The sequence below is a fragment of the Lutra lutra genome, chromosome 16 (genome assembly GCF_902655055.1).
Source record: "Lutra lutra chromosome 16, mLutLut1.2, whole genome shotgun sequence".
Lineage (NCBI taxonomy): Eukaryota > Metazoa > Chordata > Mammalia > Carnivora > Mustelidae > Lutra > Lutra lutra.
The window spans coordinates 49,918,147-49,979,094 of NC_062293.1; the positions used below are offsets into that span (position 1 = coordinate 49,918,147).

Sequence of the window (60,948 nt, forward strand, 5' to 3'; positions counted from 1 at the left end):
AGATTTCCTAGGTTGGAAGTTGGAAGCCATTGAAGGTTCCTTCACAAATAAGTGACGTGGTAAAAAATGATTTTTCTAAAAGGATCTAATCAAGATAAATCATGCATAACATGTCTTTTGAATCTGAGGCTGGATACATTCATCTCCCACCGACAAGCTGCCCCCCACGGAGGTTTTGTGACTCCCCCAACCCCAAGCCCAGCTGAATTAGAGTTGGGTGACCTTCTACACCGGCTTCAGGAGCAGGAATGTAAATCAGAGGTGAGCCCACCTGCATCCCCTCTAGGAACAAGGAGGAAGAGATTGAAGGGAGGAGGGCCTTCTGATGCTTTTTTACTTCCTGGCTCTGTGACCTCGGGCAAGTGACGTTCCCTCCCTCTCTCCAGCACTCAGTTGCCTGAGACCTAATGGACAAGACCACCTTGTGGGTGGGGTCTGCTTTCCAGATGGTTGCTCCAGGTTTCCCTCTCAAAGAAAAGTGGTGGAGGAGGGCATTATTCTTCCCAAACACCACACAGTGCTTGTTGGAGAACTCTCTTTCCCTGCTCTGGGCACCACGCTTGGCCCCCTGACTTCCTCTGGCCAATGCACGTGTTAAAGAGAGAATTACTCATTCTGACACCTGTTAAAGAATGGTAAGGCAGGCTTTATTTGAGAGGGTCAATCAGGGTAAGTGCTGGGATCACTGTGGTGGAGTTTTGCAGTTGGGGCGGGGAAAGAAATTGGGCTGCACTTGGATCACAACACAGAAAAGTGGAAATTTATAACCAAAAGGTAGAGTGGGGGCCAGTGGGTAAAAAAATTCCTAAAAGGAAATGTCAAGAGGGATTCTGGCCAAAGGAGATTTTGGGGGAAGGCAGGCCAGGGTGGTGGGGCACCCCCGGGGGGGACGGCAGGGTAAGGATCTCCATTAGGTATGGAGGGTCACATATGGAGGGTGGGGGATTTTGGCTAAACTGACTTAGTGATGTTCTTGCTTCAACGGGACAATGCAAAGAGGAGCACAGTAGTCCCAAGGTCGAGGCTGAGTTGAAAGAGAAGGCAGAGGAGCCCAAGGAGAGTTCAGCCAAGGAGCGACTCTGCCTGATATGGGCAAAAGTGACACGTGTCATTTCCCAGCAAATGTTGTTCCCGTTGATGTGTAATTAGCAACAGGTGTCTTTTTTCTCTCTGCTGGGAGGTGGACAGGGGCCCACAAAGGGGTTGTTACTTCAGGCTGGGGCATCGGATGTGGATAAAATGGACTAGAGCTACCAGTGGACCACAGTGGACACACAGTGTTAGAAGGAATTCTTTGGGGGCACCTGGGTGGCTCAGTGGTTAAGCCTCTGCCTTCAGCTCAGGTCATGATCTCAGGGTCCTGGGATCGAGTCCCACATCGGGCTCTCTGCTCTGCAGGGAACCTGCTTCCTCCTCTCTCTCTCTTTGCTTGCCTCTCTGCCTGCTTGTGATCTCTCTCTGTCAAATAAATAAAATCTTTAAAAAAAAAAAAAAAAGAAGAAGAAGGAATTCTTTGCCGGCGCCCGAGTGGCTCAGTTGGTTAAGCGTCTGCCTTTGGCTCAGGTCATGATCTCAGAGTCCGGGGATCGAGACTGGTGTTGGGCTCCCTGCTCAGCTGGGAACCTGCTTCTCCCTCTCCTTTTGTCCCTTCCCCCACCCCTGCTTGTGCCTTCTTTCCCTCTTCCTCAAATAAATAAATAAAATCTTAAAAAAAAAGAAGAACAAATTCTTTGCTGTTATCACTAACAGCCATCTGGGGCCCATGTGTTACTGCAGTAGAACCCAGCCCATCCTGACCCACAGAGACATGCTTATTGCCATTCACATGCTGCCTCCCCGGACAGGACAGGCCTTCTCTTAGCAGCTCTGACCAGCTTCCTGAGGCCAACTTGAAAGTTGTTTCCTGGCAGCCTCTAGCCTGGCCCCAGTTCTGGCCTCAGCGAGGAACAGGGCCCAGCCCCTCCCCACCAGGGGACAGCCCTACAGTGATTTATAGGCAGAGAAGCCTCTCCAGGGTCCATGTCCAGATGTTGCAGGAAGTTCTTCCACTTTATTTTGCAAGCTTTTTTGGCACCAAGCCCAGAACTTAGGACTATTTCAAGGACCTTCATTTATATTTGAGACCTATTTTTTTTTATTATTATATCCAAAAAATGTTTTAAAACCCTGCAAAGCCAATATGAATAAGTATTTAATTAAAGGTCCACACAATGTAACATTAGACTTCCTCAGCACTGAATCTAATGCTCATACATTTTTCAGGACAGCGGAAAACATGTGGCTTAGATTTTCTCACTTTGTAAGAATTTCCCATAAAGTAAGATGAGTGCTCATTGCTTAGAAATCACAGTCAGAAGTTGGGTGAATCCCTTGTGGCCAAATGCTTTCAGAAACAAATCATATAAAATCTGTCCAAGTTTTATTTTATGGCAAAGAGTTTTGTATTTTCTGTGATATGTGGGTGTATTTATATAGATATATTTTTAAAGATTTATTTATTTATTTGACAGACAGAGGTCACAAGTAGGCAGAGAGGCAGGCAGAGAGAGAGGAGGAAGCAGGCTCCCCACTGAGCAGAGAGCCCGATGTGGAGCTCGATCCCAGGACCTTGGGACCATGACCCAAGCCGAAGGCAGAGGCTTAACCCACTGAGCCCCCCAGGCGCCCCTATTTTTATATTTTTGATAGAGGATAGGGAGTGAGGGTACAAAGACAAAGCCTTGGAAGAAGGTCTTTTTTTTTAAATTGTTTTCCTTTTTTTTTTTTTTAAAGATTTTATTTATTTGACAGGCAGAGATCACAAGTGGACAGAGTGGCAGGCCGGGGGGGGCGGGAGGCAGGCTCCCCACTCACCAAGGAGCCCAATGCGGGCTCTATCCCAGGACCCTGAGATCATGACTTGAGCCAAAGGCAGAGGCTTAACCCACTGAGCCATCCAGGTGACCCTGGAAGAAGGTCTTCATGCTGTTGGTGGTCCTTCATGAGACATGATTTGGGGCCCCTCCCTGTCTGTGATGGAGATGGCTAGCAGCTCACCAACATCCACTCTTGTTCATCCTCAGAGCTCCCAGACTGTGATTCTCAAACTGTGGCTGCTGGACAGCAGCATTAGCAACCTGTGGAAACCTGTTAGAAATGTAGATTCTCAGATTCCACCAGGTGTCCCCAAATCAGCAGCTCTGGGGGTTTTAACAATCCCTCCAGTTGATTAAGAGAGGCACTCAAACTACTGGGTATTTACCCTAAAGATACAAATGTAGTGATCCAAAGGGGCACGTGCACCCGAATGTTTATAGCAGCAATGTCCACAATAGCCAAACTATGGAAAGAACCTAGATGTCCATCAACAGATGAATGGATGAAGAAGATGTGGTATATATATACACAATGGAATACTATTCAGCCATCAAAAGAAATGAAATCTTTCCATTTGCGACAACGTGGATGGAACTAAAGGGTATTATGCTTAGCGAAATTAGTCAATTGGAGAAAGACAACTATCATATGATCCCCTGATATGAGGAAGTGGAGATGCAATGTTGGGGGTTTGGGGGATATGAAAAGAATAAATGAAACAAGATGGGCTTGGGAGGGAGACAAACCATAAGAGACTCTTAATATCACAAAACAAACTGAGGGTGGCCGGGGTGGAGGGGGTAGGGAGAGGGTGGTGGGGTTATGGACATTGGGGAAGGTATGTGCTATGGTGAGTGCTGTGAAGTGTGTAAACCTGGCGATTCACAGACCTGTACCCCTGGGTTTAATAATACAATATATATCTATAAAAATTTTTTAAATTAAATATAAAGAAGAGAGGTGCTCAAGTTTAAGAACCACTATCATTCACATTTGTAGACAAGTATTTGTTTGAAAGACTGTTTTTAGTTCTCTTGGGCAGACACCTACGAGGAAAACTGATGAGTCACATGGGAAGTCTGTGTCTAACTTTTTTTTTTTTAAGATTTTATTTATTTATTTGCTAGAGAGAGAGAGAGAGAGAGAGCGCACAAGTAGGCAGAGAGGTGGGCAGAGGGAGAGGGAGAAGCAGACTCCCCGCTGAGCTGGGAGCCCGATGTGGGGCTCCATCCCAGGACCCTGAGATCATGACCTGAGCTGAAGGCAGAGGCTTAACTGACTGAGCCACCCAGGTGCCCCATGTCTAACTTTTTGAGAACTGCCAAGCTGTTTTTCAGAGTGGCTGCACCATTTCACATTCCCACAAGCAACGGGTAAGGGGGACAACTGCAGAAAGTGGAATGTCAGCAAAGGCTCAGAGTCCCACATCTCGGCTGGGTGCTATCAGCAAGAGGAGGCTGCGTCAACCTCACTGCAACTTCCATGATGGCCAGGCACAGTAAATACATGGTTCCACTCCATCCTCAACCCCCTGAGCCCATTTATAGATGAGAAAACTGAGGGATGGAGAAAAGTGAATTCTAAGGTCCTATGGCTCAAAATGATAATGATAATATTTGATAATATCATTTTATGTATAGTGATAATGAATGTCATATATAGTGATAAAATATCATTTATGTATTTATAAAATGTATATTCTGTATTTATTTATGAAGGTCTCGCTTATACAGTATTGTTTCCTGGGTGCTAAAGCAGGCACTTGCCAAACACTTAGCATGCCGGGGTTCACCTACCCCTTGGTCATCTCACAAGGCAGGTGCTTTGTCATTCTCTGCTGTGGCCCAGCTCTCTAACTGGGCCTGGCACGCGGTGGGTACTCAATCAATATTTGTTGAGTGAGTGAATGCAGCTGAAGGTCAGCTGGCAAGGCGGCCAAGGGAGCTGCAGGCATCTTGATATGGACAAGTATTTTTTTTTTTTAAGATTTTATTTATTCATTTGACAGAGAGAAATCACAAGTAGGCAGAGAGGCAGGCAGAGAGAGAGAGGAGGAAGCAGGCTCCCTGCTGAGCAGAAAGCCCGATGTGGGGCTCGAACCCAGGACCTGGGATCATGACCCAAGCCGAAGGCAGCGGCTCAACCCACTGAGCCACCCAGGCGCCCTGATATGGACAAGTATTTTAAAAGCCCGGGAAATATTGACCATCCACTGGTCCAATTAAAAAAAAAAAAAGGATCGTGGTTGGTGTGGGCAGGGATAAGTAGAAAAAAATGGACACTCTTCATTTTTTTAAAAAGATTTTTATTTATTTATTTGACAGAGAGAGAGAGAGAGATCACAAGTAGGCAGAGAGGCAGCCAGAGAGAGAGGGGGAAGCAGGCTCCCTGCTGAGGAGAGAGCCCGATACGGGGCTTGATCCCAGGACCCTGAGATCACGACCTGAGCTGAAGGCAGAGGCTTAACCCACTGAGCCACCCAAGCGCCCCGACACTCTTCATGTTTTTGGCGAGAATATAAATTAATACAAAATTTCTTGGGGATAAAATTTGAAAAGTGTATATCCTTTGATCAATGAACTTACCTGGAGAAATTTAACATGAAAAAAATACTTGGGCAAAAGTGCAAAGACAGGCTGTGTAGATGAGTAGAAAATGCTTAGAATTAGAGATGACTTAAAAGTATCACGGTCCATCCATATTACCGTAGTGCATATTAAGTGCAGCTAACAGAAACTGGTTGGCAACTGTATGCCAGGTAATAAGTCACTTGGTCATCACGACAACCCTTGGGGTAAACGCTGTGATCATTCCCCTCCTACAGCTGAGGAAGCAGGTGCAGAAAAATTAAGGTCACACAGCCAGTGACTAGGGAGAAGGAATTTAGACAGAGGTCGTCTCATTCCAAGTTTGTGATATTTAGTCCAGGTACACATGACGATGACCTTGACTTAAGTTCATTCACATGAACTGTCTGCAACAAATTGTTAAGTGGAAAAGGAAGATTTAAAAATATCAGGAGGGGTGTCTGGGTGGCTTAGCCAGTTAAGTGTCTACCTTTGGTTTTGAGATTAAGCCCCACATTCGGCTCCCTGTGCAGCAGGGAATCTGCTTCTCCCTCTCCTTCTGCTGCTCCCCATCTTGTAGTCTCTCTTTCTCTGCCAAGTAAATAAATAAATAAAATCTTTAAAAAATATACCAGGTACAGGGCGCCTGAGTGGCATGTTCAGATAAGCATCAGATTCTTGATTTCGGCTCAGGTTATGACCTCATGGGTGGTGGGATCAAGTCTCGTGTTGGGCTCCATGGTCAGTGGGGAGTCTGCTTGAAGATTCCCTCTGCTCCTCCCCCTCCAAATAAATAAATAAATCTTTTAAAAAATATATCAGGAATGAGCATCTCTCCATGGTGAGATAAGGGCAAATATCTTTTTTTACTTTCTTCTCTTTGTGTGTTTGATTTTTTTACATGTAAATATTAATAATCATCAAAGATTATGAAGCTTTTTATATTTTGGTGGGGGGAAATAGGAAAAAAAAGAAAATCTGGAGGATGAGGGAAAGGGCTCAAGGATGGAAGCTTCCAAGTTCCCCTTGACGACTGACAAGGTTGCTGGTCTCTGTTGCCTCCTACAGCCAGACCAGCTGCCATCCTCCTCTGCTTAGAGAAGAAACAAAGCTGTTGACTCTTTTTTTTTTAAGATTTCATTTATTTATTTGACAGATAGAGATCACGAGCAGGCAGAGAGGCAGGCAGAGAGAGAGGAGGAAGCAGGCTCCCTGCCAAGCAGAGAGCCCGATGTGGGGCTCGATCCCAGGACCCTGAGATCATGACCTGAGCCGAAGGCAGAGGCTTTAACCCACTGAGCCACCCAGGTGCCCCAAAGCTGTTGACTTTTGATGGCCAGAGATGTGAGAATGGAGAGGCAGAGGCAAACCAGCTTCCCCTGATGGCCTTTTACTCCTGGACTCCACAGAAAGGTCATTCCCTACCCCGAATCCCCAAACAGCTGCTAATCTTAGCACTCATTTTCCAGGTGAGGAAACTGAAGCTCACGGAGGTGCCCTCACCACTCTGTCCAAGGTCATTTCTGCAATGGGAAGACAGGATGCAGACCCTGGTCCTAGTGACTGAAGTCAAGTCCCTGAGTTTTCATTTCAACATTTATTTGAAGGAGAAGTCTGTGTTTTCTGCTCTACTGCACTGCTGACAAACTTCTATAAAACTGTAGCAAAGATTCTCTTCCTTTAAAAAAAAAAAAAAAAAAGGTTGGAGGGGAATGTCTTAGGCTTGGGTGTCTTGATTTGTATCTTATGTGCAGACGTTTGGCCCTTGAATGTGGTCAAAGAAACAATGTAGGCAGGCTGAGCACATCCATCATATATAAAGACTTGTAAACCTTCAAGTGTGCAAGGGATTCTCAAGCTTAGCAATAAACTAGCCCCAAACTGCATTTGAGTGGAGCTGATCACAGTCTTTAAATCCAGGTTCTGCTCCTTTCTTGCTCATTACCCATCGCTGTGTAATAAGACATCTCCAATCTCAGTGACTTAATCCAAAAATGTATTATTATCTCTCAGTGTTCTGTGGTTGACTGGGCCCACCTGGGTGATACTCACGGAGGGTCTCTCATACATTTGCTGTCAGGGGGTGACTGTGACTGTGGTTACTGCTGGGTCATTGGGGATGGATGTCCACCATAGCTTCCCCCCATGGCCTAAACTCCAAGGATAATGAGAATGGGAGATGAGGCATCGGCCCCAGGGATTTCAAAAGACTCTTCAGAGAATGGAAGGCAGATGGACAAGTGATATTTGATATAACAGAGCAAAGGGAACCAGAAGCTAATTGCCTGCAATGAGGAGAAACTGATGAGAAACTAACCATTTCATTGGAATCCTGGAAGCAATCCTGAGCAAGCCATACTGGCTCAGGAGAGCCATACTCGGGATCTGTAAAATTTCCAGGACATTCTCTCTATGTGGTGCAAATATTATATAATTCTGTGCTATTGTCCACCTCCTTCCCACCAAGGGGGTAAATCTGAGGTCACTCATTTTACAGACATTTCTAGAGTACTATACTTATGTCATACACTGTTTTGGGTACAGGGAAATAGGGGTCATCAAAAGAGACAAAGGACCGGCCCAAAAAGGACTTACAGTCTATGGGACCTGGGGTGAAGATATTTGTGAAATAATCATCAAAGTAAATACATAATTAGCAGTAATTAGCAATCATGATAAGCTTAATGAAGAAAAAGTACATGAAGTAGATTGGGGGGGGTTGGAGAAGGCTTGAAGATGACAATTGAGCTGAGATGCAGTTTCAGTAGCAGTCAGGGGGGAGAGGACTGCAGGAGGAAGGGCATAACAGCACATGCAAAGGCCCTGTAGTTCAGACATAGAGAACCAGGCTGGTGAGAAAGAACAATAGGTAAGCTGGTGGAGAACCCGCAGGCCCCTGGGAATGATAGCAACCCAATCCACAGTGACTTAAGAGGGTGGAGGGGAGAAATTTATTGGCTCTCATAATTGAAAAGTCCAGGGAACAACTGACTTCAGATTCAGCCTAAACTGAATGGGGCCCGACTATATTCCTCCCCCTTTCTTCCTCTATCAGCATTTCCTCGGGCGGTTCCCCTCCAGGTATCCTGACATATAGCAAGAGAGGAAGCCTCTAGCCGCAGTCCCCTAGAGGCTCGGCGGCCTATCCTTTGAACGAATCAGAGAGCATAGATGAGCTGTTCTGATTGGTCAGATCCGTTCATAGAGCAACAGGTGGCGTGAAGGCCCACGGGCCGCCGTCGGGCTCGGGGGGGGGGGGGGGGGGGGGGCGCTGGAGGCAGGCAGGTGTGGTTGGACGAGGGTTAGATCACAGTGCAGAAGAAGTGAAGAAAACCCAGCAAACGTCCGTTTGGAAAGGATTCAGAATTGTCCGGCGAATGTATCAGTGGGCTCATGGGCTTCTCTCTTTGCGGAAGTATTTATCCCCGTACAGTTGTCAGGCAAAGGAGACGTCTTAAAGGACTCCATTTCATGAAGTATCACCCAATTTATAACTCATAAATTGAGATGCTCGCATTCCCCAATTGTAAAATAAGAGATTGGCCGCTTCCATCTAGCTGCCCAACCTTCGATGAATGATTTCATGCGTTATGCTTGTGAAAAACCCAAAGCGATGTTGGAGAGGCAGTGCAGTATACCGGGTTAGTTTAGTGCAATCTAGTGCCAGGCCTCCTGGATTGCAATTCTTGTCCACTTAGTCATTTGTCGAGTCATTCAGCGTCGGTGTTTCAGTTCGCACTGCTGTTAAAATGCCCACTTCATTCTCTTGTGAGGATCAAATAAATTACTGTCAATATATGGTAAGCTCTTGAGAGGACTTGGTCTGACACATGGTAAATGCTACATACGTGGTCGCTATTATTAGGTTATATATATAAAATAAAGGGTAAACATACTTAAATTATAAGGAATTCGGTCAATGGATACCAAAAACACCAATTCCTTTATAATAAAAGAAGAAAGGAAATAATTACAGTAACAATGGAGCATTTACTATTTTCTAGGAGCTGAGCTAAAAAGCTCTGCAGGCGCTATCTCATTTAATCCTCACGGTGAGGATTAAATCACAATCTCACAATCCATGAGATGGATGCTACTATCATTTCCATTTCTCAGATGAGGAAGTCGAGGCTCGGAGGGGCAAAGTGACTTTGCCCAAGGTTACAGGGCAGGAAAGACTGGAACCCACACATCTGTAATTCCACACCCTCTCATTCACAGCCACCTGGGCTAGCGCGTCCAAGGGGCCCAATAAGGCTCAGTCCCGCCCATCTCCCCGCCCCTCGTGCCGGCCTGGCCCCACCCCTCCAGCTCGGCTCTTCGGACGCGCTCCTCCCCTCAGTGGGCCACGCCCACGGCCCCAAGCCAGGTGCCGCCGCAATCCCGGCTCCCGGCCCCGCCCTCTGCCCCGCCCACAGGCCTCGAAGTCGCCGTGGACGCCGTTCTTGCGCATGGAGTCGCCATTTTGGTCCTAGAGAAGCCGCCTGGAGAGCCGGCGCTTTCTTCCTTCGGCAGCCGAGGCTGCGGCGGGGCCGGGGCTGGGGTCGGGGCCAGGTAGGCGGGCGGGAGCCAGCGACGAGTGGCGGCGCGGACCGGCGGGCTCCGGCAGTGCGGGGCGCAGGTGCAAGGGGCGGGGAACCCCGCGGCGCCGGCTGGCGGACGGGTCGCGCGGTCCTGGGGCGGCGGCTGGGGGGGTACAGCGGGGCGACCCCGGCCTCGCGCCCGCCGCCGCCCCTTTCCTCCCTTCCTCCTCTCCCGTCCGGGGTCCGCGGGGCTCGGGCCCGGCGCGCGGCCCCCGGGGTTACCCCGCTCCAGGCGCCGTTGGGAGTCGAGCCTTAATTATGGGACCTGCGGCCGGGCGGCTCGGAAACAAGCCTCCAACCCAACCATCTCCGGTCCCTTATCTGAAACGGCCCCTGATTTTAAGTTGATTGGCCTTGCTTGTCGCAGACATTCTGTTCCCTACAGCCGGTTTTTCTCCCCCCGCCCCCCCAGAACTCACCCAGGAGGGAGGATCTTGATGTAATTTTTAGGTATTATTTTACTGTAAAATGTTTTCCCCCTGTATATTACATTGATGATAAGGATTTTTTTCACCCTTTATCTTGATCCTGGCGCAGTTTGGGTTGCTTAGCTTTTACAAAGAATAAGGAAATGAGGAATGGGGATTTGGGGCATGAGGAAGTGTGATTTTTAATGTTTGAGAGATTTAAATGCACAAATAAAAATAATTCAGCCACATTATGAACTCCACTAAATCATACCCTTCTTCCTGTCCGTATTCCTATTCCGACCCGGTCTATACCATTATCACCCAGTTTTGATCAGAGGAGATGAAATTCTCCTACTCACTTACCATAAGGACTTCTGCACAGTCCTGGAGACTTTTTTTATTATGTTGAGTATATATTCAGAATTTTACTTAATTACCCCATTACGGATCCTTTCTGCATGTCCATTTTTGCTCTTAAAAAAGTCTTGCAGTGACCATCATGGAGCATATATGGCCCTTTCTTCCCCTTGGTATAAATTCCCAAAAGGGGAAATACTGAATCAAAGTTCTGTGTTGTGGTCTTTCTTTAACACTCGATGTAACTTGTTTCCCAAACAAGACATGTTTACTGTAGACATTTTTCAAAATCTGGATGTTTGTCCAATCCTGCTCACTGTAACGCCGACTTTGGCCGGGGGAGTCCAGTCATTTTCTGTGCTGCTGAGAAATGAGCTGTGCACACAACTGTCTGTGCTCCAAGTCAGACTGAAACTGAGCTCATGTTTGCTGCTTAGAGGCCATGTAGACCTGAGCACATTTCTTCATCTCAAAGCCTCATTTCCCCATGTGTAAAATGGGTCCTCGTCTGGTGCCTCCTTTATTGAGTTGTCCTGGGAATTCAGAGCACTCAGAAAGTGATGTTGGCCATAAGAAAACGTGCTGATGGAGAGATGGGCCAAGTGCCTGGGATCACAGAGGCATAGAGGATTAATTCAGCTTAGGTTTTGCCCTACTAATTCTCTTCAGCACTGGTATAAAAAGATTTTTTTTTTTTTTTTTTTTGAGTGAGGGACATCGCTAATAAAAATAATCATTCTTTGCACTTTACGATGCCTTCTAGTTCCATTTGTTAATCCTTGCAACTGGACCAGGTCAGACTTTACTCAACACATGTTTGTTGATTGACAAGTATCATGGAGCCTCTTTGATGTGCTGGGTCCTAGGCTCTGGCATACAGTAGAGAACATAATGGTGAGAAAAAAATCTCAGAGAAAAAAAATCTGTGCTGTCTGGACCTTATTTATTTATTTTTTAAAGATTTTATTTATTTATTTGACAGAGATCACAAGTAGGCAGAGGCAGGCAGAGAGAGAGGGGGAAGCAGGCTCCCCGCTAAGCAGAGAGCCTGATGTGGGGCTGATCCCAGGACCCTGGGATCATGACCTGAGCCGAAGGCAGAGGCTTTAACCCACTGAGCCACCCAGGCACCCCCTGGACCTTATTTTTAAGCTGGTTTTACCGAGCATCTGTCTCTGTGGTCAGAAAGGGAGAGGCACAGGCCTGGCAAGGCCAAGGGACTTCCCCAAGGACTGGTAGCTAGTGACTGTGGAAGACAGACCCAAGACCACCCTCCTCCTCCAGCATCTTTAGATAGGAGGTTTTTGTACAGTGGGCACTTTGGAGGAAAAGCTGGAGGGAAAATGTCACAGTCTAATGCGAGCCTTCCTCATCTGAGATCTGGAGAAGTGGTTTTGAAATGACGGCTGGCAACATGCAAAGCAAGTGGTCTTTCCCTGTGAATTCATTCATGAGACCTAACAGGTTGTCAAGTCTCATTCAAAGACGAGCAGGATTTGCTTTTTGAAAGGTGTCGAAATTCTCTTTAAAGGGTGTGTTTTCATACGTGTTAGAAATAATTCTCACACATCCTAGAGTAAATTTAGGATAAATGTAGAAGCAACTGTAGTTTATGAAGCTTTGTGCTGATCAGCCACCTGCCAGCCCCATCCTGGTGATGAGGTTTCTGAGGATAATCTTCTAAAACTCACTTTTCTGGAAGCTTGGTAAAGAGCACAGCTTGCATTTCCAGTAGGGAAAAGCAGAACCAAAACTAACAGCAGCCCTTAGGTTTGAACATCTTGTGGAATGTGGAGTCATGGTCACAGAACATGACTGTATCAATAACCATATCCAAACGGACTCCCCTACCAGTGCCATTTCTGATGGCGGTCTCAGGTTGGGTTTTGGTTCTAGAAACCCGGTATCTGAAGACGGGGACTTCAGAGGCCACGGTCAGTGGTGAAGGGCATTTAAACTCTGACCAGTAAGGACAGGCTCCAGGAAGTAACCTGGAGAAGAGAATACAGAGCTAAGAGAGCCTTCTAGAGACAGGTCGAGCACTGCCCTGCGGCAAAGGAATTTGATGTTTCTTGTAAATTACCAAGGGAAGGACAAGGACCAGTGGGTGGTGACCGCAGGGAGAGGAAGTGAGCATGTTCTAAGGAAGAGTTTGGAATGGATGGGCCCTGAGGATGTGGACATAGTCTCTGGAGCTCTTCAAGGGGCTGGAGTGGTTTCTTAGTAGGAGTCCTGTAGATGGCCCATTAACCTATAAGAGCTCTTTCTACCCTCAGATGCTTTCATTCTGAGTGTTCCAAGCCCTCTCAGGAATGCTGTGGACTTTAAGAAGCTTCTTATTTAACGTTTGGGGGATGAAAAAAGATGGCCACCGCATGTGTGTTACTGTACTCATTCAGGAGAAAATCAAAATATTAACAGTTGATTCCTACGTAGCTTCCATTTACCAAGCAGATCCTCAATGTGGGACACTTTGTTAAGTGCCGTACAGAGTTATTACAGTGACCCTGTAAGGGCTGTATTTGTATCGTAGGGAGGAGGGAACTGAGGCAAAGAGAGATTAATTTATGCAAGGCTTCCCAGGGAGCCAAATAGGAGCCAAGATGCAAACAAGAGCTTGACTCCAAAGCCTGTATTTATAACTACAGGAAAACAAGTTTTCTCTGCCAGTACCTTGTGTTCCTAAACACAGACATACAGTGGTTGAGAGACAGTGTTGGAAGAAACTTAAGATCTCTTCCAACTTGGAATATTGAGGATGTTCTTTCTTTCCTGTAGACCAGCCACTCTGTCCTACACTACACCATAAAGCAGGGGTCAGCTGACTTTCTGTAAAGCACCAGATAAGCAGCGTTTTCAGCTTGATGGCCGGCACTCAACTCCATCATTGAATCCATGGTCAGTTGGTAGGCAGTGAGCATGGCCATGTTCCAATACAGTTTTACGTACAGAAATAGCATTTGGAGGACTTGATTTGGCCCGTGGGCAGTAGTCGGCTGATGCCTGCTCCTGAGCCACACCTTCTGTGGAAGGCACCACTAACTAGCTCTCCTTGGTCTCCTTAGGGCTTTGGCCATCTGTGCCTGCGTTTCTGTTTTTAATTCACAGGATGTAGGTAAATTTCACTGCCCTTCTCCCCGTTTCCCACTGCAGCATGCCCGGGAAGAAGCACTCTGTGGGGAAATGTACTTTCCTGGCCTGCTTGTGTGTCCACACCTGTAAATTGCATCAGCCCCAGGCCCCAGTGGTTCTCTTCTCGAAGTTACCGCAGAGAGACACCCACATGCACTAGGAGGCCTGTTTAGGATGGTGACCCACTAAAGGTGGCATCTCCAGTATCATGGAGTATTAGCAGCAGTTAAAAAGGACCCGATGGGCATATATTTTGTAACCCTGGGCTGTCAAAATACATCGTTTGAAATGTACTTTTGTCCAGTTTTTTATGGAGGGTGGGCCATGTGTGAATGCGTGAAGAAGGTCTGATGGTGTCTGTATCAAAGTAGTAAGAGTTGTCCATTCCGGGAGGGTGGGTGGGAAGGGGCCTGGAATGGGGCGGCTGGTGACTTTAGCCTAAACTTTGGTCCTGGTTTCATTTTTTCCAAGGAGAACGTGTTTGTGTATTACTCATGTAATTAAAATGGAAGAACAGCAAAAAAGAGCCACTTGGCCTCATCCCTTTCTCAATCTTCACCAGCCTTCCCAGGACCATCCCATGGAAAGCTACAGACCGAGCAAGCACAGTGGGCTTGCTGGGAAGATGCCCCCATGCCCTGTGGCCTATGAGATGTTGCTGGGACACCTAAGTCCGGCACCTTCCTTCTGTGATAAGGACACAGCCCAGAGAGTGGAAGGAGAAAGGGCATGTGAATGGCCCATGGGATGACTGTCTCAGCTCTGATGACTTTGAGGCCGGGGGCTTTTCTGTCCATGCCCTCTCAGCTGGGTGGTCTGAGAGGTCACTTGCCCTCAGGGTTATTTTTGGCTGGCCTTAGGTTCCAGTTCAGGAAAGTGCAGGTGGCAGGGTCACCTTAGACATGGCTCAGGGCATCAGAGAGGCCCCTGGCAGCCCAGAGGGAGGGCTTTGGGGTAAACAGTTATTATAGGAGAAGCTGGGCATAGATGGGTTATTTATTCATTATTTAAGGGTCGCTCAGTCCATGTCCTTGCTAATGGCTCTGCCATTTTTCTGTGTGTTAATCCAGGAGGAATATTGTTGTCAGAGAATAACAGGAGGTTGTCCATAATTGACTTTAAGCAGCAAAACAGTAAAACTCTGAGCACTTCAGCTCCGCCTTTCTTGTAAGTTTGTCATTTATTCCCAGTGGTCATGAAAACTAGCGAAATCATATAGTAACATATTTTTATAAATTCGGAGCCCTAAAGATCCAAACAAACTTCTTATTTGTTCATGCATAGATGTAATGTAAGAGACTCCATCAGTGAACACTAATCTTCAGCTTAAGTCATTTGCTATTTAAAGAAAAAAGTTCATTCAGGTGCATTTTAATATTTTCCGGCCATTATTCATATTCTCTTAATCCTCCTAGGCTCTGAGAATTGGAAAACCAAGAAGGTTTTGATGTTTTGTGTGGCGCCACCTGAATTGGAAACCAAGATGAACATAACCAAAGGAGGTCTGGTGTTGTTTTCAGCAAATTCTAATTCCTCGTGTATGGAGCTCTCAAAGAAGATCGCTGAGTGAGTTATAATCGTACCATTAAGATCCACAGTTGTTCTGTGCTGTTTTGACCCTGGTGATCGGAAGAGCACTGGTTGTTAAACTTAAGAGCAGATACTGTATAGTTCATCTGCAGATTATATATTAAGGGCTAACATTTTTGTAAACCGTTGTGACTCCCTGTGTGTTCGTTAAAAACACATTTATTGAGTCTCTGTGAGTGCCCGGGAGTGTGTTAGGTGCCACATGTCTATAGAATTACTTGACTCTAAGGAACAGTGCAGCATATTCTGGATGAAAATAGTTTATCTAGATTACAGTTCAGTATGGTCTTAGTTATTTATTAAATAAAGATTCGCCAGAAACCAATATTGCACTGTATGTTAGCTAACAAAATTTAAATAAAAAAAAAATAGAGAACAATAAATGAAGATTGAACACCCTCCTGGGTACTGGGCCTTGATCTAGATATTGAGGATTAATGGTGAACAAACCAGTCAAGATCCTTCCTTCTTATATTTAGTTGGGGAGCCAGACAAGAAGGAAGTCAACAAAACAAAATTTCAGGTGGTGATCTATAGCGTGAAGAAAACAGTGTGAAAGAAATGATTTGGGCAGGTTGTTCTGCTTTAGCTTGGGGCTCCGGTGAAACTTTTAAACTGAGGGGATGATATGTAAATTGAGAAACCTTCTAGGCAGAGGGGACAGAAGGTGCAAAGGCCCTGAGGTGTGCAGCCGGAGGTGTTGGTATGGCCCAGGAGCACAGCTAGAGGGCAGAGGGCACAAGGAAATGGTTGGTGAGGCAGGCTGAGCAGGACTCTGGAGACCTTCTTGGGGCCGGTGTGGGGGGAGGTAGGGGGTTAGGTGTGACATAGTGGCAATGACAGAACAATAGCATATCCGCTTTTAATTTTATAATAAGAGTGCCTCTATTTTATTTTGGTTTATCTTTTTATGAATTTGTGAAGCATCCTCAAGTTGTAAAGATGTTGGATGGATAGATTCTGTCTCTGTTACGTTTTCAACTTTTCCCCCCTTTCTCTTCTTCAGGCGACTGGGGGTGGAGATGGGCAAAGTGCAGGTTTACCAGGAGCCTAACAGAGGTGAGCTATCTGGGATGTGCGTTACGTTGATCCTTTCGTGGCATGTGACATGCTGGCTCAGGCCTGTATCCTCCACTCTTGAAACAGTTGGACCCAGTGGCCGGTTAGTTCTGCAAGAAGTCGGGCGGGCAAGGTGGTGAGAGTGGTGCTTTAGCTCCTACTGATACCAGCTGGATATACAGCCTGTAGGGCCTTGAACTCCAGGTCTCAGACCTCGTCCAGTAAAAACCATAGAGATGCGTGCAACTGGTCCGCCGAACGGAAATTCAGCAGTTGTCTGAGTTTATGTCCCTTAGGCGGGATGAGAAAACCTCATGTGGCCACAGTATTAATTGGTTGTTATTCCTTTTTTTTTTTTTTTTAAAGATTTATTTATTTAGGAGAGAGAGGAGAGAGCGCACAAGTGGGAAGGGAAGAGGGAGAGGGAGAGAGAATTTCAAGCAGGTCCCGTGGAGGGCTTGGAGCTTTGTAAACTGCAAATGATTTAATCTGCAGCTAAGCGGGACTGCATGATGTCCTTCGTGTAGTCTGGAAGGGAGGGTAAGGGAGGGCTGGTGGTGGAAGGCCCAGGAGAAGGTTGATCCACCCTCCGGGTTCATGAATGAGGACAGAGAAAATATTTGATGTCCATTGGGAGAGGGCAGGAATTGCCATTTGTGGAGTCCTCACTGTTACCGAATATTAAAGAACTGTGTTCAGGAGTGATATTAGATATGGGTCCCCAGACTAGCAGAGTCAGGATTCAAACCCAGATCTCCCTCAATCTAAGGCTCATTTCCTTTCCTTGGTACCATATTCCTTTATAAACACATATTCTGTTTTTTCTCACATTTTTATTTTTTATTTTTTTAACGATTTTATTTATTTATTTGACAGACAGAGATCACAAGCAGGCAGAGAGGCAGGCAGAGAGAGTGGGGGAAGCAGGCTCCCTGCTGGGCAGAGAGCCCGATGTGGGGCTCGATCCCAGGACCCCGAGATCATGACCTGAGCCGTAGGCAGAGGCTTAACCCACTGAGCCACCCAGGTGCCCTGGTTTTTAATGAAAATGTTCAGACTTATAAAAAGGTTGAGAGAGGGGGCACCTGGGTGGCTCAGTGGATTAAAGCCTCTGCCTTCGGCTCAGGTCATGGTCCCAGGGTCCTGGGATCGAGCCCCACATCAGGCTCTCTGCTCGATGGGGAGCCTGCTTCCTCCTCTCTCTCTGCCTATCTCCTCTGCCTACTTGTAATCTCTGTCTGTCAAATAAATAAATAAAAATCTTTAAAAAGAAAAAAAAGGTTGAGAGAGTAGTGCAGTGAGTATAGGTATGTATGTTTGCTACTTGGGTTCAACAGGTAACATTTTGCAAGATGGATATGTATGGGTGGAACGTTTTGAAAGTAAGTTGCAAGCATCATGTCACTTAAGCCCTGAACGCTTGACCATGCTTCTGGAGAATAAGCACTTTCTCCTGCATGAATACACTATTGTTGTCACACTTAAAGGAATTAACGATTATTCTCTAATTATCTAATATCCAGTCTATATTCAAATTTCCCTAGTTGTCCTGGAGAGCCTTTTTTTTTTTTCCCCAACTAGGATTCTTGGCTCAAGCAATACTTTTTTATCCCTGTAGTTTCCCCTAATCTACAACAGTTCTTTTCTTCTCCTGACATTGACTTTGAAGAATGTCCCATTCTGCATTTGTCTAATTGTGGCTGATGACACGTTTTTTGAGAGTAGGGATGTTGGACCTTAATTCATCTTTAGTCTCAGAACATTATTATAACATTTATTACCTGGTAAAGTTTTTCTGGCAATGATTTTATTTTTTATTTGTGAGAGAGAGAAAACATGAACATACAAGCAGAGGGAGAGGGAGAAGCAGGCTCCCTGAGCAGGGAGTCTGACATGGGGCTTGATCCCAAGACCCTGGGAATATGACCTGAGCCGAAGGCAGATGCTTAACCAAGTGAGCCACCCCCGTGTCTCATCTAGTAAGTTCTTAATTGTGATGGTTTTATGAATGAGTAATTTCCCTTAGAGATACTGTCCTCAGAGAAGTAAGAAGGATAGATTTACTTGTTCCAAGTCAGAAATGGAATTCTTTTTGAAGCACGTAATGTAACCCAACTTGTTTAAAAAGTGTGATTGGGGCACTTGGGTGGCTCAGTTGGTTAAGCCTCTGACTCTTGATTTCAGCTCAGGTCGTGATCTCAGGGTCATGAGATCAAGCCTCATGTCGGGCTCTGTGCTGGGCGTGGAGCCTGCTTGTCCTCTCTCTCCCTGTCCCTCTGTCCCTCTTCTCCCTCACTCCCCACTCTAAAAAAAGTAAAAAGTGTGATTAATGCCAGTGTTTTCATCATCCTCTACCATACCTAAGACCTTATGAGTTTCTTTAGGAGTTCGTTTCTATATTTTATAATATATTTTATAATATTGGGGATGAAGCAGATTTTTTTAAAAAAGGTAAATTATATGTCTTTTCCACCCCGCCCCCCCTTTTTTCCTTTTCCTGCCAGAAACAAGAGTACAGATTCAAGAATCTGTGAGGGGCAAGGATGTTTTCATCATCCAGACTGTCTCAAAGTGAGTCCTTATCCAACATACATGATATCAATCTCGGGTTTTTCTTTGTGGGTATGAGTGTTTAGGATCATTTGAAAACTGGTATGCCTTACTCTGCTAATTTTTCTGACATAACTGTTGACTTCCACGTGTTCTTTCGTGTTCTTGAAAGAGGGAAGTAACCAAGTCTTGGAGTAGATGTTCTTAATGAAAATAGAACCTATTACATTGCCTCTCCATAGCCAGAATTTGGTAAAACTCGCAGGAAAGCTCTTCTAGTTCCCCCAAAAAGGCAGAAGGAGAGGTGTTTACTTACTTGGGGTTCTTAAAGCTTCGACTGCAGGTAATTTAAAAAATGATCACCAGTTCTTATTTTGTTGTATAGATAAATGAGTAGAGAACATAAAGGAATGCATTGAAGAAATATGTATTCCTGGCTGGTGTGACTTTTGACAAATGTGTGTTCTGGAAATTGTCACAACTGTATAAGCTGGGTGTGGAGGAATCAGTGCAGTGAGGTTGTCTGCATTTTTTGATCAAAGACCGCTCTGTCCGCAGATGTCCCCGCGTGTCCCCATATGTGAAAGTTCTTCACTCAGGGCGGTTTTCAGTAATGTCTGGAAATCACTTTGTATGGGGCATCGTTTTTTAGCTTTGATTCACCTACATTTTGAACGTCTGTCCTGGTCTTTGGTTCGTGGGGATGAAATCTCTGGCTCTTCTGGGAAAGAGGAGTTGAGGGTGACCTGTCGTGGCATCTCAAGCCCTCCTGGGAGCGTGTGTGATCAGAAGAAGGGACAGGGTGGCTGGCCTTTGCCAAGGTTCCCTTGTTTCATTTCCTCTGTGCCATTAAGCAGCCTTGGCAGACCCGGGCTAGGAGGCACTGCCATCTTCCTTCCCCCACCAGCCGATGGGCGGGGGTGCCGGTGGGGAGCTCCCCTGTGCCCACACCTGCCCTTCACCCTCCAACAGTGGGTGGGGAAAGCGCAGAGCACAGAACGACTTAGGACTTACGTCTTAACGTCGCTTCTGGCTTCTGGCTGTCTGTGGTACTTTTACCTCCTTACAGACACTTGTGAGTCCATTTGGATAAATGTACAGAAGTCGCTTGTGTTACACAAGGGGATAGGTGGGCCTTGAAGGCCAAATTGAACTTGGGATTCGGGGCTTCAGCAGCGTGGCTCGTGTACTCTTTCCTGTTTCCAGGCCCTTCCATCCCTCTCCTTTTCTTTCTTTTTGGTTTATTTCAACACTTATCGTTCTGCCCCTGCCTCTTGTTGGTCTCTTATTCCCATAGCTAAAACCGTCTGCATGTCTCATTTTGCATTGTTCCAAACCATGACCTTGGACGAGCTCGGGGATTCTTAGTTTTGCCAGGTTGCAGAGAGCCTGGCCATCAGGGTCTTTGTGAAATACTTAACACTGAGATTTGATGTCGTCAGAAACATCTTATCTCTCGTTTTAGGTCAGACTAATGGTGGAAGCTAAAAGTATTAGAAACGTTTTAAATGAAGAAAATGCTGTCCCTTAGCTTTCCTTTTCTGGTCATTCAGACAAGGTCATGATTTGAGGTTAGCCTTTCAGCAGCTTCCCTAAAAACGGTGCCCCAGCAAGCATGGCTTAGGACGCTTGTTGTAACTCTGCGCCCACTCTTGGGTCCTCTTTTCCTCCTCTTTCACACACCGTGCTATCCTGAAAGCCTTCAGACATCGGGGCAGATATTAACTGATATTAGAGAATATTAGAGAATTAGATATTAGAGAATCCACTCACCCACGTGTTCTGTGTCTCCCTTCACTCATTCATTCATTAACAAATATTGATGGAATGTCTGCTGTGTGCCAGACACCATTCCAGGTGTGCAAGACGCACGAATGATTAAAACAGATAAAGACCCTGTCCTCATGGAGTCTATTATCTGAGACATGCAGCTAACCCAATAAGTAGATTGTCTAGTTGGTGAGAAGATGATGGGTGGCATGGGAAAAAAAAACAACCCTCAAAGAAAACAAAACAAAACACCTTAACGGCATCCCAGGGGATTAGGAGTGATGGTGGGGAGTGGAGAGGGGGCAGGCAGGGCAGGCCTCCTTGAGCAGGTGACATTTGCCCCATACTGGAAGCCTGTAGGGATGTAAGCCAGGTGGCCAGTGGGGGCAGGGGGAGGAGAGCTTTCCAGTCCCAGAGAGCACCTACGGTACAGGACCTCGGGCAGGAGGGAGGACTGACAAGGCGTCGAGTGTGGCTGGACTGAGGTGTTGGCAGAGGGTGTACGAGGGGAGAGCGGAGAGGTGGGATGGCAGGCAGATCAGGAAGAGGCCTTGGGAGCCACGGTGGAGCCATGGGCTATATGGGAAAGCATTTCTGGGTCTTGAGCATAGAATGCCTGATGTGGGGGCGCCTGGGTGGCTCAGCAGGTTAGGCTGCTGCCTTTGGCTCAGGTCATGATCTCGGGGTCCTGGGATCGAGCCCCACATCGGGCTCTCTGCCCAGCAGGGAGCCTGCTTCCTCCTCTCTCTCTGCCTGCCTCTCTGCCTGCTTGTGATCTCTCTCTGTCAAATAAATAAATAAATAAATCTAAAAAAAAAAAAAAAAAAAAAAAGAATGCCTGATGTGACTTGCCCTTGAAGATGACCGGGACGCCTTGTGGAGAATGGGCCACAGAGGGACTGCTGGGGAGCAGGGAGGCCCCTGGTCACTTGCTTGACGGGGAGCGTGGCCTGGCCCCAGCACAGCCCTGCAGCTGTGCGGCGGTGAGATGCTCTAACCTTCAGGAGGGGAGAACAGTGAGGGGCGCCTTGTTTTCGTCCTGAGTAAGCTGGAGGAGTAGTGTCGCCATCAACCACGATGGAAAAGGTTTTGTGATAAAGCAGGCTTTGGGGGGCAAAGAGCAGTTCATTTGGGGGTGTTAAGTGTTGAGGTGTTTTTAAAGACACTGGAGTAGCTCTGTCGTCACATAGCGGTTGGATTTGCTGGACTGGGGTTGAGAAGAGAATCCTGGCCTGGGGCTGTGAGTGGGAGTCTCCAGCTTCTGGAATGCTGTGAAACTAGACGAGAAGCCCAGGGAAGAGGGGAGGCCAAGGGGGCGCACACGAATGATTGTTGGGCAGGAAGGTGGGGAGGAGGGGAACTAGCAAACAAAGCCAAGTAGGGCAGAACAAGAGAGCAGTGAGGAAGTTCTAGAAGCCAAGTAGGTCAGGCAGAGTGAACAGCCGTGAGAGCTGCTGCCCACAGCTCAGGTGAGAAGAGGAGGAGAATTGTCCTTGGATCTGGGCACATAGAGGTCATGGATGACCTGGATTGGCCCGAGTTTGGGTGAGAGTGAGACAGTGAGTGTAGACAACGGTCCTGAGATGTATACACAGGGGAGCAAAGAATAGGGCTGTGAGAAAAGTGGCCTCCAGTTGTTTCTAAGGGAACAACAGTGTTTCTAGGCCGATGGGTACAAGCCAGGGAAGTGTTCTGAGCTGATGGAGGATGCAAGCGGGGAGAATGGCTAGAGTCCCATCTTCCAGTAGGCTGGGCGGGGGGGAGTTGGGGGGCAGGGGGTGGTTAGGGTGTCATCAGGAGGGCTAACTGCAGAGTAACTTTGGTGTGGAAAGTTTGTCTGTGATGGCGGAGGGCAGGCTGACTTTTAGGGTGCGGCTGCACATGGTGGTGGGAGCCCGAGGAACCTCTCCCTTCTGACTGGGTTCTTCTTTCAGGGAAAAAGGAAGTAGAGTCATTGGCACGAGGGATTCTGGGAACTTGCTGGTCCGTTTTCTGTGTCTCAAGCCTTGGGTCCCGGTAGAGGCACCAGTAGCATGTTGCTGCCACTTAGTGGGAACAGGGAGATACTAATCCCATGTCTTACGTTCCTCGCTGGGGTTTTCTCTCTTGGAATGCAGGGACGTGAACACCACCATCATGGAGCTCCTGATCATGGTGTACGCCTGTAAGACCTCTTGTGCCAAAAGCATCATCGGCGTGATTCCCTACTTCCCTTACAGCAAACAGTGCAAGATGAGAAAGAGAGGCTCCATCGTTTCTAAACTGCTGGCTTCGATGATGTGCAAAGCTGGTGAGAACAACAGATGCTTGACATTTACTGGGGGCCTGGGCCTAAGGTTGATTTTTACTTTAGACATTGTAACCCCTTATCTTAACTAAATTAGAATGCTCAACAGAAAAATCACCCTTTCTAAAGACAGTTAATTTATAACGAGAAAGCAGTGCAGAGAATTCTCTCCTGTTCCCACTCCTCTGAAACACAAAGTTGAGAAGAACGACTCATTTTTCCCTAAGTTCTTTGTTTAAAAAATTACATTGAAATGATGAGTTAAAATTGCATGGAAGTCATTTTTGAAGGGGAAAAGGGCGTTTTGGGAACCAGACTCTAACTTTTGGAACCATGGTAACACGGCAACAACTTTCAGTCTCTTCCCAGGACGGATTGGCTTATTTTGCAAACTGTATGCGTGTTATGCATTTTCAGGTCACATCCTGAGTGTCTCCCCCTTGTTTCTAAATAAGCTTCGAACTTGTTACCGTGTGTGTGTGTGTGTGTGTGTGTGTGTGTGTGTGTGTGTGTCTAAAGGCCCCATATCCCAGAGCACTGGCACAGAGAGGAAGGGACAAGACAGCCCCCATAGCATTGCATTTGAACACTGCAGAATAAAAGTTCTACTGTAGCATTCCAAAGAAGGCAAAAAAAAAAAGAAAGAGAAAAAAGAAAGAAAACCCATACACCCAAATTTGATGGAACCCGAGCCCCAGCCACCTCAACAGTATAAGCTGTTGAAAAAGTCAGTCTTCAGAGTTTTAAAAGCTGGCTGAAGGGAGCAGGCTAGCTCACCGAACCTTCCAGAAGGATTCTGCTTTGCTCTTCAGGCCTTGATCCTGGCTGGGCCACCAGGTTGACTTCCCTGCTCTTTTGGGCAAGTTTTGCTTTTTTGAAACTTTTCCAATTAGATTTTCCTTAACTTTTCTGGTGATCATATCCTTTAAGGAGCCGGTGGGGGTGAAGGGTCTTCCTTTTCTCCAGAGATGGGCCTGTGCGGTTTGTTTTCATATCTTAAGATCAGTATTTGTCTTAATATGGCTTTGCTGTGCCTACTAAGGAAACCTCAAGGAGGTGTAATTTGCTCTAATAGATTATCAGAGACATTTTTTCATTACTATTATCTTTGCTATTTTAAGACTCTAAATTGTTGTGAAAATCATGTATCTCAGTGTAAGAAAACCACCAGTCCTTCCCTTCTGAGTAGGAAAAAGCCCATTCACCTCCCATGTGTCTCTTCTACTCACACACAGAAGATGTTACTTCTGACACTTTGGTCACCAAGTGTGGAGAGGTTTTGCCCTACACTTAGCAATTCTCCATGAGAATACCAGCTAGCTTTCTTATAGTTTAATTTCCAGAGACAGCGTCAGATTCCACAAATTAAGGGCTCAGTCCTGGAGATGGTGTCAGATCCCACAGATTAAGGGCTCAGTCCCACGAGACTGACCCTCCCCTTCCCCATGCCAACTGCAAGGCCAAGTTGTTGCCTGTGTGTCTAATGTGCTGCAAATCAGAGGTCCCCAGGACCCACTCCTCGCATTTGATTCATTTGCCAGAGCAGCTCACAGAACTCAGGAGAACCGTTCACTTACTGTTGGCCTCTTTATCATAAAAGCTTGTGATAAAGAGTACAGGTGGATGTCCAGATGGAAGAGATAAGAAGGTAACAGGATGTGGGGAGGGCTGCGGAGCCCATGACCTCTCAACAGGCACCAGTCTCCCAGCATCCCCACCTGTTCCTCTCCCACCTGGCTGCTCCCCGAAGCCTCTGCTTTCTCAATTATTGACTCCGTTCCTAGCCCTTCTGCCCCCACCTCTGGAGAATGGGAGGTGGGGGCTGAGAATTCCAAGCTTCTAATCACAGCTTGGTCTTCCTTGGCCTCCCCATCCAAGAGGCCACCGGCAGTCACCTCATCAGAACAAAAGATTCTAATGGAAGCTTTTGAGCACTCTTATCCCTTAGGAATTTTCATGGGTTCCAGGAGCCCTGTGTCAGGAACCAGGGGGCAGAGACCACTATACAAATTTTCTGTTCTCTCACAGTCTCCTTGAACTCAGAAATCAGAGAAATAAAGAGACTGAGTCTTCTTGATGCCAGAGCAATTTTTTAGTAGCTGTTATATATTGTATCATGTTTGTTTAGTTTATACACTGCGGCTGGTTATTGAGCTATTCATGTGTTTGTGTCTGCTCTGTTTCCAAAGGTCTCACTCATCTCATTACTATGGATTTACACCAGAAGGAAATTCAGGGCTTCTTCAATATTCCTGTTGATAATTTAAGAGCTTCTCCCTTCTTACTGCAGTATATTCAAGAAGAGGTGAGCTAGCTGAGACTTCTGCATTTTAACATCCTGTTTAAGATCGCAAAGATACAGTTACATTTCCTTGGGCTGTCTGCAGAGGAGTAAAACTTGGTGTATTCTGCTTAAAGTACTATTTCCTGGGGGCCTGGGTGGCTCAGTTGGTCGTCTGCCTTCAGCTCAGGTCATGATCTCAGGGTCCTGGGATTGAGCCCCGTGTTGGGCTCCCTGCTCAGCAGGGAGTCTGCTTCTCCCTCTCTCTCTCCCTCTCTCAAAGAAACAAAATCTTAAAAAAATAATAGTAAGGTACTATTTATTTCACTAAGTGTAATTCAGTGTATTTTAAAATTCTCAATTTGTAATTTATTTCTTTTGCTAAGCTCTTAAAATTGCTGTGTTTTCCTTGGGGTCTCAGGTACCTAGAATTGGACTAGTTGTGGTCATGACACGTAACTCTCATCCTTGGTCCATGCATGGATCTGGCCCTTGTTTGCGTATCCATTGCTCTGCCTCTCTGTCTGTCTGTCTATAGTGGTCAGCATCTGTGATCCCCCCGCCCAGCAAGAACACTAGATGTGTCATAACCAATGTCCACTCATGTGGTCCTTTTCCGTCGTATCCCGCCTGCCACCTCCCACCCAAGGGAGCCACTGTTCTGAATCTCGTTTCGTCGTCCTCTTAATTTCCTTTGTATATGGTCTTATCTTATATGTATATCCATGTAGAGCTACCATTCAAAGACAAAAACACACACAATATATATTTTTTAACTTTATAAAAAATGGGGGCACCTGCGTGGCTCAGTGAGTTAAGCCTCTGCCTTTGGCTCAGGTTATGATCTCAGGGTCCTGGGATCGAGCCCTGCGTTGGGCTCTCTGCTCGGCGGGGAGCCTGCCTCCCTCTTTCACTCTGCCTGCCTCTCTGCCTACTTGTGATCTCTCTCTGTCAAATAAATAAATAAACACAAAGTCTTTAAAAAAAAAACTTTATAAAAAACGAATCAAAATGTGTAATTTGGAGGTAGTTTGTTACCTGAGGTGCCTTCAGTAAGCCATGTCGTGTGTCCCAGTTCTGACTGCTGAGAGATACTCACTGTACAGCTTTATCCCAGTTCATTTGTGAGTTTTTGCCGTTGTGATCATGCTCCTGCGGGCGCTCTTGTCTGTGTCTCCCGTGGGATGTCAGCAGACGTGCGTCGCCCTCGCAGCCCCAGTGGAGCGTAGCTGGGAGGCATGGCGTGGGAGTGATGGATTTTCCCCGAAGCAGTTATGCTGGCTTACCTTCCCGGCAGTCATGAAACAAGATGGTCTGTGGGTCCATCCTGTGTCAACACTTTCATTACCAGAGTTGATGATTTTTGCCGGCTGATTGGCTCTGGCGTGGTGTCCTGGTGTCACTGTGTTGGATGGATCTCGGATGACGTAAGAATATTTCCTGTTCTGGGAAAAAGCCCCGAATGCACTTCTGTTTGTTCCTCACTGGTTTTGTGTGTGTGCTGCTTTTCTGAGCTGCTGGCATCCTGGTTTTTAGTCTGGATTCTAGCCATTTGTTAGTATTGGTCTCGTATAGATCTTTCCATTCGCAGCCTGTAGTTTGCCTTAGGGAGTCTCGATGAGCAGACATAGTCAATTTTTTTTCCTGTGGGGGTGAAACCCATGTAACATACAGTTAACCAGTTTAAGACAAACAGTTCAGTGGTATTTAATATGTGCACGTGCAGTGTTGTACAGCTGCCCCCTGTCTAGTTCCAACGCTTTGTTGTCACTCCAGGAGCACACCCTGTACTTGTTAAGTCATCACTCCCCATTCCTGCCTCCCGCCCAGTTCCCTGGCAGCCACTCATGTGCTCTCTGGCTCTGGATTTGCCTGCGCTGGACACTTCCCATATGGGGGAATCATGCAATATTCAGCCTTTTGTGTTCAGTTTCATTCACTTAGCTTAATGCCTTTGAGGCTTATCAACATGGTGGCAGGGGTCAGGACCTCATTCCTTTTGACGGCTGAATAATATTCCAGTATATATATGTACCACTGTTTATCCACTCATGTACTGATGAACATTTGGGTCGTGTTGTGAACAGTGCACTTTGCACATTCATGTACAGGTTTCTAAACAGACTTATGCTCTTATTGTGGATGTATCTTTCATTTCTTAGACATATACTATGATTAGAATTACTTGATTACATGGTAATTCTGCATTTAATATTTTAAGAAACTGCCAAACTGTTTTTCAGGGTGCCTGTAGCATTTACATTCCAACCAGGAGTGTATAAGATTTTCAACTTCTTCACATCCTTACTGACATTTATTTTTTTATTATAGCCATTTTGGTGGTTTTAAAGTGGTATCCCCTTGTGGTTTTGCTTTGTATTCCCCTAAAGACTAATGATGTTGAGCATCTTTTCATGTGTTTATCGGCCATTCGTATGTCTTATGTGTTTTTAAAAAATTTTTATTTATTTAAGTAATCTCTGCACCCATCGTGGGGCTCGAACTCATGACCCTGAGATCAAGAGCCACGGGTAGATGTTCAGATTCTTTGCCCATTTTTTTCATTGGGCTGTTTGTCTTTTTTATTCAGTTGTAGGAGTTCTTTATATATACTGGACACTAGTCTTACCAGATACATGATTTGCAAATATTTCCCACCGTTCTGTAGTTGGTCTTTTCACTTTCTTGACAGATACTGTCCTTTGATGCACTAAAGGTTTTAACTTCGAGGAAGTCCAGTTTATCTGTTTTTTTTTTTCCTTTTGTTACTCTTGCTTTGCTCTAAGAAAACACCATCAAATCCAAAGTCCTTAAGATTGACCTCTGTGTTTTCTTCTGAGAGTCTGACAGTTTTTGCTCATACTTAGCTTGACCCGTTGGGAGTTAATTTTTGTATATGGTGTGAGGCAGGGGTCTACTTCGTTCTTTAGCCTGTGATATCTAGTGGTTCTTGTTGAAAAGACTATTTCGCCATTGAATGGCCTTGTTTAAAAAAAAAAATGGCCATAGATGTTTGTGTTTATTTCTGGTCCGTCCGTTCCATTCCATTGGTCTGCATATCTGTCCTCCGATAGTTAACCTTGGCCCTGAGTGGTGAGAAAGAAAAAGAAAGTATTTTTGAAAGAGCCACGGTCTGTTTGTTCTCTTTAAAGTTACACACGAGAAACATACAAACTATAAAAAGTTCGGAAAACAATATAGGGTGGAATTTAACGGAGTAGGATTCCCGATAGAGAAAGGATCGGAGAACAACAGTAGGTGTGTTGATGGGGCAGGAAAATGGAATCCGGCCAGAAAGAAGCACCAGAGAATGAGACTTGGGTACGTGGGAGAGCATGGTCCAGAGAACTATCCACATGAAGGAACCTACAGTTTTGGAAAATGGAGCAGTTGGTGTAGACTTTTATAGACTGATGATTGCATCTTGTGAGTTTCGAGGACGCGTCCGGTCCACGGTACCAGGCTCCTTGTGTGTTCACATATGGGAGGCACCCGTTGGCCGGCTGAGTCTGGGCTACGGCCTCCCCGGCACTGGTCCAGAGACCAGGCTCGAGCAGCCCCAGCCGTGGCCCCTTTCTGTAGGCTTCTGCCTCTGTGCGAGGCTGCCTTCCACTCGAAAAGTCCCATTTGAGGCTTCCCTGTTGGAAAGGATTGGACTCTCAGGGTTGAACTCTCCCTCATACCTAATTTGTGGTTCAGCAAGCAAGGAAAATGGTTCTTTGTTTTTGATGGCAAGTTGGCAGTGATAACGGCAGACGTTGTAGATTTAAGATTCTTTGTCCTTTATTCATAAATATAAATTAAAACAGGCTATCAGAACTGAACTACTGTATGGGAGCTCAGTGTTCGAAAGGACTTTCGTTCGCTTTGCCTTCTGCCACGTACTTGCTTTAGTAGGACATACTGTCCTGAATGGAAGATGCTGCCCGTGGAGGTTGGCGTTACTCAGGTCGTCAGGAGAGAAGACGACACTACGGGTTATAGTATGACACAGTGCCTTCGTGTCACTTAGTGATCTTGTTCTGCAACAGTGATGCTCACATCTTCCGATTTGACAGCTCACACTCTGTTTGTCTTGAGTCGTCTGTGGCATTTCTGTGCTTTCTGCCAGAGCTGGAAGGAAAGTCTAGATAACTGGACGCTCAGGGCCTGGCGGCTTTGCTGCTCTCTCCTGTGAGCTTGGCAGTTTCTCCTGCCCTCAGTTGCACGGTGGTGCGTGTGTCTGGGCATTAAGTACAGTGCAGTGTTTTTAAAAAATGACTATGTATCCCAGTGACAATCCTAGAAATCGCTGGTCTGCACCAGGATTTAAAAAAAAAAAAAAAGATTTCTTATTTATTTATTTGAGAGGGAGAGAGAGCACATAAGTCAGGGGGCTGGGGCAGGATGGGGAAGGGGTAGAGGGGCTCAGTCCCAGGACCTGGAGATCACGAACTGAGCTGAAAGCAGATGTTGAACTGCCCCCCGGGGGTGCCCCCCGCAGCAGGATTTTTAAAGGAAATGATGAGGGGCACCTGGGTGGCTCAGTCGGTTGGGCGGGTGCCTTCAGCTTAGGTCATGATCCCAGGGTCTTGGGATCGAGCCCCACATCGGGCTCTCTGCTCAGTGGAGAGCCTGCTTCTTCCTCTCCCTCTGTCTGCCGCTCTGCCTACTTGTGTTCTATCTCTCTGTCAAATAATTAAATAAAATCTTTAAAAAAAATTAAAAAAAATAAATGATGAAGAGGGGGCTACAATTATATTTTTGTGGTGTATGTAGAAATACCATCCCATTAATTTTTTTAAATAGGAGCTTCTAGAGTTTTCTTGTTTCTTTCTTTTTTTTTTTTTAAAAGATTTTGTTTATTTGTCAGAGAGAGAAAGAGAGCATACAGGGAGGCAGAATGGCAGGCAGAGGCGGAGAGAGAAGCAGGCTCCCTGCCGAGTAAGGAACCCGACGTGGGACTCGATCCCAGGACCCTGGTATCATGATCCGAGCTGAAGGCAGTGGCTCAACCGACTGAGCCACCCAGGCGCCCCAAGTTATTTTGTTTCTGATTCTTGAGTTGCTTTTGTTTTTTTTTCCCCTCTGCATTCTTCTAAATGTCTTCGTATCAAGCCACTGTCCGCACAGAAACGAGAGACGGCGGGGACTGAGAAAGCAGGGACAAGAGTAGGGGTGTACAGCAAGGGAGCATGGTGTGTAAGGCAGTTTGATACTTTGTGATTCCATGGTGGCCTTGCAGGGGCGATTACTGGAGTTTGGAAGCTGGGCTTCCACGACATGTGGTGTGTTTCCCCCTCCGGGACGGTTAAGAGTTGTCTTCTAACAAATGAAAAATGAAACTTCCCGTTGACAGTGGCAGTGTAGGGACACATGTGTCTGTAATAATTCTGACAATAGTGGTAAAGCCCTGGCTTCCCTGAACCCCCAGCCTGGTCCTGGGCCCCTCTGCAGGGGTAACCCTTGTTTCTAGCTTGCTTTGTGTCCTGTGTCTTCTCAGACCTTTCTCTTTGTATTTGCTTCCTTGTCTATATGGTTATAGATGGTGATGACTTTTTTTTTTTTTTTTTTTAAGGTAAGCTCTGTTCCCAGTGTGGGGCTCGAAGTTACGACCCTGAGATCAGGAGTCAAGTGCTCTACCCACTGAGCCAGCCAGGTGCCCTGATTTGTGGGTGTTTTTTTGTTTTTTTTTTTTTTTTTTTAAAAACAGTTGCCATAGTGTTTGCCTTTCTGCAGCTTCTTTTCTTTGTTGTGCTGGTATGTGGAGGTCTTTCCATGTGAAGATATGTAGGTTTCTTGCTTTGTTTCTAATTGCTGCATACCGGTCCTCCGTTTAGATCAGTGATGTCCAGTAGAACTTTCTGTGATCATGAAAATGCTGTAGCATCTGTCTAGTATGGTAGCCACTTGTCACCTGTGGCTAGTGTGAATGGAGAGCCAAATCATCTTTAAGTTTAATTAAGTTTAAATAGCTATGTGTTTAAATGTTTAAAGCACAAGTTTAAACAAGCCACAATTTTTTTTTTTTTAAAGATTTTTTATTTATTTATTTGACAGAGAGAGATCACAAGTAGACGAAGAGGCAGGCAGAGAGAGAGAGAGAGAGGGAAGCAGGCTCCCTGCCAAGCAGAGAGCCCGATGCAGGACTCGATCCCAGGACCCCGAGATCATGACCTGAGCCGAAGGCAGCGGCTTAACCCACTGAGCCACCCAGGTGCCCCAAGCCACAATTTTTTCAACCATTTTCCTCCCCTTTTTTGTTTTTAAAGATTTTATTTATTTATTTGACAGATTGAGAGATCACAAGTAGGCAGAGAGGCAGGCGGGGGGGGTGTAAGCAGACCCCCCACTGATCAGGGAGCCTGATTTGGGGCTGGATCCCAGGACCCTGGGATCATGACCTGAGCCAAAGGCAGAGGCTTAACCCACTGAGCCACTCAGGAACCCCTCAACCATTTTCCTCTTGATTGGATATTAGGTTGTTTTTATTTTTCACTCTCTTTTAAAAATTTGTTTATTTGAGAGAGAGAGAAAACACAAGTGTGAGGAGAACCAGAAGGAGAAGCAGGCTCCCCACTGAGCAGGGAGCCCAACACGGGGCTCAGTCCCAGGACTCCAGGATCATGACCTTAGCCACCTGAGCCACACAGGCGCCCCATAATTTTTCGCTCTATTAAGTGAAATACTGTATTCTAAAAATTTATCATAAGGAGCACCTGACTGGCTCATTGAATAGAGCGTATAACTTTTTTTTTTTTTAAGATTTTATTTATTTATTTGACAGAGATCACAAGTAGGCAGAGAGGCAGGCAGAGAGAGAGGGGGAAGTAGGCTCCTTGCTGAGCAGAGAGCCCGATGTGGGGCTCGATCCCAGGACCCTGAGATCATGACCTGAGCTGAAGGCAGAGGCTTTAATCCACTGAGCCACCCAGGCGCCCCTAGAGCGTATAACTCTTGATCTCGGGTTGTGAGTTCAAGCCTCATGTTAGGTGTAGAGATTACTTAAAAGAAATTATCGTAAATAGAAATGCATTGAAAATTCTTGTACTTACCTCTCTGATTACTTATGCAAGTGTTTTTCTGAAAAAATACTAGGAGATGGAATTGCTTGATTGAAAAGTATGTGTTTTTAATACTTTAAAAGATATTGCAAAAATGGCAATTTTCTGAAAATCTAGTATTTTAACAAATGTGAGAATTGTAGTTCTCCAAAGGGGCTGTAGGAATGTATAGTCCCGCTCACAGTATACAGGATACTGTCTGTTGCCCTGTGCTCTTCATTTTGCAAATTGAAAGGCCGAAACAATACTATGGTAATTGAATTTTGAATTTGAATTTTTTCCTTTCTCAATTTCTAGTATGATCGAGCATCTCGTGTGTGTTTTTTTGGGGGGCAGACAGGAATTTCCCCCCCTCTAAAGTCATGTTTCATTTTTCTGCCGTGGTTTTGAAATTGCAGCATGATGTGTAGGTCTTGTTTTCATTCATCTCAGGAGTTACTCACTGGGGCCCTTTCATTCTCTGGGCGGTTTTTGTTTTTTTCCCTCTATAATTTGAGTGTCTCATCCCTTCTGTTTTCTCATCTTTCCTTTGGGAACTGTTAGATGTTGAACATTTTTTTTTAAGAGTTTATTTATTTATTTGACACAGAGAGAGAGATCACAAGTAGGCAGAGAGGCAGGCAGAGAGAGAGAGAGGAAAGCGGGCTCCCCGCTGAGCAGAGAGCCTGATGCGTGGCTCGATCCCAGGACACTGGGATCATGACCTAATCCAAAGGCAGAGGCTTAACCCACTGAGCCACCCAGGCACCCCTCTTTCTTTCTTTCTTTCAAGACTTTTTTTTTAAGATTTTTAAATTTATTTTTAGAGACAGAGCATGGTGGGAGGGGCAGAGGGAGAAGGAGAGAGAAACTCAAGCAGACTCTGTGCTCAGTGCAGAGGCAGTGCGGATCTCGATCTCACAACCTGAGCTGAAACCAAGTCGAACACTCAACCAACAGCAGCACCCAGACCCCACAAAGAGTCCTTTCTTTTAAAGCCTCTTTTTATTTGCTTTATTAACTGTTTCCTTCGTTGTTACTTCTTCTCTTGACTGGGTTTGGTGCTGTTTGGTGATATTTGGTGAGACAAGTCCGTAAAACAGTTTAGAAAGACTTCCAGCAAAAATAGGAAAAGCGCCTAGATGGAAATATGTTTTGCTACTTTATTCCCTGATAGCCCTGGATGTATTAGGTTCTCCCATAAAGACATCCAATCCATGTGGCTATGCCGGATGCACCTGTATTAGATGTATACGTCCATTTGATGTACCCACTGCTTCGATGAATCAGTTTTTTGTTCATTTACTAAGTATTATTTAGTACTTCCCATGTGCAAGGCATTGTACGAGGTGCTGAAGGTTATTAATGCTTACATGGAAAATCATTGATCTAGCCTAATTGTGAGAAAAAAAGCAGCCAGGATATATTGAAGGAAATCTTATAATTTAGTGACGTGTTTAAATTTTAAGAACATAATCGGAAAATATGGCCAGGACGAAGTCAGAAACACCCCACTGCACAGCTTAAAAAGTGTTCCGTCTTCTCAATTCTTAGAAGTTGCTAATGGTATATCTTTGGTTACGATCGTCACCAGCACAGATCACTTCAAATATTCAACAGTGAAAGACTCCAAAGTAGATTGGTATTTTAGTTATCTTCTTAAGGGTTCTTCATACCTGATTAAAACCCCACCTTTGCGATTATCCTTTAACAAATTGGTTTCTTCAATATGCCGTGACTGAGACCCAGTACTCCTTTGTATGGACGGCACTGATTTGGAATTGGACAGTTACTTTGGATTCACTTTGGATGGGTACCATCCTGGCACTGGGAAATTCCATGCAACGGGTTCACGAGAGCACCTCCTGTTGACTTGATCAAAATGTCTTTATGCCATCATCATCAGCATTTGCTGATATAGATATGAGCTAATCGGCAATGAGCCCTACTCTTTTTGTCTTCAGTCTGTGTGGCTCGTACCCTGATAATACTTTTTTCCTAGGTAGGGGTTTCTTTGTTTTCCGAAGGGGAAATTTACTTTGAACTTTTTCTCTTTTTGGAAAACTTTCAAGTGGCCAGATGACATTTTTGAGTCTTGGAATGTTCCTTTTTATCGACTGTCGGATGTTAGTAGCCTCATGGAGACATGGGAGTAATCCCTGACCTCTTGTCTGTCACAGATCCCGGATTACAGGAATGCGGTGATCGTGGCCAAATCTCCAGCCTCGGCCAAGAGGTAGGTGGGAGCTCATGGCCACCCCTCGGGTCCGCGTGGAGAATCACATCCCCGATTGGATCCCAGACACTCTGGATTCTACCTCAGTGGTTCCCAGTGGTGTCTCTTGTTTTTATTCTATGGGCTGATAGTTTAAAAGATCGTCTCCTGACTCCATTTTAAAAATGATGATTAATTTTCCTCCTTTTTTTTTCCCAATCCCAATCTGTGCCCACTTATCAAAGACACCCAGGTGTCAGGAAGCCTGACCTAGTGCTTCTCTCATTTCCAGATTGGCGGTCACCTTCAGTTCCAGGATGTTTAAAACCCATGATATTTACAGTACCAGTGAATATACTGTGTAGTTGTTTTTTGCCTTTTATTACAAGAACTCAGTAATTTATTAACAGAATTGTAGCCAGCCCGAGAGGCCACTTATTGGTATGTGTTAAAAAGTGACATTTTACAGAACAAAAACACCCTGAGGCATACAGATAGGGCAGTGCTGAGAGTTACAGGTAACCTGGAGTGACCGATGAATCAGTAAGACAATATTTAAAGTGGTTAGGGATTGATAGGATTTCATTTACTCACGTTTTCTGGAGAAGCCACTTTGTTGGGAAGGGAGAGAGCAAAAGCAAATGTAGGAAGAAAGTCTTTTTCCTAAAAAAGCTCCCCCCTTTTTTTCTTTTTTTTTTTTAGACAGGGAGAGGTTGTTGTGGGGGAGAGAGAAAGAGGCTTGTAAGCAGGGTTCATACCCAGCACAAAGCCTGACCCGGGACTTGATCTCATGATCCTGCAATCATGACCTGAGCTGAAATCCAGAGTCAGATGCTTAATGGACTGAGCCACCCAGGCGCCCCTAAAAATGCTCTTAAAATCATGTCCCACGATTGAATGCCTTTGCTCGCTGGATCCCTGTGCAGCCCTGCAGAGCATAAGCAAACATAGAAACAACCATCCTGGGCCCCACGGGCTGTTAATATTGAAGGATGAGGGAGAGCTTGCAGACAGTAAGCCAGTGACTTAAAAGATATTATAATACATAGTTTTCCGTTATAAATGATGAAGGACATTTTTTTTTTTTTTAAGATTTTATTTATTTGACAGAGAGAAATCACAAGTAGGCAGAGAGGCAGGGAGAGAGAGAGGAGGAAGCAGGCTCCCTGCTGAGCAGAAAGCCCGATGTGGGGCTTGAACCCAGGACCTGGGATCATGACCTGAGCCGAAGGCAGCGGCTTAACCCACTGAGCCACCCAGGCGCCCCTGATGAAGGACATTTAGGAGATTAAATAAATTAGGCCAGCATTTGAGATAAAAACATGAAGTTGCCATGTCCAGTGCAGCCGAGGCTGTGCCCACACCACACGTCCTTCAAGCTCAGTCTCTGGAGTTTTGTATCGTCCATTTGATGAAGTCGTTGTAATCCATGACTCGTTTTAGAATCTAAAACTTCCAGACGCTTCTCTGGGCATTGTGTTGGATCAATTTTTTTTTTTTAAGATTTTATTTATTTATTAGATCACAAGTAGGCAGAGAGGCAGGCAGAGAGAGAGGGGGAAGCAGGCTCCCCGCTAAGCAGAGAGCCCAATGTGGGGCTCCATCCCAGGCCCTGAGATCATGACCTTGAGCCGAAGGCAGAGGCTTAACCCACTGAGCCACCCAGGCGCCCCATGCTGGATCAGTTTTAATGTAGTAATTTGTTTTTCTCTGATATACGTGCTTTCAGTTGCCGTTAAGGTGAAAATCACAGAAGGTATAATTAATCATTTTAAAGTCTGCAATCCGTGGGCAGTTAGTGCCTTCACAATGTTCTGCAGGCACAGCCTCTCTCAGGTTTCAGAGCTGTTTCATCACTCCAGAGGAACACTCCATACCCATGAAGAAATCACTGTCCGTGACCCTCTCTCCCCAGCCCCTGGCAACCACGAATCTGCTGTCTGTCTCCGTGGATTGCCTGTCCTGGATGTTTCATATAAATGAAGCCACGTAATATGTGGCCTTTTGGGTGTGGTTTCTTTCACGTAGCCTCCTGCTTTCCAGGTTCGTCCACACTGTAGTGTGTATCAGTCAGTCATTTCATTTTTACAGCTGAAAAATCCCCACAGTCGGGATAGACCACACTGTTTATCCATTCATGTATTGAAGGACATTTGGGTTGTCCCCACCTTTTGACTGTTACAAAGAATACTGCTGTACATTTATGTACAAGTTGCTGTGTCAATGTATGTTTTCATTTCTTGTGGATGTGTACCAAGGGTCGCAAGTGCTCAGTATATGGTAATTCTATGCTTACATTTTGGAGGGACTGCTGAACTACAGCGGGTACCATTTCACATTCTCTCCAGGGATGTACAAGGGTTCCATCCTTACCAACATGTATTTTCGGTTTTATTATTATTATTGTTGTTATTATGGCCATCCCAGTCGGTGTGCAGTGGTCCGTCACTGTGGTTTTGATTTGTGCTTCTCTAACAATGAAGGATGTTGAGCGTCTTTCCGTGTGCTCATTAACAATTGGTATATCTTTGGAGAAATGTCTGTTCAAGTCTTTCGCACTTTTTTTAACGGGGTTGTTTGCCTTTTTGTGGTTGAGTTATAGGAGTTCTTTATGTATCCTGGGTACTAGACCCTTATTGGATAGAGGATTTGCAAATATTTTACCCCATTCTGTAGGTTATCTTTTTTTTTTTTAATTATTTTTTTATTTGACAGATACCTCAAGTAGGCGGAGAGGCAGACAGAGAGAGAGAGAGAGGAGGAAGCAGGCTCCCCTCTGAGCAGAGCCCAGTGGGCTTGATGTGGGGCTTGATCCCAGAACCCTGGGATCATTACCTGTATGGTGGTGGTGGTGGTTATTGTTGTTTAATTGTAGTTATTTGTTAGAGAGAGCGTGAGAGAGCACAAGCAGGGGGAGCGGCAGGCAGAGGGAGAAGCAGGCTCCCTGCTCAGTGGTACTCAATCCTAGGACCCTGGGATCATGACCTGACCCAAAGGCAGATGCTTAACCATCTGAGCCACCCAGGTGTCCCTCTTTTACCTGTCTTGACAATGTCCTTCGACACACAAAAGTTTTTAATTTTTATGAAGTCTGGGTTAGCTATGTTACTGCTTTTGCTCTGACATCATATTTAAGAAGCCATTGCTAAATCCAAGGTTATTAAGTTTTGCCCCTGCGTTTTCTCCCAGTGGTTTAGTTTTAGCTGTTATGTTTAGGTGGTTGATCCATGTTGAGTTCATTTTTATATATGGAGGGAGGTGTCGGGTCCCAGCTTCTTTGTTTCCCACGTGATTATCTGGCCATCCAGCACCATTCGTTGAAAAGACTGTGCTTAGCCCCCTCGAATGGCTTTGGTATTTTCGTCCCAAGTCAGTTGGCCATCGATGTTTGTGTTTATTTCCAGACTCTCAGATCTGTTCTGTTGTCTGAATGTCAATACCACAGTTTTGATTACTGTACCTTTGTAGTAAGAATCAGATCAGAACACCCACAAGTAGGCGGACGTGGGAGTACCACTCCCTGTGAATCCTCTGCTGACACCAAGTGGCCTTGTCACCACGGGGCTGGTGAGAGTCCTGACTCCACGAGGCCTCCCTTGACACCACCTCAGAGGGGAGAGGGAAAGGCACCTTTTACTGCTGAGTGGGGTTGGAAGTCCAGGGTTCACTCTGCACTGACTGTGGGGGGGTGGGGGATCATTACGGCTCGGTAGGGATGAAAGTCCCAGCTCTCTACTTGGCATTCTCTTAAACTGCCCCTTTGGAGGGTTTGGGGCTCATCATTATAGCCTGGCAAGGGAGGAAGGGTAGACCCCCTGCTTGACCTTTGCTGTGTCAGCAGTGGTGTAGCTGATTTCTGTGGCGGTTGGCTGGAGAAGGGCAGTCAGTGTGTTAGAGTTTTCTGACTTGGGAGGCTGCCCCATCTCAGCGGAAACAGAAGTAGCTTCAGTAACAGAAGTAGCCACAGGGCATTTTGATACATTTTTCCCACTAAATACCCAAAGAATATGATGAATTTTCTTTGGTCTTGCCCCTATGGATAGGCTTCTCATAACTTCCATAATACTCACTTGACATCTAATTCCGTTTGTTGATGAGATTGTATCACTATGGTAGCCTTCGGCTCAGTTTATTTGGCTTTTATTAGCACAGTTGACTTTTGAGCAACACGGGTTTTAGGGCGCCACCCCCGCATGCTTCAAAAATCCACACATCACTTTTCACTGCCCCAGAACTTAATCAGTAATACTGAGAGCATAAATAGTCGATTAATGTCTATTTTGTCGTTTATATTGTATACTGTATTCTTACTGCAAGTAAGGCAGAGGAAAAAAATGTTATTAAGAAAATCATAAGAGAAAATACACTTACAGTATCGTACCGTATTTATATATGTAAAAAAACCCACCTATAAGTGGACCCACGCAGTTCAAACCTATGTTATTCAAGGGTCAACTGTACTACAGTGTTTGTCATTTTTTTTAAAGATTTTATTTGTTTATTTGGTGGCGGGGAGCACAGAGGGAGAGTAAAAGGGAGACGTAGACTCCCCACTGAACAAGGGGCCTGACATGGGGGTTGATCCTGGGACCACGAGATCATGACGTGAGCCGAAGGCAGAGGCTTAACCGACTGAGCCACCCAGGCGCCCCCAGTGTTTGGCATCTAGCCATTTGTGTCAGGTTTGATGAGGCCTGAGAAGATCCCTCAGGAAGGTTATGTGTAGTGTCCAGTGTTTTCGCTACTATTGTGGACAAGAGTGTGTGTGTCCCCCCAAAATTCATCTTGAAATCCTAACCCCCAGTATGATGAGATTAGGAGGTGAGGCCTTTGGGAGATGATTAGGTCATGAAGGTAGAGCCCTCATGTCTGGGATTAGTGGTCTTGTGGGAAGAGTGAGACGCTTGTCGTGGCTCTCTGCTGCATGAAGGTACCCTGAGAGACGGGGGGGCCGTCTGCAAACCAGGAAGCAGGCCCTCACCAGGCACCGGCTCTGCCATGCCCTCATCTGGGGCTGCCAGCCTCCAGAACTATGAGGAATACATTTCTATGTCGGAGCACCCTTAGTCTGTGTTACTGTGTTAACAGCAGCTAGTATGAAGACCTCGACCTACCTCATCTGCTCTTCTCTGGCATTTATGATCTCTCACAGATGAGAGGGGTTGAAGAAAGTGATCCTCGGTGATTCAGCTGCATGTTGTTTCCTGGAAGACAGTGGCAGCGCTCGTCACTTCTTAGGGTGTTTTCCACACCCGTGATTAGGGATTTGGGTGTTGGCCAAGTAGGATTGAGACTGACTTGCCCATCCACTCAGGCATGTGTCAGTGCTGGTTAGACTTTGAGAAAGAATAACTTCCGGGGGTTAGATCTGGGAGAGCTAACACTGAAGTCAAAACTTACTATAATGCTAAAGCGACCTTGACTGGGCAGCGTTGGGGTAAAGAGAGAAAAATAGAATAGTGGAACAGAATCAAGTCCAGAAACAGACCTGTGCGTATCTAGAACGCTGGCTTCCAGCAAAGCTGCAAAAGCATTACAGTGGAGAAAAAGGGGTTGCCCTTTTCCTGAATGGTGTTGAAATGATTGGATGGACAAAATAATGATTTCGAGTCATATTTTCCTTTTCACAAATGGTATTCGAATGATTCACGTACAAAATATGATTTTGAGTCATATTTTACATCATATGCAAAAATCAACTAAAAATCCTATAACTAAATGTGGAACCTAAAACTGTAAAACTTCTGAAGGAAACTGTGGGAGAAAAGATCTTTGTGACTTTGGTTGGACAAAAATTTTTTATCTTTGTGACTTTGGTTGGACAAAAATGTTTTATATTTTAATTTTTTTTTAAAGATCTTATTTATTTGAGAGGGAGAGAGAGAAAGAATGAGAGGAGAGAGGTCAGTGGGAGAAGCAGACTCCCTGCTGAGCAGGGAGCTGGATGTGGGACTTGATCCCAGGCGTCCGGGATCATGACCTGAGCCGAAGGCAGTTGCATAACCAACTGAGCCACACAGGCGCCCTATTTTTTTTTTTTTAAAGACTTTTTATTTATTTATTTATTTGACAGACAGAGATCACAAGTAGGCAGAGAGGCAGGCAGAAAGAGAGGAAGGGAAGCAGGCTCCCTGCCAAGCAGAGAGCCCGATGCGGGGCTTGATCCCAGACCCTGGGATCATGACCTGAGCCGAAGGCAGAGGCTTTAACCCACTGAGCCACTCAGGCAGGCGCCCCATGAGAAAAAATTTATTAAATTAAACATCATCAAAAGTAAAACTACTCTTCGGAAGACATAACAGAGAATGACAGAAGGCACAGATTGGGAGAAAGTATGTGTAAAGCATGTACCTGATAAAGAATTTATATTCAGGGCACTTGGCTGGCTCAGTGGGAAGAGCGTGCGACTCTTGATCTCAAGGCCATGAGTTCAAGCCCCATGTTGGGTGGAGAGATCACTTAAAAATTTAAATAAATAAACATAAAAAAAAACCCAACTTACATGCAGAAGATATAAAGAATTCCCAAAAGTTAGTACAGAACTAACAACCTAACTAAAAAAATTGGCAAAAGATAAGCAAACCCTTTATCAAAGTATACATTCGAAGGGCAAATAAGCACATGAAAGGTGTTCAGCACCGTTTGCTATGAGGGAAATCCCAACGGCAAGCACAGCAAGGTACCACTAGGCACCATCAGAATAGAAAGCATTTGAAATCTGCCACACCATATATCGGTGGGACCCTTGTGCCCTGCTCAGGCGGTTGTGAAATGGTATAACCACTTTGCAGAACAGTCTGGTTGTTTTTTGGAGAGTTAAATATATGCCTTACCTTATGATCCAGCCATGCTACTCCTAGGTCTTTAACCAAGAGAGAGGAAAGCGTGAGTCCATGCAGAAATCTGTACGTGAATGTTCAAAGCGGTTTTGCCATAGTTAAGAACTGGGAATAACTCAGAAACGTATCGTGTAAGTGAACAAGGTCTGGTAGACCCGAACCACGGACTGTTACTGTGTGAAGGGATGGCCTGTTGCTGTGCCATATAATGTGGTTGAATCTCCAAAATGTTATCCTTAGTGAGCGAAGTTAGACAAGAAACGACGACAGACTCCGATTCCACTTACGAGGTTCTAGAAGGCGTCAGACTCTGTGCCAGAAAGCAGATTATTGGTGGCGAGGTGCTAGAAGGAGTTCCTAAAGGGCACAAGGACGTGTCTGGCATCGGTAGATCTTTTCATTGTCTTCATCATGCTGACGGTTTGCACGGATGTGTGTGCACATCAGAGCTGATGAGATTGTACAGTTTAAATACATAGAGTTCGTTGGGTCTCACTTATATCTCAATAAAACTTAAAAATTGACGCTTCCGACTTTGACGAGTATTTAATGCCCTTTGCCTCCTGTGGCTGGTTCTCACTATTCGGTGGGTGGCGAGGTGGATTTAGCAGTTAGAATGGGGGAAGATTAGGCTTAGCTCAGTCAGCCAGCGCAGGTGCATCTAGCCCGCTGAGCGCCCACGGGGCCTGCCACTGCCCAGCCACTGCCATGCACACAGCCAGAGGGACATGCTCATCGCTGGGGGTCCCCACGCTTTGTCCCCGATCCCAGGACTTGAAGATCATTTTCTCTTTTCGCGAATCCTCTTGGAAACTGCACTGGATGCCTGTTCTCATATGTTCCACCCGTGAACGTCAGAAAATGGAGGCTGTGTGCTCTCTGAACTGTGTCTCGTGCTCTCCCTCAGGGCGCAGTCTTTCGCAGAGCGCCTGCGACTGGGCATCGCGGTGATTCACGGAGAAGCTCAGGACGCCGAGTCCGACCTGGTGGATGGACGGCACTCCCCGCCCATGGTCAGGAGTGTGGCTGCCATCCACCCCAGCCTGGAGATCCCCAGTAAGTGTGCCAGCCCCTCTTTGTCACTTTCCTCTTTGCTTTCAGGGCTGCCTAAACGTATTGTCTTCCCACTGTGAATGGCCCCTTCTCTTGTTTTTTTAAGTTGGCAAAAACTGATTAATACCCCATCATTACAAGTGTATTTCTGATAGCCCTGTGGATCATAGAGCCTTCTAGAAGCAATTTGTGTGATCATAACAAGAACGAGGAATAGGCTTAGTTCTGCCATTTCAGAGAATTTCATCCATTCACTCAGCAATAGATCCTTGAGGAGAGTTTAACACAAGCAAAAAATTGTGTTTACCCACCAGTAGTGTTACTTTGAATGCACAATGTGGGAAATGTCTAAATGGCTTCGTAGAGGGTAGGCCCTTGTAAGTTATCTTGTATCAGCACAACTAAATATGCAGCCCACTGAAATAGTTAAGCCTAGCTGGATACAAGAGAAAAATCTGGAATATATGGGAATTGGCAGAATATAAGAGTGTATCCCTGTGCTTGTGTGAGGTCCCAGAGGGAGTACAAAAGGTGGCAAGATGGTGACAGGGTGGGACAGTTTGTGTGAATTTGTTTCTGTTTTAAGAAACTTCCTTCGTGCTTTACTAACATCTTCTCAATTAAAAAAATTCTGCCTTTGCATCTGTTGGGGAAGAAAAACTTGTCCTCTCTCCTCTTTAGATTCAGATTTAGGGGACTGCCAATCTCACAAAAGATAGATGAGCGCAAGAAAAGACAGGGTTTAGGATTGGGGGATCTTACCAGGGGAAGCTTGCAAACAGGTGACTTTTAGAAGAGATGGAGGGCCCTTAGCACAGAAGGGAGTTGGATGGTTTTGTGACTGTGTCTGTCTGGGTGTGTGCTGACTTCTCGTCTGGGTGGTAAGTTAGTCTTCCCTGGTTGTTCCTAGGAGGGGATTTATGACATTTGAATTCTTTCGAGTTCTTTTGGGGAGCTCTGCTTTTCAACCAGAAGGGGTTTCAGGAGCTCCTGCACCTTCAGCTAAGAATCATTTTCATGCCACTGTGGCATATTCTGCAGCCCTTTGGGTTCTTGCTTTGCCCAGGAGGTGGCTCATTTGCAAATAGAGAACACTTGAGAGAAGGAAAACTGTACTGGGGCTGCCGGGAGGAAGCTGAGGTTGGGGCCACGCCTGGGGGCAAGGGCTGGGGCCTGTGTCCAGCCCCAGTGTGACCAGGAAGGACATTGCCCTGACTGCTGGAAGGTCCTTGGGGAAAAAGATGGGGGTAAGGTGGCAGGAGTCTGCTGGAGGGGATGGGAGGGTTTTCAATGCCCGGTCTTTAACTTGCATTACAAAAGGCTGCAGAGTTCTCTGGAGCTGGCGCTGTGGGTATCTTTGGTGTCTTCCGAAGTCCAAGCCCGCGCTGGGTGTTAGATTGCAGGGAAGAGAGGCAAGAGATAGGGAGGGTGGATCTGGGAGGCTGATAGAGTTACACAGATGCACCATGGGAGGGCTTTGACCTCGGGCTGGGCTGGGCTGGGCTGGGCTGTGCTGTGCTGTCCTGTCCTGTCCTGTCCAATCTAGCGGCCCCCTGTCCACTGGAATGGGGCGAATGGGAACCAGGTGTGCAGGGAATGTGAAGGACATGCACTCTGGGTGTGAAAACCGTAGTGTGAAAGATCTTTATTAATCAGTTTTTTATTGAGTCCCTGTTGAAGTGATTAATTGACATATTGGATTAAATAAAATGTATTCTTAAAATTAGTTTCATCTATTTCTTTGTGCTTTTGTAATGTGGCTGCTAGAAAATTTAACATGACATCCATGGCTTCCATTTGTGACTTAGCGTATATCACTGCCCTGGGAGTCTAGCAGTGGCCTCACTGGACGGGAAGGCCTGTGCTCTCCCATTCCATCTTGGGAGCTGGCGCTCTCCCATTGTGCCGGGAGTTTAAAGGGGGGGAGCACCTGGGTGGCTCAGTCGTTAGGCGTCTGCCTTCGGCTCAGGTCATGATCCGGGGGTCCTGGGATGGACCAGTGGGGAGTCTGCTGACCCCGCTTGTGCTCTCTGTCTCAAATGAATAAGTAAATATCTTAAAAAAAAAAAACAAAACACGGAGAGAGAGCTGGGGCTGGAGCCAGGGTTCGGGATTTGCTAATTAGGCCCCACATTAGTGTGTGTACCACCCTGTAAGGCTGCTGGGCACTCAGGCCTATGGCTGGCCTTGCCTTCAGAGCCCACGTCTGCTCAGTGAGGGGCAGTGTCAGACAGCCCTACAGGGCTCTACAGGGATGAGCCCATTCCCTGAGCTCCGGGCGGGGTGGGGGGGAAGCACATTCCCATTCAGCTTTGCAGTTACGTCAGCTATGTTCAGGAACGTTTCAGCAAGATGAACCAGCTCCTTTTAACTTCTGGGCTTTAGTTTTTTTTTTTGTTTGTTTTTTTAGATTTTTTTTTTTTAAGATTTTATTTATTTATTTGAGAGAGAGACAGTGAGAGAGAGCATGAGCGAGGAGAAGGTCAGAGGGAGAAGCAGACTCCCCATGGAGCTGGGAGCCCGATGTGGGACTCGATCCCGGGACTCCGGGATCATGACCTGAGCCGAAGGCAGTCGTCCAACCAACTGAGCCACCCAGGCGTCCCCTGGGCTTTAGTTTTAAGTGCAGTCTTAGCCAGTCATTTCTGGGCTGGAGAGACGGAGCTTCGCGTCCCCCATGTAAAAACAAGGGACCAGGGCTTTCTGACATTTCCTTTATGTTTCAGTTTGTTTCATCGTGATTGTAATGATAACATTTCTGTGTTTACATTTTGACTCAAGCAGTGAACACTAGAGGACTTGGGGGAGAATATACCAGAATTTGTCGAACTTTTTTTGCACGTTTGCTGGCCTGGCCCTCTAGCCTTGTTTAAGTTGGTAGCAAGTAGATATATGCAAATAGACATCTGGAGGCAGTAGAAAGCATTATTCCTCTGCCGCTTCACACGTATATTTTGAGATTGTGATGACATCAAAAGATTTTAATATTCAGCATTATATTTAAAAAAATTAGTTTGTATTTTCTGGTTTCTTACAGAAGGAAAATGCCAACTAAAAAAGAAAACAGTACTTTTCCAGAATAGGAACACATTATATAAATTATTCAAAACAGAGTGAGTAAAGGAAGGAAACACTCATCAGCACTAAATCCAGACACACAGCATTTTTACCTTCTGCTGGGGCTCTTCCCATGGTTTCCTTCCTTGGGTTACGGAGCCGCGGTGCCAACAGGCACAGATTCCATAACACACCTTCTCCCAGGTGATTGAAAACTTGCTTGAACAGCAGTTTTAACGGCTGTCGAATATCCCATCTGCGGATGTGGCTGAAACCTAAGCTCAGTCAGGTTCTAGCAGGTGTGTGTTTTCACCTGCCTTTTTTTTTTTTTTTTCTAAGATTTTATTTATTTTAGAGAGAGTGAGCAGTGGGGAGGAGCAGAGGGAGAGGGAGAGACTCTGCAGCACACCCCGCACTGATCGCGGAGCCCCATGCGGGGCTTGATCTTATGACCCTGAGGTTATGACCCCCGCCAAAAGCAAGAGTCAGATGATTAGCCTACTGAGCCCCCCAGGTGCCCAGATGTTTGCGCCTGTCCTTTGCCAGTGTAATGTTTCAGTGGACGTGTGTGGGTAAACTCTTGCTCTGTACCTGGGCTTCTGCATGAGATTTATGAATTCAAAGGTAAGACTGTTCATACGGCTCTTTGTCAGGCCGATTCCCTAAAGGCTACACTGTTGTACTCTTTTTCCAGTCCTGGGGTCAGGTGCCTGGGAAAGGAAGTGTGGAAAGTGTAAAAAATTCAGTTTTGGGATTTATCTTGCTTTGTTTGGTTTTACATTTCTGTTGTCCTCCCCCCCCCCCCCCCCCCGCCACCTAGGATCACATGACATTTAATTGTCCTATGTCTTTAGCTTCCTTCAGTCCACAGCATTGGTTCTCAACTGTGGTGGGGGGGGTGCCATGGATTTTGTCCCATTGAGCACACTTGGTTGGAGATGTCTGACATTTTTGGTGGTCATAATTGAGGGGGCCAAGGATGCCGTAAATATCCCGTAACACACGGGACAGCTCCCACCACAAAGAATTATCTGACCCTAAATGTGACTGGTGCCCAGGTTGAGAAGCTCTGATCTGGAGTGCTCCTGCTTTTTTCCTTTGGTGACACTGACTTTTCTTCCAGAACTGTAAGTGAGGGATGCCCGGGTGGCTCAGTTGGTTAAACATCTGCCTTCGGCTCAGGTCATGATCTCGGGATCCTGGGATTTGATTCCTGCATTGGGCTCCTTGCTCAGTGGGGAGTCTGCTTCTCCCTCTGCCCGCTGCTCCCCCTGCTTGTGCTCTCTCTCCCTGCCTGTCAAATAAATAAATAAAATCTTTAAAAATAAGTAAAAAGTAAAAATTGAAGTGAAGCTCACATAACAGCTGTTTTAAAGTATACAGTTCACTGGCATTTAGTACATTTACAGTCCTGTGCAACCCCCGTATCTTTTAAGTTTCAAACATTTCATCACCCCAGGGAACACCCTTACACACTGAATGGTCACACCCCACGCCCCTTGCCCTCACTAATCTGCTTTCTGTTCTTACGACTTTGCCTGTTCCAGACATTTCATATAAATGGAATCATCCAGACTGTCTTTGTTGTTCATTCATGTCTTTGTGTGTATCAGGACTTAATTTCTTTTGATGGCTGAGTAATTTTCCGTTGTGTGTGGATATGCCACAGCATGTTGTGCTTTCATCCGCAGATAGACACTGGAGTTGTTTCAACCTTTGGCTGTGAGGCTGTTACATTTTTGTTCACGTGCAAGTTTCTTCTGGATGTGATTTCATTTCTCCAGAGTCTATACCTAGGATTATAGTGGCTGGATCATATGGTAATTTTATGTTAACTTTTTGAGGAGCTACCCATCTATTGTCCATCGCAGCTGTACCATTTGACATTCCTCCCAGCAAAGGTTAAAGGTTCTGATTTCTCCACATCCTTACCAACACTGTTTTCTGATTTTTTTTTTTTAAAGATCTTATTTACCTATTTGACAGAGAGAACAGAGTTCACAAGTAGCAGAGAGGCAGAGAGAGAGAGGGGGAAGCAGGCTCCCTGCTAAGCAGAGAGCCCGATGCAGGGCTCGATCCCAGGACCTGAGATCCTGACCTGAGCCGAAGGCAGAGGCTTTAACCCACTGAGCCACCCAGGCGCCCCAATGTTTTCTGATTTTGTTGATGATCATCTGCCTGGTGTGTTGAAGGGTACTTTGTTACAGTTTTTTCCTGCATTTCCCTAATGGCTCATGACGTTTCATCTTCTCATGTGCTTGTCCATTTGTGTATCTTCTTGGGAGAAATGTCTGTTCACATTTTTTGCTTATTATTGAATTGAGTTGTTTGTCCTTTTATAGTTGAGCTGTAGGAGTTCTTTACATATTCTGGACACTTGACTCTTTGTCGAAAATATGTATGTTTTCTCTCATTGTGTAGTTTGTCTTCACTTTCCTGATACTGTCCTTTGGTGCATGGAAGCTTTTAATTTTGATGAAATCCCAGTTTATCTGTATTTCAGTCTGTTGCTTGTCTTTTGGTGTCTTAGCTAAGAATCCTTTGTCAAATCCAAGGTCATGAGGATTTACTCCCATGTTTTCTACTTAGAGTTTTATAGCTTTAGCTCTTATTTTTAGGTCTTTGATCCATTTCGAGTTAATTTTTCAATATGGTGTGAGGTAAGAGTGCAAGTTCATTCTTTTATATGTGGATATCCAGTTTTCCCAGCACCACTTGTCAAAAACTGTTTCCTTTCCCCATCGAATGGCCTTGACACTCTTGTCAAAAATCAATTCTAAGTGCCCCTCAGTGGTTGAATGGTTAAAGAAAATGTGTATATATACAGTAGAGTATTATTCAGCCATCAGAAGGAAATCCTGCCATTTATGGCAACATGGATGGACTCTGAGGATGTTGTGCTAAGTGAAATAAGTCAGAGAAGGACAGATACTGTGTGGTGTCAATGACATGTAGAAGCTAAAGGAAAGGTCGAACTCACAGAAACAGACAATAGAGTGGTAGTTACGAGGTCCTGGGGGTGATGGATGAAACAGAGTTATAAAATGAATAGCTTCTGGGGACTCTAACGTATAGCATAGTGACTGTAGTTAATAATACTATATTATTTACTTGAAAGTTACTAAGAGTAGCTTTTTTTCTTTTTAAAATTTTACTCATTTATTTGAGAGAGTGAGAGCACAAACTGGGGAGAGGCAGGCAGAGGGAGAAGCAGACTCCCTGCTTAGCAGGGAGCCTGTTGTGGGGCTTGATTCCAGGACCCCGAATCATGACCTGAACCGAAGGTAGATGCTTAACTGACAGAGCCACCCAGGTCCCTCTAAGAGAGTAGATCTTAAACATCCTCACCACACACACACAAAATTGTAATTATGTGAAGTGATGGGTATGTTAACTCATCTTATTGTGGTAATCATTTTGCAGTATGTACGTGTATCAAATCATTATGTTGTACACAGTGTTATATGTCAATGACATATCAAGAAAGCTGGGGGAAGAATCGATTGTAGATGTTTGGGTTTATTTGTGGACACTTGGTTCTGTTCCATTGATCTGCTTATCTCCATTCTTATGCAAGTACCACATTTGATTAATTGCTTTGTAATAAGTTCTGAAATAGAGAAGTGTGAGTCCTGCACCTTTATTCTTTCTTTTTAAAAGATTTTTCTGGCCACTTGGGGTCCCTTTTATTTTGATATATTAGGATTTTGGGGTCAGGTAATTTCTGCCAGAAAAGCAGTTGGGATTCTGATAAGGATTGCATTGAATCTATAGATCACTTTGGGGAGCATTGCCATCTTACCAGTATTAATGCTTTGATCCATGAACATGGGATGTCTTTCCATTTATCTATGTTTTCTTTAATTTCTTTCAGCAGTGTTTTATAGTTTCAGTGTACAGGTCTTTCACCTCTTTGGTTGAATTTATTTTTAGGGATTTTATTCTTTTTACTGCTTTTACAAGTGGAGTTGTTTTCCTAATTTCTCCTTCAGCTCATTCATTGCTCGTGTAGAAACAACTGATTTTTGTGTGTTACCTTGCAGCTCTGGTGAATTGGTGTGTTAGCTTTGGTAGTTCTTTGTGGATTCTTTGGTGTTTTTTATATGTAGGATCATGTCATTTGCTAGTAGAGATAGCTTTACTTCTTTCTGTCCCACCTGGATCCCTTTTATTTCTTTTTCTTGCCTAATTACCGTGGCTAGTGCATCCAGTATCGTGTTGAGTAGCAGTGGTGAGAGCAGGCATCCCTGGCTTGTTCCTGATATTAGGGGGAAATTTTCAGTCTTTCATTAAGTAGGATGTCAGCTGTGAGTTTTTCATAGTTGCCCTTCAGGTTGAGGAAGTTCCCATCTGTTTCTAGTTTCTGGCTCTTTTTATCATGAGACATTAACTTTTTAAAGGCTTTAATATAGAGATTTTTGTGTGTGTGTTTTATTCTGACCAGTGCTGATTCCTAAGGAAAAGCCCCCAATCACAGTTGTTGGCGATGTTGGAGGAAGGATCGCCATCATTGTGGTATGTAGATCTCTCTTCTTATTATTAATTGTTGTATTTGCCATTGTTATTCTTTTGAATTATTTGTTAATGGTGTGGGGATAGCCGTGTGGCCAGGTAAGTCTCCTTTAAGTTGGTACCTTGTGCTAAATGTTTACTTTGGTCCCCAAGCTGAAAATTGTTATCATTAGTTTATTAAGAAATTGTAACTAACTCCTTAGTTTTACTAAATGTTTGCAGCTGTTTGTCATACCACAGGAAATTTTTTTGCAATAAAGGTAGGGTGCAAAATTGGTAACTGTTTAAAACATACATTCTCCTGCCCTTCACAAAACCAGTGCACAGGAGTACATTTAATGCCGATATCATTAAAACAATAATACGAACACGTGTGTGTACCCCATTGCTCCGCTTGGAAACAGAATGTGGTCCTGTCCCCATGAGGCCGCCTTGGCTCTTCCCTGGTCTTTCTTCCCTCTCCTCCCCCCAGAGGTTGTCAGCAACCCGAAAGTCACCGTGCATGCCCTTACTTGCTGTTACATTCTGCCATGACCGTATGTATCCCTAAACGCTAGGTGGTTCTGTTTTTCATGTTCTTGCTGTTTGTATAATGAAGTCTTTGTGTACTTTATGACTTCCCTTCAGTGCTGGTTTGGGATTTCTCCATGTAGTAACATGTGGTTGCACATTGTGTTCTGTTTCTGGTACAACCGTGACACGGCATACCGATCTGTTCTCCAGGCAATGAACGTACAGTTTCTCTCTTTCCAGATAATACTGGCTCTGAACAGTCTTATGCCTGTTTTCTGGACCATATGTGTACAACTTTCTTGGGTTCCTGGGAGTGGGGCGGTTGGGTCAGAAGGCACACACATTTCCAACTTCCCTGACTAGTGCCAGCCTGTTTCCAGAGTGGTCGCTCCAGTTCACCAAGACTCCATGGTGGGGGCCTCTCGCTCTTCCCAGTGCTTGAGGTTTTGCTTGTGAATTTCTGAATCCACAAAGTCTTTTCTGAGTTCAGAGTCTCTCACGTCATCTTCTAGAATAATAGCTGCCCATGAATTTATTCATTATTTAACAAAATCTGTTATAATAAGATGCTGTGAATTTAGTAATGCCTTTGCCCCCTTTCTACTGCATTAAAAAAAAAAAACCCGTTTTATTTTGAAGTAATTTTGATTCATAGGAATCGTACAGACAAGTCTTAAGTTCCTTGATCCAGCTTCCTCCTCCTTGCTTAACTGTGGTGCAGTAACAGAGTCTGGAAATGGAGGTCGCCACCACCCACACAGCTGCTCCCGAAAGCCCTGGTATGACAAAGCCCTGGTATGACATGTATGTGTGTAGACGTGTGCAGGCTTATCACACGTGGAGCTTTGTGTAACCACCATCGTGGTCAGATACAGAGTGACGCCACTTCCAGGCTCCTTCATGCTACTCCTTCATCTCCAGGTCCCTCCTTGCCCCCTGATGCCAACTTGTGGCGGTGGCTAACCTGTCCTCTGTCTTTATAATGGTGACTTCGAGAAAGACATACAAGTGGAGAATACAGTCAGTCAGCCTTTAAGATCGATTTTTTGTTCACTTAGCATGCTTCCCTGGGGATCCAACCAAGTGGTTATGTATAGTAACACATCTTTTTAGGCTGCGCTGTTTTCCACGCACGTCGGTACCACAGTTGAACCACTGCAGGACATCTGAATTGTTTCTGGTTTTCTGCTACTAGAAATAAAACTGCTGTGCACATTTGTGTATAGGTTTTTGTGTGAACAGAGTTTTACTTTTTCTGTGCTAAATGGCCAAAGGTGCGATTAGTGGCTTGCGCGGTGATTGCAAACACAGTTTATAAGAACCCGTCAAACTTTGTTTCCGAGTGGTTGTACCATTTTGCCAGTAACACTTTTAAAGTAACACCTACGTTTTTCTTCTTTGATCATGGTAATACCGGTATAAACATGAAAGGAATAATATCTATGCATATAAAATAAATGCGTGAATACTTATTCAAGTCTAGCCTATGCTTGATACCCTAGTGGGCTTAAAGTAACTTTGGTAGCCTGGGTGTGATAGGAAAGACTGTGTTTTCCACTTCCTGTGTCTTTCTCCTGCACATCCCCTTTACAGCTCACACAAACGTGTAGGGTTTTTCTCTGTGATACCAGTTACTTGTCCTACAAGTTAACTGAGGTCTTTTTTTTTTTTTTAAAGCTTTTATTTGAGAGAGAAAGCATGGGGGGTTGTGCAGAGAAAGAGTGCATGGGAGCCCGATGTGGGGCTCCATCCCAGGACCCCAAAATCACGACCTGAGCCAAAGGCAGATGCTTAACCAACTGAGCCACCCAGGTGCCCCAATTTAACTCAGTACTGACACTGTCCACCCAGAGCTAGTGTCAGAGCCCCACGGGTTAAGGGTCAGTCCCACAAGACTTCTCCCACCCTACTTCCGATACCATTTGCATGTACGGCCCAGGGTTATGCGCAGCTTCTGTATGATTTGGCTACAAAGCAGAGGTTCCCATGACCCCTTCAGGCTGCATTAATTTGCTAGAGCGGCTCACAGAATTCAGCAGCTCACAGAACACTTGTATGGACCAGTTTATTAAAGGATGTCATAAGGGATACCGATGAGGAGATAAATAGGGCAAGGTCTGGGGTTGTCCAGAGGACACAATATTTTGTCCCCATGGAGTTGGGGTATGTCACCCTCCCAGTATGTGGATGTGTTCACCAGTCTGGAAGCTCTCCAAACTCTGTACTTTTGGGGGTTTTATGGAGGTTTCATCACGTAGGCATGATAGATCATTAACTCTGTTTCCAGCCTCCTCCACTCTCTGGAGAATGGGGTTTGGAGGATGGAAATCCCAAGCTTCTCCTCATGGCGTGGTCTTTCTGGTGACAAGCCCCCATTCAGGATCCCACTGGGAGTCACCTCATCAGAATAAAAGATGCCCCTAGCGCTCTTATCACTTAGGAATTTACAAGGGTTTTAGGAGCCCCGTGTCAGGAACAGGATCAGAGACAAATAGTATAACAAAAGATGTTCTTAGTGTTCTCATCATCACTTAGAAATTTACAAGGGTTTAAGGAACTCTGTTCGTGGAGACCAATATATATATTTTCTACCCTGTCATACTGGGAGCCTGTGGCACCTAGGTGGGAAACCACCGGACTGTGTATTTTGTTAAAACACCATTACCGTCTTTTCCATTTTAAAGCCGTAGGTAAGTAAGCATATTTCCCATGTGCCCAGAGGAGAAGATGTGGAAAATAAGGAAAACCAAGAAGAAAAGAGGAAAGGACTAGCTAGAGCCTAGCACTTTTGGCAGTTTTGTTATGCATTAAAAAAAAACAAAAACCCTTAACAGGACGCTTGGGTGGCTCAGTCGGTTAAGTGTCTACCTTCGGCTCAGGTCATGACCCGGGATTCCTAGGATCCAGTCTTGCATGGGACTTTGTGCCCCATGGGGAGTCTGCTTCTCCTCCCTCTGCTGCTCTCTTCTCTGTCAAATAAATAAAATCTTTAAAAAACAAAACAAAAGACCTTCAATGAGCATTTCTGGAGCCTTTGCCCACTGAGGAAACATTTCCAGACCCACAAGGGTTAATGTGGAGATGGCGGCCCCAGGGAGCCCCCAGTGTGGCCAAGAGGCCTGCAGGGAATGTGTCAGGAGCACAGTGACCTGCCGTGTCCCGATATCCCCACATTAGATGGGGCCGCAGTTCTGCTGGAGTGGAATGATACCCTTTGTTTTTTTGGATTTGGGGAACCTGCCTTTGCCCCCATGTTTATGCACCTTCTGCTCCCTCCGTGACTTGACAGGATGACATCATTGATGACGTGGACAGCTTCCTCGCCGCGGCAGAGACCCTGAAGGAAAGGGGCGCGTATAAGATCTTTGTGATGGCAACTCACGGCTTGTTGTCGTCAGATGCTCCCCGGCTGATTGAAGAGTCTGCCATCGACGAGGTAACAGCCACGGCTCTGGGCACAGCTGCCCCGGCACCTGTGTGCCTCCCGGTCCCAGTTAGAGCAAGTGGGGGGGAGGGCATTATTTTGTGGTTAAGAATGGATTCACAATGTGGGTTATGTTTGCGTTTCAGGGCCCGGAAGCCTGTCTTTAGCCCATGGTAATAGTTTTACTGACTCTTGTAAATGGGGCATGTGACGCATGGTACCATGCACACTACCCCCTCCCTGACCCCCAGACTCCATCACAGGCCTGCAGGTTCCCCGTCTGCACCCCTTTTAGAAAGACAGGAAGCCCTACCTCAAAAAGGTTAAGGGACTTCTTAAGGTCACACAGCTAGTAGGCTGAGCCTTTATGATGGCAAAGCCCGGCTCTCTCACTGGGACAGACAGATGCCTGTGGTATGAAACTGGGAGGAAGGCACACGGTGCAGTTTTCCCAAGCTGCTTGTGGCTCCCTTGAGGCTGAAACCAAGTCCTGGTTTACTCCCCCTGCTTTGTCTGACCCCCAACCCCCAGGTCAGCCGGCTCATCTGCTTGTCCACTCCGACCGCATAAATCACATTTTTAATCTCTCTTAAGAAATGGAGGTGTTCTGCCCTGTAAATTCCTGAGTATTGAATCGTACATGGCTCAGACTCCTTTTACTTTTCCAAGTCCCACACTCTTCTCTTCAGCGGTCAGTCTTGAGCCTGGCCCCGTGTTAATGGGTTCAAGGTGCCTTCTCACAGACAGAGGCCAGGCTGGTGTGGCCAGGATCACATCCAGCCTCCTTACTCAGCGGGACAGATAATCCTAAGGGCCAAGAACACGTGAAAGGCGTTCAGGGCCACAAACCGGATACAGAACTCCCATACTGAGTACACGGAGAGGTCTTCAGGCCCGAGGCAGCAGCTCTCACGGGCTGTCCACGTGGTTCCCACGGGCGCTGTGTGTGGGCAGATTCAAGAGAGCAAGCCACAGGAATGTGGGGGACCTGCGGGAGCCCGGCCTCCTAGAGCAGAGTGGACTTTGGAGAGGAGGCATAAAAGCAGCAGAAATGGACGCAAGTGCACCCGAGTCTGGCTACCGGAGTCTCGAGGGGGAGGCTGCCTTTGTGGATGGGCGCCCTTGTGTCTTGAGAGGGGCCTTACGCCGATGCCCAGGAGGAGGAGTCAGGCCAGTGGCTAGTGGCTACACCGGGTTCTGGGGCGCCTGGGCGGCTCCGTCGGTTAAGCGCCTGCCTTCGGCTCAGGTCATGATCTGGGGCCTAGGATCGAGCCCCGCGTCGGGCTCCCTGCTCAGCGGGGAGTCTGCTTCTCCCTCTCCTCCCTGCTCTCGCTCGCTCTCACTATCTCTGTCTCTCTCAAATAAATAAAATCTTTACAAGTAAAAATAAAAAATAAATCAGCGGGGTTTCTGTGTTCATTCTGGTTAGGAAGCTCAGGTTTTTCCTGTAAGCTTACGGGTAAAGCACAGTCCCACGGTGGAGGGTAAGCCAGGCAGGGGCAACAGCAGAGCCCCCAGTCAGGAGGCGGAAGCGGGGAGAGGTGGGGAGGCTGCCGTCCTCCTCTTCTGGAGTACGAGCCTGTAGTGCTCGGGGCTGATGAATCAGGATTGGAAGTGGGGTTTGTGGTTTGTTTTAGCAAATAACTTAAATGTGCAGAATAGACATCCATAACGTGGTAGGCTAGTGGTTGCCAAGCCTTTGGGAAGGGGTGAGATGAGGAGTGACAGCGAAGGGGTGCAGGGTCTCTTTTTGGGGGACATGGGAAACCCAGCTCTGATTGTTCCAAACACCAGTGAAGCGTACGCTGTAAATGGCTGACTGGAGGGTACACGAATGATACCTCAATAAAACTGGTGCTTTTTAAAAATTCTGTTTATTTATTTGACAGAGAGAGAGTGCACGCAGGCAGGGGGAGGGGCAGAGAGAGAGGGAGAAACAGGCTCCCCACTGAGCAGAGAGCCCAATGCGGGACTCGATCCCAGGACCCTGAGATCATGACCTGAGCCAAAGGCAGACGCTTAACCGACTGAGTCACCCAGGCTTCCCTCAAGGCAGTACTTCTAAAATGTGGTTAGAATAGGTGTGGAAGATCCATTCCCCAGTGAGGGGGGTTGATGCGTGAAAAACCGGCCCCTGCAAGGGAACATGGGGCATGGAGTGCAGGCACAGCAGCCCTGCCCTGGGGTCACCCCCCTCCCCCCGCCAATTCTCTGGGAGGGGTGCCAAGAGGCCCGTGTTTGATACCAGTGGGTAGGGGTTCTGCTTTGTTGTTGTTGTTGAATTTGGGAACTGTTCTCTTTTATAGGCCGTGATAATTTATGTGAGTCTTGACGTTTCTGTTGTTGCCTCAGTTGCCAGGAATGTCAGATACAAAAGCAGGAGTCACCAGGATCAGATGAGGCTAGGCTTTCATGTCCATCGTGCTGGTTTGGAGCAATCCTGACTGTCCGTCTCTGTGTCACCAGTCTCGTGTGTGCGCGTCCTTATCATAAGCAGTCACGAGGCTTATTTCGGAAGTAGGGAGTATAGATTATAAATAAAATTAAACAATCATTCCCATCCCCTGTTTTTTTTTTTTTTAAGATTTTATTTATTTATTTGACAGACAGAGATCACAAGTAGGCAGAGAAGCAGGCAGAAAGAGAGGAGGAAGCAGGCTCCCTGCTGAGCAGAGAGCCCGATGCGGGGCTCGATCCCAGGACCCTGGGATCATGACCTGAGCTGAAGGCAGAGGCTTTAACCCACTGAGCCACCCAGGCACCGCCCCCATCCCCTGTTTTTTTAAAGACGGCTGAGTATTTTTTTTTTTTTCCCCATTTGTAGCTGCTGGAAAGTGCTTGTCTTTCTTTGATTTTTATCAAATCTTAATTTTAAGAAAAACAGTTTTACTGAGATATAATTCACATACCATACAGTTCACCCATTGAAAGTATAAGATTCACTGGTTTTTAGTGTACTCACAGAATTGTGCAGCCCCCATTCTCATCCCCCCCAGAAAAAAGCCCTGATTCTCATTAGCAGTCCACTCCTTCCCCATTTCTTCCCAGTCCACTCAGCCTTACACACCCACTAATCCGCTTTCTGTCTCTATAGGTTTACCGAACCTGGGCATTTCCTATAAATGAAATCCTGGGATGTGTGACTTTTGTATCTGGCTTTTTCACTTGGCGTGCTATTTTGAAAGTTCATCCTTGCCGGAGCAGGGTACCAGTACTGCATTCTTATTTGTTGCTGAATATTTCGTCAAATGGAAATGCCACATTTTGCCTTTTCATTCGTAAGGTTATGGCAGTTTGGGTCATTTATACTTTTTGACTCTTGTAAACATTTCTGTATAAGTTTTTTTTTTTTTTTTAAGATTTTATTTATTTATTTGACAGAGATCACAAGTAGGCAGAGAGGCAGGTGCGGGGGTGGTGGGGAAGCAGGCTCCCTGCTGAGCAGAGGGCCTGATGCGGAACTCGATCCCAGGACCCTGGGACCATGATCTGTACCGAAGGCTTAGGCTTTAACCCACTGAGCCACCCAGGCGCCCCCATGTATAAGTTTTTGAACAAAGATATGGTTTCATTTCTCTTGGGCCCTATGGCAACTCTATGTTTAACCTTTTGAGGAACTTCCAGACTGTTTTCCAAAGTAGCCAAACCATTTTTCACCCCTCCCACCAGCAGCATCTGAGGGGTCTGGTTTCCCCACAACCTCACGGTAGTTCTGGTTTTTTGCCTGTAGCTGTCTCAGTGGGTGTCAGGGTATCAGATCTTGAGTTAAGACATAGTGGGTGTCAAGGTATCAGATCTTGACTAACAGGTAGTGGGGACTCCTGGGTGGCACAGTTGGTTAAGCGTCCTACCCTCAGTTTCAGCTCAGGTCGTGAGATCGAGCCCTGCATTGGGCTGCTTGCTTAGCACAGAGTCTGCTTAAGACTCTCTCTCCCTCTCCCTGTGCCCCTTCCCTCTGCACTCATGCTCTCTCTCTCAAATAAGTAAATAAATCTTAAAAAAAGAAAGAAAAAAGCGGGGGGGATGCCTGGGTGACTCAGTTGATTAAGCCTCTGCCTTTGGCTCAGGTCATGATCTCAGGGTCCTGGGATCGAACCCCACATCGGGCTCTCTGCTTGGCGGGGAGCCTGCTTTTCCCTCTTCCTCTGCTATTCCTCTGGCTTGCGCTTTCTCGCTCTCTGTCAAATAAATAAAATCTTAAAAAAAAAAAAAAAGGAAGAAACACAAGTAGTGTTCACATTGACTGAAAACACTTCTGAAGGTATAGTAGGCTCACTGTCCTGTCAAGCAGAACCACAGAGATTTGGGAATATATGGGATTTTCAGATCTGGCCAGGAAGCTGCCTGGTTCTCTGATGCTCTTGGATCTTTGTCCTCTCGATTTGCAGGTGGTGGTCACCAATACGATTCCACATGAAATCCAGAAGCTCCAATGCCCTAAAATTAAAACCGTGGACATCAGCATGATCCTCTCAGAAGCCATCCGTCGGATTCACAATGGGGAGTCCATGTCCTACCTTTTCAGAAACATAGGTTTAGATGACTGAACAGCTTTCCTTTCTTAAAACTCCGGAGGGCCAAACTGGAAACAGACAGTACTGTGAGGGGTTATGCCTGATGCAATGTACTACCCAGGGGCTGTCTGTGCTTTGTTCCTTCCTTTTTGTTGATTCCTACGAAGATAGACCAACTTTTTAATGTCGGTTTAGGTGTTTGTGAGTTTTTTGGGCAATTTTTATAAAAGAAAAACTATATTCTCCTCCTAAATGAATTAACAACCCGGTTGTTTATAGCTGAACTATTTCAACAATAACCTGGAGTAAGATTTTTAAGCCCACAGCTTTTCCCAAAGTTGCTGGAGCCCAAGTGCTTAAAAAAGTTCATGAAATCAAATGATCTGTATACTGTGTCATACCTGCCACTGAGAAGCCAAAAAGATGATCCCGTCGAATCCCAGCAAGTGACATTTTTAGAAACGCTTTTATAGACACGCATAGGCAAACGACTATTACCTGACCGTTATTTATTTTCCGCAACAAAAGAAGGAATATGAAACTTACATTGTGTGTGGGTTTTTTTAAAACTTTGTGTCCGGGCCGTTGTTTATAACTAAAATAAAATGAACACTGAATACACGTGCTGCGAGTGTCCAAGTGTCGGGTCCGCTTGTGGCGTTTTGTCTTCTGTGGCTTGTCACGGTGGCACAGTAGCCTCCCAGGGGTATAATGTCTCCCATTCTGTTTGTCCAGGACCTGCACGTGTCTGACGCGTGATCACTTGGCTGTGGCAGGAGAGGAGTTGGAGGTGCAGGCTGCGAGCCCCGGGGGGCAGGTCAGCGGGTTGGTGTGCGCTGCCGCCTGCGTCTTGGCATGGCTTTGTTCGGCTCCCTGTTCAGTAGCACAGCCATGCGCTGAGCACAGTGCTGCCTCTGCATGCCTCAGAAGACGAGATGCTGGGGGTGGTCGCAGAGGGCAAGTGCTAACACCTTTGTTCATGTCCGGCAGCAAGAACCACCTGCTCCGCGGTTCAGAGTGCAGAACTCAGAACTTGACTGTGACACTTGTCCCAGGCTCGGGAACGCTGGGTTCCGGGGAGTTAGGCCGGCATGTTCTCCCACCAAGGTCCTGCAGTGGCACTCCTATCAAATTCACGGAGGCAAAGATTTTTCTTTTCGTTTCAAATAAACGTCACCCCCAGTGTGGGTCTTGAACTCACGACCCTAAGATCAAGAGCCAGCCAGGAGCCCCAGGACTATTTTTTTTTTCCTTCCAAAAACACTTGAGCCTGTGGTTTCTGCCTGTGTTAGAATCTGGAATAAAATAGCAAGTGACTTGGCACAAAATTAAGATCGGTCACTTACTGTTTGCCATATCTGGGTTTCTTGACGACTTGCTCTGGAGCAGTTCTGCGGCCCTGCGCATGCAGGAGTGCCATTAACAGTGGTGAGCAGGGGACCATCTCTCTGCTCATCACACCCAGCAGTGTCCAGACCCTTCCTGATCCGCGATCTCAGCCAGACAGCCTGTGGTGGTTGGGCTCCCGCAGGTGCATGAAAGAAAGGTATTTTGTTAATTCCCTAAAGTAATGCTTGGATCTGATCAAAGTAGAAGTCTGCACTGTTAATGTCGGACATTAACTCTTGCTTCGAACTGTGTGACCTTAAAATAAGCCCTCTCCTTTCTACGTTGCAAGCATGGTTTTCTTTGCTTTATGAGACTCTTGAAAGTAACCATGTTTTCCTTTTACTTCCAAATGAATAAGCTGACAGACGTCTACCAGGATGGTGGAATGGGGAACTCCAAAAGTCTCTTCCTCCATAAAAGGAGAGAATCAATGGGCAAAAACAGAATCAACTGTATTGGGACTCTAGAAAGTTATCCAAAGTTTACAGCAACCAAGTAAATGGTCAGTTAAGGGGAAAAAAAAAAAAAGGCGAAACAATAATAAAAATGGCTGACTCTTGACAAGTTTGCTTTGTGGCACTTTAACTTACCCTAGTACCTTTCATTTCATGTTTCCTGGCAGCATGGAAGATGATAACCTGCATTTCTGGTACATGTTCCTTGTACCAGTGGGAGTAGAATACTGTTCTCAGAATTAGTTACTTGTTTGGACCTGTCTATTGGCTGCTTGAAGTACTGACTCAAAGGACTTGTCTTAATTTTACCCAACTCCGAACTCCAAAGAACAGAGGGACAATGGTTGAAAAAATGTAAAGGCAAATGTATTAGCCACTCTTCTTGGGGCATACAATGAAACCACTAAAAGCTTGGGGGAAAGGCTAGGGGATGAGATACGTCAGGGGGAAAGGGTTTTGAAAAGCTCGCACACATTCCTGGGGATACAAAGGGCATTGATTGCACCGAGTTGA

The 60,948-nt window shown here is 45.9% G+C and overlaps 1 protein-coding gene across 6 annotated transcripts; it reads left to right on the forward strand.

Annotated features, from left to right (window-relative positions):
- Window positions 1-9,824: 9,824 nt before the first annotated feature.
- Window positions 9,825-60,489, forward strand: PRPSAP2 (phosphoribosyl pyrophosphate synthetase associated protein 2). 6 transcript variants are annotated; one of them, XR_007123409.1, is made up of 14 exons: window positions 9,828-9,977; window positions 14,976-15,072; window positions 15,321-15,471; window positions 16,502-16,554; window positions 19,059-19,125; window positions 22,992-23,164; window positions 25,351-25,466; window positions 34,645-34,700; window positions 42,426-42,574; window positions 50,073-50,143; window positions 53,943-54,089; window positions 58,466-58,577; window positions 59,327-59,408; window positions 59,582-60,489. XR_007123409.1 is itself a non-coding variant. In XM_047707571.1 (13 exons), the coding sequence occupies exons 3-13, from the start codon at window positions 15,353-15,355 to the stop codon at window positions 59,341-59,343; spliced, it is 1,080 nt and encodes a 359-aa protein (XP_047563527.1). In that variant the 5' UTR covers window positions 9,828-9,977; window positions 14,976-15,072; window positions 15,321-15,352; the 3' UTR covers window positions 59,344-60,489. The 6 variants fall into 6 exon arrangements, 4 of the variants coding, with proteins under 4 accessions (XP_047563526.1, XP_047563527.1, XP_047563523.1 ...); XR_007123408.1 differs by having other exon boundaries at window positions 60,339-60,489; XM_047707571.1 differs by having other exon boundaries at window positions 59,327-60,489.
- The last annotated feature ends 459 nt before the right edge of the window (window positions 60,490-60,948 follow it).

Coding starts and splice junctions, on each gene's coding strand:
- PRPSAP2 (XM_047707570.1), top strand. CDS start 15,353: ATGTTTTGTGTGGCGCCACCTGAATTGGAAACCAAGATGAACATAACC. Junction 19,126..22,991: donor ATCATCCAGACTGTCTCAAA/GTGAGTCCTTAT, acceptor CTTGGAATGCAG/GGACGTGAACACCACCATCA. Junction 42,575..50,072: donor CCCCAGCCTGGAGATCCCCA/GTAAGTGTGCCA, acceptor TATTCTGACCAG/TGCTGATTCCTAAGGAAAAG.